Source organism: Ranitomeya imitator, chromosome 6 (genome assembly GCF_032444005.1).
Source record: "Ranitomeya imitator isolate aRanImi1 chromosome 6, aRanImi1.pri, whole genome shotgun sequence".
Classification (NCBI taxonomy): Eukaryota; Metazoa; Chordata; class Amphibia; order Anura; family Dendrobatidae; genus Ranitomeya; species Ranitomeya imitator.
In genome coordinates, this window is record NC_091287.1 from 301,354,603 (window position 1) to 301,426,691 (window position 72,089).

A 72,089-nucleotide genomic window follows, 5' to 3' on the forward strand; every position below is an offset into this window, starting at 1 on the left:
GTTCTGCTCCAGGAAGACATCCAGGCCTCTCTTGAACCCCTCGACTGAGTTCGCCATCACCACCTCCTCAGGCAAGCAATTCCAGATTCTCACTGCCCCAACAGTAAAGAATCCTCTTCTATGTTGGTGGAAAAACCTTCTCTCCTCCTTCTCTGTTAATTAATAATCATAACAAGTAGTAATAATATGGCAGATCACATTGGTTAGCATCAAGGCTGGAGGAGCCGGGCGATTAAGGAAAAGTTCTCAAAAGTAAAATGCATTTAAAACAAGAACATTGAGTGTTTCTTTGCTGGTGATACATCTAGCAATGCACAAATGACATGTAAGAGTATTAATCATTGTCTATGAAAGAAACCATTTCCATTGTTTCACATTTCCACACATTTTGTAGGTGCAGGAACTATGGACATTCCAGGTTTTGTTGTACTTCAACTCACAGCATTGTCAGCGTAGAGCACAGGCTAAGTATAAAAAAGAATTGCTTATTTATTTTTCTTGACATTCACCGCACGGTATAAGTGATAAGACAGCTTTATTTTTTATGCCAGTACAATTACAGCGATACCAGATTAATATAGAATTTTTAATGTTTTCCTACTTTTGCACACTAAAATCGATTTTTTTTTTTGAGGTGCATAATATTAGTTCAACATTTTTTATTTATATATTTTGAACTCAGAATGAATAACCATCATCATTGCAGGAATTGTTTTTGTTTATTATTTATTTTTTCATGCTATCCACTGTGTGGTAGAAGGGATACGTCAGCTTGATTTTGCAGGTCAGTATGATTGTGGTGATACCAGATTTATTTAGGTTTTTATATTTTGCTAATTTGAAAAACTTATCCCCTTCACACCGCAGCCCTTTTTCGGTTTTGCAGTTCAGTTTTTCGCTCCCCTTCTTCCCAGAGCCATAACTTTATTATTTTTCCATCAATATGCATTTTAATGCAATGTTGCGGTGACCAAAAAAGCATAATTCTAGCGTTTTGACTTTTCTTCTCGCTACGCTGTTATCCTATCGAATTAATTATTTTTATGTCTTGATAGATCGGACGATTCTGAACCCATTTTATTTTGAATGGGGCGAATGAGGGGTGAGTTAAAATTTTACATTTTTTTTATTTTGTTTAATATTTTACAAAAAATTCTTTTACTTCTCACTTGGGTCAATAGTCTCCATGGGAGACTAGAATCTGTGATAATCCGATCACTTCTGCTACACACAGGCAATGATCAGATCACCTGTATGTAGCAGAAATGCTCACTTACTATGAACGCCGACCGCTGGGCGGTGCTCATAGCAATCCGTCAATGACAACCACAGGGTTCTCTTGCAGACCACAGGTTGTCATGTTAACCCATTGGCGGCCCGTGTGTTGTGAATTCTGTGGCTGAATTCACTCCTGTGGTCACAAGTGGCACTGCAGCTTCTGAGCTTCCTCCCTCAGGTGTTCTGGTGAGCTCGTTAACTGCTTCATTACTTAACTCCGCCTGATGCTGCTATCCTTGCTCCTTGTCAATGTTTCAGTGTTGGATCTGAGCTTCTCCTGATTGTTCCTGTGACCTGCTGCTCTGTATAGCTAAGTGCCTTTTGCTTTTTGTTGCTTTTTTTCTGTCCAGCTTGTCTTTTGTTTTGCTGGAAGCTCTGAGACGCAAAGGGTGTACCGCCGTGCCGTTAGTTCAGCACGGTGGGTTTTTTTTGCCCCCTTTGCGTGGTTTTGCTTTAGGGTTTTTTGTAGACTGCAAAGTTCGCTTTACTGTCCTCGCTCTGTCCTAGAATATCGGGCCCCACTTTGCTGAATCTATTTCATCCCTACGTTTTGTCTTTTCATCTTACTCACAGTCATTATATGTGGGGGGCTGCCTTTTCCTTTGGGGAATTTCTCTGGGGCAAGTCAGGCCTATTTTTCTATCTTCAGGCTAGCTAGTTTCTTAGGCTGTGCCGAGTTGCCTAGGTAGTTGTTAGGCGCAATCCACAGCCGCTTTTAGTTGTGTTTAGGATAGGATCAGGTGTGCAGTCTACAGAGTTTCCACGTCTCAGAGCTCGTTCTTGTATTTTTGGGTATTTGTCAGATCACTGTGTGCGCTCTGATCGCTAAGCACACTGTGTTTCTGGATTGCCTTCATAACACCTGTCATTAGCAAACATAACACCCGTGGTCATGTGACATGGGCACCGATGGGCTGGATTAGTGACTCGCTTCTGGCGTGATCACGCTAAATGCCGCTGTCAGCATTTAACATGTTAACAGCAGCGGGTGGATCACGATTCCACCCACGGCTGTTAGAGGCACATGTCAGCTGTTCAAAACAGCTGACATGCGTCAGGAAAAATGTGGGCACAGCGCCGCAGCCCTCATCAACGGGAGAGACATGACATGCGCTGTATATGTATGGCGCATGTCGTGAAGGGGTTAAAAGTAAAAAATTGTTTTAAAAAAAAAATTTGTTTTTCAGCTTTGTATTCTAAAGTCTATAACTTTTTATGTTTCCTCCAACAGAGCTGTATGAGGCTTTCTTTTTATGGGACACAATGATGTTTCCAGTGATATCCTACTCTTTCCACATACATATATTTGATTCTTTTTTGCTCTTTTTTCTGTTTGATATCATGAAAAAGCTATATTTTTGTCAGTTTTTTATGGTATTTACAACACAACATAATGTAAAAGATTCAGATCTCTTGTTGTTACAAATGAGGTGATACCAATTTTGTGTATGATTTTTTTTTTGTTATTTCTGTCTTTATATAAACATTTTTTCCACATTTGATGATGTCTGTAAAGCCCTGGGAAAATCAATGGCGCTATATAAGCAAGTAAATAAATAAATACACATTTTTCCATGATGTTTTCCTGTTTTGTTTTTTTTAATTTGTTATAAATTTTATTGATTTTTTTTTCTTAGTCCCACTGCAATACTACTTCAGTACTGCTGTACTGCAGATCACTGTTACACTGACACTTTGCCTGTTAGACACTGCTTATGGCATAGCCTAACAGGCCACCATAGCTAGCACCCCACAATCAAGTGCTCATGGGGTTAAAGAGGGAGCTTCCTCCCAGTGTTAACCATGTAGATGCTGCTGTTGCTATTGACAAATGGCTGATGCATTTTCACCTTTCAAGTACATTTTTCCTCAACTGTGTTAAAATGAAAAAAGTTGCAATGGCGGTCATTAAAGGGGAGCCAAGAACGAAAAATAATATCTTGATTAAACTTACTAGTGTACCTTTATTATGATGTCAGGCTTGGTGTGTCGATTTCATAGCCCATCCCAATTCACTTCCGGGTTTATCAGGACACAGAAAGAAAACTTCCCCGCTGTTGGCATGTGACTATGTGCTCTGTAAAAGGGCAGAGACAGACTGCAGTATAACTCGTGCGAGGATGGCATCATTAACCTAGTACTGGCTGTCTGCTCTTCTGACCTGACAATTGCATAGAAATACATCACGCTGTCATGCTCAGGTCATCAGAAATGCAGGGCCAGTGCGTGCAGTGCCATGCGATCAGCATCGGACTGGAGCTCCTCGGGCCCACCAGGGAAAATCATTCTTGGGGCCCATTATGTAGCTACATAGAAATAAATACAAGACCACCAATTGTGTGGTAAAATACACGTCTTAATTATGTAGCAGGGGTTGGGGTAGCCCCCCTCATAGAATATAAAGTAGCCAACTCATCTAATATATAAAGCTGAATGTGTGTATGTGTGTATGTATGTATGTATGTATGTGTGTATGTCCGGGATTGGCATCTGCACCGTCGCAGCTACAGCCACAAAATTTTGCACAGTCACACGTCTGGACCCCGAGAGCGTCATAGGCTATGTTGTGAGGCGAAATTTTAACCCCGCGCGTTCCAATTCACCAAACAATTTTGCCCCTATCTACATAATGGGGAAAAAGTGAAAGGAAAAGTGTTGGAGGCAAATTGACAGCTGCCAGATGTGAACAAGGGGGACTTAAAGAGTGAGAGCGATGGAGCCAAAGAGTATATACCGTACAGTTGCTAAGGTGGGGCCCCGACAAGGGATACTCACCACACACGGGGATATGAACACACACACAATATGCGCCACACACTACCACGTGCTTGAACACATATACCACCCTCAGCACACATTTCACCACACATACACCAACCTCGCCACATAAAAGTCGAAACACAAAAGTCACCACTGAAAACTTGCCACGCGCAAAACTCGCCACATGCAAAACTAGGCTCACGCAAAACTCGCCACACGTGCAAAGCTCACCTCATGGAAAACTCGCCACATGCAAAACTTGCACACGCGGAAAAATTGCCACATGCAAAAGTTGCCTCATACAAAACTTGCACATACTCAAAACTCACCACACATAAAACTCACCATGCGCAAAACTCGCCATGCGCAAAACTTGCTGCACACAACTTGCTACACTAACCTGTCACATGCAACTCGACACACAAAAAGTTGCTACACGCATGTCGCCACACAAAACTCATCTCACAAAAGTCGCTACATGCATGTCGCCACATGCAACTCAACACACACAACTTGACACATGAAACTCGCCCTAAAACACACACAAGTCTGGTATTATGCTTCAAAAATAAAAATCTGATTAATAAGCAGACAAACTACAAGAGCAACAAATGTACCATATAGGAAATATGGCAGCTGTCAGTCACATGACCTGTCTATTATGTGTATGCGTGAGCTATTATATACTGCCAGGGGGAGGGCTTCCTGTTGGCCGGGGATTTATCAGGCTGCCAATTTAGCTTACAAATACTGAGGTAAAAATACTGACCAAATAACGTGTGAACGCGGTCTAATACAGGAGGAGATGACACACAGATATATACTATATACAGGAGGAGATGACCCACAGGTATATAGTATATACAGGAGAGATGACACACAGGTATATACTATATACAGGAGGAGATGACACACAGGTATATACTATATACAGGAGGAGATGACATACAGGTATATACTAAATACAGGAGCAGATGACACACAGGTATATACTATATACAGGAGCAGATGACACACAGGTATATACTATATACAGGAGGAGATGACTTACAGGTATAAACTATATACAGGAGAAGATGACACACGCATATAGTATATACAGGAGGAGATGACATACGGGTATATACTATATACAGGAGGAGATGACACACAGGTATATACTATATACAGGAGGAAATGACACACAGGTATATACTATATAGAGTAGGAGATGACATACAGGTATATACTATATACAGGAGGACATGACACACAGGTATATACTATATACAGGAGGAGATGACATACAGGTATATACTATATACAGGAGGAGATGACAACCTGGTACATACTATATACAGGGGAGATGACATACAGGTACCTACTATATACAGGGGCGATGACACACAGGTATATACTATATACAGTGGAGATGACACACTGGTATGTATATACAATATACAGGAGGAGATGACATACAGGTATACACTATATACTGGAGGAGATGACACACAGGTATATACTATATACAGGAGCAGATGATACACAGGTATATATTATATACAGGAGGAGATGACTTGCAGGTACATACTATATACAGAAGGAGATGACACACGTATATACTATATACAGGAGGAGATGACATACAGGTATATACTATATAAAAGAGGAGATGACACATAGGTATATAGAGGAGGAGATGACATATAGCAGGTATATACTATATACAGGGGAGATGACATACAGGTATATACTATATACAGGAGATGACATACAGGTATATACTATATATAGGAGGAGATGACATACAGGTATATAGTATATACAGAAGAGATGACATACAGATATATAATATATACAGGAGGAGATGACACATTGGTATATACAATATACAGGAGGAGATGACATACAGCAGGTATATACTATTTACAGGGGAGATGACATACAGGTATATACTATATACAAGAGAAGATATACAGGTGTATACTATATATAAGGGAGATGACAAACATGTATATACTGAGGTGAAAATGAGGGGTGTGAGGTGAAAATGAAAAGGTGTGAGTGAAAAATGAGAGGAGTGAGGGAAAATAGTGGAGTGATCGGAAAATGACAGATGTGAGGTTGAAATGACAAGTGTTAGGGTGAATGAGTGGAGTGAGGGGGGAAATTGTTATGATCCGGTGACCTTGGAGCCGCATGGAACTTTCTCTGGAGTTGGTGTAAACTGTACTGACCGCAAATCCTTAACTTAACACCGCACCTAGAAGTAGCCGTGGGGTGTGCCTAACAAATCCTAGACACCTCGACACAGCCGGAGGACTAAATACCCCTATAGATGGAAATAGGAATTCTACCTTGCCTCAGAGCAGAGCCCCAAAGGATAGGCAGCCCCCCACAAATATTGACTGTGAGTAGTAGAGGAAAAGACACACGCAGGCAGGAAACAGGATTTAGCAAAAGAGGCCACTCTAGCTAAAATAGGAAAGGATAGGACAGAATACTAAACGGTCAGTATTAAAATCCTTCCAAAAATATCCACAGCAGAAAATACAAAAAACTCCACCATCTAACTAAAGATGTGGAGCGTATATCTGCAACTCCAGAGAATCCAACAAGACTGAGAAAACACTGACACAGTCTAAGCTGGACAAGAGAAAACAAATGAATAGCACAGAATTATTAAGCACACAGCATGTGTGCCACAGAAACAAAAACCAGACACTTATCTTTGCTGAATTGGCAGCAAGGCAGGAGGAACCAGACAAAGATCCCAAACCTCCCAGAACCATGGACAACTGGCAAGGACTAATGAATCCTGCACACCTAAATACCCCAGTCAGAACTGCAATCAGCAGAAACACCTGACCAGGACTGCAACTCAGGGACAACTGCATTACCACCTACAACCACTGGAGGGATCCCAAAAGCAGAATTCACAACAGGAAATAAGAGGAGTGAGTGGGAAAATGAGAGGTGTAACGGAGAAAATGAGAGGTGTAAGGGAGATAATGAGAGGCATGTGTTATGATAGGCAATTCAGTACCACAATGGACATAGCGGTCAGAGCTCGTTCTGACAATAACCCAAAATCATAGAACGAGCTCTGAGACGTGGGAACTCTGCAGACCGCAATCCCTAATCCTCTCCAAACAACACTAGAGGCAGCCGTGGATTGCGCCTAACTCTGCCTATGCAACTCGGCACAGCCTGAGAAACTAACTAGCCTGAAGATAGAAAATAAGCCTACCTTGCCTCAGAGAAATACCCCAAAGGAAAAGGCAGCCCCCCACATATAATGACTGTGAGTAAGATGAAAAGACAAACGTAGGGATGAAATAGATTCAGCAAAGTGAGGCCCGACTTTCTTAACAGAGCGAGGATAGGAAAGATAACTTTGCGGTCTACACAAAACCCTAAAGAAAACCACGCAAAGGGGCAAAAAGACCCTCCGTACCGAACTAACGGCACGGAGGTACACCCTTTGCGTCCCAGAGCTTCCAGCAAAACAATAAGACAAGCTGGACAGAAAAAATAGCAAACAAATAGCAAAGAAGAACTTAGCTATGCAGAGCAGCAGGCCACAGGAATGATCCAGGGAAAAACAAGTCCAACACTGGAACATTGACAGGAAGCCAGGATCAAAGCATTAGGTGGAGTTAAGTAGAGCATTACCTAACGACCTCACCACATCACCTGAGGTAGGAAACTCAGAAGCCGCAATACCACTTTCCTCCACCAACAGAAGCTCACAGAGAGAATCAGCCGAAGTACCACTTGTGACCACAGGAGGGAGCTCTGCCACAGAATTCACAACAGGCATGATGGGAAAATAAGAGACGTGAGGTGCTATAACTAACCACAAATATTTACTATGCCCAGGCAACGCTGGGCTCTTCAGCTAGTAGAATATAAAATAGCCCCCTCATAGGGTACAATGCAGCCCCCTCATAGTATATAAAGTAGACCCCTCAAATAGTATATTGTAGCCCCCTCATAGAATATAATGCAGCCCCCCCCATAGAATATAATATACACCCCATAGAATGTAATACCACCAGCCTCATAGAGTATAATACAACCCCTCATAAGGTATAATGCAGCCCCCCCATAGAATATAGTGTAGCCCCCCCATAGGGTATAATGCAGCCCCCATCATATAGTATAATACAGCCCCCAGAATATAATGCAGCCCCTCCATAGAACATAATGCAGCCCCCTCATATAGTATAATGCAGCCCCCTACAGAATATAATGTAGCCCCCTCAGAGTATCATGCTGCCCCCCTCTTAGAGTATAATGCTGCTCCCCTCATAGGGTATAATGCAGTTCTCCCTCATAGAGTATAATGCAGCCCCCTCATAGGGTATAATGCAGCTCTCCCATCGGGTATAACGCCGCTCCTCCCATAGGGTATAATGTAGCTCCTTCTATAGGGTATAATGCTGCCCCCCATAGGGTATAATGTACCTCCCCATATGGTATATATATATATAGGGACACGGCGGCCTTGCCACTGTTCCCTTACTGCTGGGCCCTCTCCCTGGCTGCCATCGGTCTCCCATACAGTGACGCTGCCAGAGTTTGGGTTGGCCACGCCTCCTGAAGGGGCATGTCATACCCAGGACGTGGATAGTCAGGTGTCTGGCGTGACATCCGGTGCCCTCAGTACCCGGACCTGTTGGGCAGCCGGTAACATGGACCCGCTACAGGATGCGGTGAGGGATAGAATTAACAGGGAAAGCAGCGCTTGGCTATCGGCTTTGTTAGCCTGGAGCGGCTCCTTCCCTGCTGTGGTACAGGCGATGCCGCCAGGCGGCCGGCGACCTCGCAGAGCAACCTGGCCACCGGCGCATCTGAGCCCGCCAATACCTTGAAAGAGGAGCGTGTGCAGTTCAAGTGCGCGCGCTTCCTCATGTACAGGCACCAAACAGAGGGTCTCGGCCACGGGGGACGGGCAGGTGCACAGGGGAAGTCTTGTTCCGCCGGGCAACATCATACACCCGACGGTGGCAGAAGCTAACGGAGGGAGGTTGCGGCAGCACATAACTCTTAACTTACCTAGGTCAGGCCAAATATCAGTGGCTAATATGGGGGGGGGTACAAGGCTCATCTTCATCCTCTCAGGAGGCTGGGTCGTCAGATAGAGTAGTAGGGGATACACCGGGACTTAACCCCTCGATCTCACAACAAGTTGGTGAGGTCAGCAATAATACAGGGAGAGGGTGGGAGGTGTTAGCAGCAGCTCAACAGCACGTACTATCGTCTACAGGACCTGGGCAACAAAATGTCACTAGCCAGCTAGGAGTTAGGGGGGATTCACCTTTTCCCTTATACCCGGTTATATTTAGTACACCTCCCTCACAAATACTTGGGAGTCAAATAGCTCCATCGCAAATGATAACAGGAGAACATCAGAATGCCCCAGTGGTATTATCGTTCTTGGCAACCGGTGTTGGTCCCCCTGCACAGGGTGCTGGTACCCCGGCTCTAACTAGCGGACAGAGTGCGGGTAACTGCTACGCGCGCAGTTTTTCCTCATCATCATCTTCAGAAGATTACCGTAGACGTCGGAATAGGCGTCGAGAGTGCTATAGTAGTAAGTGTCGTTCTCACAGATCCAGATCTAGCCGTTCGCAGTCGGCGGTCTAGGGCATCACGGTGGCGTTCTCGATCTTCGTCGGATAGCTCATCCGGCAAGTCACGTAGGCAGGAATCTTCGCTTCACAGGGCCACGCTTCGCGTGGAACAGCAAAGTGATACAAACCATGGGGTACAAAAGCAGAGCCGTCCGGAGTCGAATATACAATCCGGTGAGTACCCATTTATTGGGGCTTGGTGCGGTGACAGGACTAATAACGCGAATTTGTTGGATACTGGGAATACTTTGAATATGGGTAGTAATAAGATTTTTTTGAATCCCAGAATGCTACAACCTGCAGTACAGTCCAAGCCTTCTCTTCCCCCCCTGCTCGGACATCTACAAAGATGGCCTTTTTTGCGGGGTCCCACCTTTAGGATCACATTTAGATGCTAATATAAAGGAACAAATTTGGTCCAATGAGTTTATTGATATATGGTCTCTGGTGTACACTGAGCAGCATTCAGTGGACAAGGAAGGGCGAGTTGGTGACAAAGCTTACGAGAAGAAGCCCAAAGTAGCCAAGACCATCAACAATTGGCTACAAGCCTTTACGGTTTTAGGTTGCGTCATGGGTGAAAAACACCCGGAGAGATGTTCCGAGTTATTTACCTAGACAACATTTACAGCTCATACAAGGCCCACGGGGTGATCAGCATGGTGGAAATACGACGAAGATTTTCGTCGTCGACTGGCCGTTAACCCACAGTTAGGATGGGGGGTTAAGGCCACTGATTCCTGGTTACACCTGACGATGGCACAGAGAAATACACAGTCCTTTCTTGACACGCCCAGTGGATCTGTCAACAATGCAGGTTCAGCGGTCATCCGGAGACCAGGCTCATGCTGGCTTTTCAACGAAGGTCAATCCAAATTCTATGGTCTGTGTAAATACAAAAACGAGTGTTCTATTTGCGGAGGTTCCCATCCTGCAGCAAAATGCACACGAACCCCTCAGAAAACAAATAGCGGCAAGACAGCCATCACGAGTGAGCCTCAAGACACCGGTGAATGTAAAAAACATGGGGCCGTGGTTGGACAGATACCCCAATAAATCTGCCACGGCTCAACTTCGTTTTGGTTTTTCTTTTGGTTTTTTCAACCCCTTTGTTTTTTCACGCGAACCGCAGTCAGCCCCCAATTTAAAATCAGCAAGGGATTCCCCCGACATCATATACGAGAAACTAAACAAGGAAATTAATTGGGGTATTTCCGGGGCCCCTTCAACGTCCACCCCTTTTTTAATCTACTGGTTTCTCCTTTGGGTATAGTTCCCAAAAAGGAACATGGGAAATACTGGCTGATCCACCATTTGTCCTACCCGAGAGGAAAATCAGTGAATGATGGCATTCCGAGTGATGACACCGCAGTAACATATATATCCTTCGACAGGACCGTAGACATGGTCAGGAAAGCCGGACCCAGGGCCCTCATGGCCAAGTCGGATATAGAATCCGCCTTTCGCCTGTTACCGGTACACCCGGATTGTTATCATTTATTAGGTGCCATGTTCGAGGGTTGGTATTACTATGACACATGCCTCCCGATGGGATGCTCAATTTCCTGTTTTTATTTAGAAATGTTTAGCACACTTCTAGAATGGGTTGCTCGGAAGATCATGCGATTATCATCTGTCACACATTACCTCGATGATTTCTTGTTTGTAGGGCCGGCAAATTCGGAAATATGTTCCCAGGCTCTTGAGCAATTCAAAGAGTTCATGGTGCATTTAGGTGTTCCATTGTCCCCTGAGAAGACGGTTGGTCCCATCCCAGTAATTACTTTCCTCGGTATTGAAATTGATTCGGTTGCCATGGAATTCAGGTTGCCACGAGAGAAGATTGTAAAGTTGTTAGAGCAAATTGAGGGCTGCCTGTCAGTCAGGAAGGTTTCCTTAGTCCAATTGCAATCTTTACTGGGCTCTTTAAATTTCGCTTGTAAGATTATGCCAATGGGCAGGATTTTTTTCTCGTAGGTTAAGGCCAGCGTCACACTAGCGAGTTTTACGGATGTAAGAGAGGTGCTGAAAATACGGATTGCATACGGTACAATGCTTCTCTATGCCCCAGCTCCTATCAGCCGTATTTTACTGATCCGTATTATACGGTGTTCTACGGCCGTAGAAAAACGCAGCATGCTGCGTTTGTCACCGTATTGCGCAAAAAATACGCCAATGAAAGTCTATGGGGGCCAGAAAAATACGGATTACACATGGACCAACAGTGTGACTTGCGAGAAATACGCAGCGGTGTTCTAGAGAAAAGCCGGCAATTCAGTGCGGTGTACAGTAAAATCACACTGACAGGTTAGAAAAGAATAGCTAAGATAAATGTCTACACATAGTATAGGGGTATATATGTCAGTGAGACACATATATCTATATATATAATTGTCTAAGGGTTTTTCCGTCTGTCTGTCTGTCTGTCTGTCTGTCCTGGAAATCCCGGCTCTCTGATTGGTCGAGGCCGCCAGGCCTCGACCAATCAGAGACCGGCACAGCATCGACGTAGAAATCCCGCGTCTCTGATTGGTCGAGGCCGCCAGGCCTCGACCAATCAGCGACGGGCACAGCGACAATGATGTCATAAAGGACGTAGACATCCCGCGTCTCTGATTGGTCGAGGCCGCCAGGCCTCGACCAATCAGCAACGGGCACAGCGACGATGATGTCATAAAGGACGTAGACATCTGACGTTTCTGATTCAGCGACGGGCACAGTATCGACGTAGATGTCATAATGGTTGCCATGGCGACGATGATGTCATAAAGGTTGCCTCGACCAATCAGCGACAGGCACAGTCTGCCGCGAATTCTGGAATCATCATTGTCCATATACTACGGGGACATGCATATTCTAGAATACCCGATGCATTAGAATCGGGCCACAATCTAGTGTATATATATTAATATTTCATACAGCGCTAGATAGCTTAAAAGCCGGTAATTCAATTACCGGCTTTTGCTTTCTCCTTCCCAAACCCGACATGATATGAGACATGGTTTACATACAGTAAACAATCTCATATGCCTTTTTTTTGCAGATTCCACACTACTAATGTTAGTAGTGTGCATGTGCAAAATTTGGGCGCTCTATTAAATTAAAGGGTTAAATCGCGGAAAAAAATTGGCGTGGGCTCCCGCGCAATTTTCTCCCCCAGAATGGTAAAGCCAGATATTAATAGCCTGGAGAGGGTCCATGTTATTGCCCCCCCCCCCCCCCCCCCGCCCTGGCTAAAAACATCTGCCCCCAGCCACCCCAGAAAAGGCACATCTGTTAGATGCGCCTATTCTGGCACTTGGCCACTCTCTTCCCATTCCCGTGTAGCGGTGGGATATGGGGTAATGAAGGGTTAATGTCACCTTGCTATTGTAAGGTGACATTAAGCAAGATTAATAATGGAGAGGCGTCAATTATGACACCTATCCATTATTAATCCAATAGTATGAAATGGTTAAAAAACACACACACACACACACACACACACACACACACACACACACACACACACACACACACACACACATTATTACAAAGTATTTTAATGAAATAAATACACAGGTTTTTGTAATATTTTATTATTCTGGTAATCCACCTGAAGACCCTCATTCTGTAAAAAAGGTAAAATAAAAAAACAACAATATGCCATACCTTCCGATGATCAGTCTCGTCCCACGCCGTAAATCCATCTGAAAAGGTTAACTAATTTTACAAGCAGAAGCTCTGCTAATGCAGCTGTGCTCCTGCCTGTAAAACCCCTGCGAATGAATGGAATGTAGGTCAATAACCTGTAGTTACCTTCAGTTGCGGTGATGCGCCCTCTGCTGGATGTCCTCATATGAACTCGAGCCTGGGAACTTTTCAGAATATTTTCCCACGCTCAAGTTCATATGAGGACAAACGTGTGCCGCAACATGGCCCGAATCTTGGTTCAGCAAGGCATGGGCTGGGGACTCAACTCTCCTCGAGTTGTTCCCTGTAGCAGTGGCCATGGAAATTTGGGGCCAGTTTTTCAGCAACAAATGCATCCGGTTGCATCTCAAAATGGACAGCGCTGCACATGCCATAAATTACCTGTCATCTTCCTCCCCATTGGTTATAAAGCTTATCAGGTTCATTGTTTTAAGATGTCTGGAGTTTAATGAGTGGGTTAAAGCGAGTGTCGAGATTGGAGATAACGACAGTTTAATGGATGTCACAAATTGGTCTGATTCGCAGGAGCAGCCTGGAATGCAGCTACAGGAGTAAATGGAAGTGCTGGGATGCCCCCCTTCGATTTGGGATGTCCTGGAGAATTAATTCCCCTGATATGGTCGTCAATAGCCCCGTCTACTTGGAGAGCCTACGGTAAGGCGTGGGATGAGTGGTGTATTTTAGCAGCAGATAAACCGGTAGATTCTTCGGAGTCTTTGAGATTGCAGGTTACCATGGCGTTCCTAGTTCAGATGCATGCTATCGGAGTGTCGGGGGCGGTGGCTCGAAACCGCAAATTGGGTTTGGCTTTTCATTTCAAATTGCGGGGCTGGGCTGAATCCAGAAAACATTTTTTGATCGGTCAATTGTTGAAGGGATGGCGACGGGAAAATATACGTAGCGACCATAGGAGGCCCATTTCCTTTCCGCTTCTGGTCAGTTTAATTAAGGCCGCAAGAACCCTTTGTGAATCTGATTATGAAGCCACGTTAATATCAGCGTCTTTTGGCTTGGCCTTTTTCGGGGCGATGCACGTTAGCGAGATTCTCCCATCTGCTCCTAACAAAGCAGATGGCTTGCGACACGAAGATGTTGTAATTTGCGACGATGGTTTGAGGATCAGAGTGCGTAGATCCAAAACCGATCAGGAGGGCGGGGTACGTGGTTCCCATTGTTCGTCATAAAAGAAAAAATTTGCCCATTGGCCTTAATTAGCAGTTATATGAAGGTCAGGAGCACAGGGGTCCAATTTTTTATTCATGAGAATGGCTCCCCTCTGGTGTCGGGACAGTTTCTGGCTGTACTAGGGTGCATTTTGTCTTTGTTGGGCCTACCCGTAGCAGATTTTGGAACACATTCCTTTAGGATTGGGGCTGCAACAGAAGCGGGTTTGTTTGAGTCAGATATTCAAAGAGATGGCAGATGGCGGTCTCGTTGTTTTACCAGGTTTATAAGGCCCGAATTAGTCTTGTAGGAACATATACAGTGGGGCAAAAAAGTATTTAGTCAGTCAGCAATAGTGCAAGTTCCACCACTTAAAAAGATGAGAGGCGTCTGTAATTTACATCATAGGTAGACCTCAACTATGGGAGACAAACTGAGAAAAAAAAATCCAGAAAATCACATTGTCTGTTTTTTTAACATTTTATTTGCATATTATGGTGGAAAATAAGTATTTGGTCAGAAACAAAATTTCATCTCAATACTTTGTAATATATCCTTTGTTGGCAATGACAGAGGTCAAACGTTTTCTGTAAGTCTTCACAAGGTTGCCACACACTGTTGTTGGTATGTTGGCCCATTCCTCCATGCAGATCTCCTCTAGAGCAGTGATGTTTTTGGCTTTTCGCTTGGCAACACGGACATTCAACTCCCTCCAAAGGTTTTCTATAGGGTTGAGATCTGGAGACTGGCTAGGCCACTCCAGGACCTTGAAATGCTTCTTACGAAGCCACTCCTTCGTGTGCTTTGGATCATTGTCATGTTGAAAGACCCAGCCACGTTTCATCTTCAATGCCCTTGCTGATGGAAGGAGGTTTGCACTCAAAATCTCACGATACATGGCCCCATTAATTCTTTCATGTACCCGGATCAGTCGTCCTGGCCCCTTTGCAGAGAAACAGCCCCAAAGCATGATGTTTCCACCACCATGCTTTACAGTAGGTATGGTGTTTGATGGATGCAACTCAGTATTCTTTTTCCTCCAAACACGACAAGTTGTGTTTCTACCAAACAGTTCCAGTTTGGTTTCATCAGACCATAGGACATTCTCCCAAAACTCCTCTTGATCATCCAAATTCTCTCTAGCAAACTTCAGACGGGCCCGGACATGTACTGGCTTAAGCAGTGGGACACGTCTGGCACTGCAGGATCTGAGTCCATGGTGGCGTAGTGTGTTACTTATGGTAGGCCTTGTTACATTGGTCCAAGCTCTCTGCAGTTCATTCACTAGGTCCCCCTGCGTGGTTCTGGGATTTTTGCTCACCGTTCTTGTGATCATTCTGACCCCACGGGGTGGGATTTTGCGTGGAGCCCCAGATCGAGGGAGATTATCAGTGGTCTTGTATGTCTTCCATTTTCTAATTATTGCTCCCACTGTTGATTTCTTCACTCCAAGCTGGTTGGCTATTGCAGATTCAGTCTTCCCAGCCTGGTGCATGGCTACAATTTTGTTTCTGGTGTGCTTTGACAGCTCTTTGGTCTTCACCATAGTGGAGTTTGGAGTCAGACTGTTTGAGGGTGTGCACAGGTGTCTTTTTATACTGATAACAAGTTTAAACAGGTGCCATTACTACAGGTAATGAGTGGAGGAAAGAGTAGACTCTTAAAGAAGAAGTTACAGGTCTGTGAGAACCAGAAATCTTGATTGTTTGTTTCTGACCAAATACTTATTTTCCACCACAATATGCAAATAAAATGTTAAAAAAACAGACAATGTGATTTTCTGGATTTTTTTTTCTCAGTTTGTCTCCCATAGTTGAGGTCTACCTATGATGTAAATTACAGACGCCTCTCATCTTTTTAAGTGGTGGAACTTGCACTATTGCTGACTGACTAAATACTTTTTTGCCCCACTGTAAATAAAAAAAAAAAAGTTTTTATACCGAGTGAATCGCGGCTGTGCTTTTGTAATATGCCTTTATAGAAGTTTTCCGTTTTGTTTTCTGACTTACACTTCGAGTTGGTTAAATAACAACTTTAATTTGTTTCAGATGGTATGCGGCCCAGCGTGTGGTTCGTGGGACATTCATACATATATTGGGCAGCTCGGCGAGCTGAATTGTGTCCAGGAGGACGGTCACTTGGTTTCACGGATATGGACGATATTTGGCGCGGCACGAGGGGTCTTACCTGGTCACAGGTTCTTCTGGAGGTAGTTTGGATCGCAACAGTCGCGTCTTCCCCAACAGTGGTGGTCATACATGCCGGAGGAAACGACTTGGCCTCATCTCCTCTTGCCAAGCTATTGACTCTTATGAGATCTGACTTGGATAATTTTCCGGGTTTCTTTTCTGTAATACGAATAGTTTGGTCAGAAGTAATTCCTAGGCTGGTATGGCAAGGCGCCAGAGAGCTGAACACCATGGAAAGATCGAGGCGTACTTTGAACCAGCGAATATCTCGTTTTTATCAGATTTAAAAACGGTGTGGTGGTGAGGCACCATCGTCTTGAGGGGGATAATACGGGTTTTCTTCTTCCAGATGGGGTGCATCTCAACGATGCTGGTTTGGATATTTTTCTGAATGGTCTTCGTGAAGGGGTGGTTCAGGCGCTTCATTCTTTTGGGGGGTCGTAGCTTGTTTCCCGTGCTTCTCCGTGGCGAAATGGGTGGAGATTTTGGTGGTGAAGATACCTGCACCGTGAGACTGGACGGCAGATAATCTCCCTACACCCGATTTGTTGGCAAATATTGCCTGTGTTAAGATGCGACCATAATTTTAAGCCAAGTAAAAGATGACATTTTTGTTAAATAAATCTTTCCTAAATAAAGCAGTTATGTTTTAATGAATGTGATTTGGCGTCACTTTATGGTAGTAAAGGTTTTTGGGTCGCGGCAGTCATATATATATATATATATATATATATATATATATAACCCACAATAGTCACCTCTCCTCCTCGTCCCACACTGATTCCGGCAGCAGCTCTGCTCCGATGTCAGGAGCTGCACTGTCATCGGCCTCACACACAGCTGGTACGCCATGAAGTGACGTCATCGCGCACCCACTGTGTCAGAGGCTAGAGGAATGATGGGAGAGGGAGCATCATCTGACGCTCTCTCCTCCATTAATGCGCATTGGGGGTGGTGCTGGTGATGGATCCCCCTGGCTTACAGAACCATAGTGGCCGTGTGAGCTGGGGGTCCCTGAGGGAGAGGGGGGTGGCGGGGCCCTGGTGTGCAGGCACTGATAGCGAGCAGTGTTAGCTATTATAGCGAAATTAATTCACTCCTCTCCACGCCCATGGGGCCTTTGGGAAGCGTGAATATTCATTTCACTTTAGCAGCAGGAACAAGCTGAGGCTTCCTGTCCTGCTGACATCGGGGGACCGATAGCAGCTACGTGGTGTGCCGCTATTGGCGACACCTTACTGGCTGGGGACCCTTGGAGCAGCGGGGACCCTAGGCAGCTGCTGGGACTTTATGTCAGCAGCTTTCAGGGCCTGGGCCCACCGGAGACCCTGTATATCATATAGTGATCTATAGTTCACACTTCATTATATAGTCCCTTTACAAGTGGTCAGGGGTCTATTAAATACGCCTAATATTCTCCACCTGAGGATGCGGATAACCTGCGTTTATCTACAGCCCATACAGTGTGGACGCTTACATTGTCCACGATTCAAAGTGTGAATACCACAGCCCACCACGAGGTGGCGCCAGTGACACCCAAACAACCAGTGCGCAGCTGCGAATACCACACATGGCGCCTGCGCGTGATCTGCCACTGCTCGCGCTTGCTCAGTACGAGGGGGAAACCGAGCTGCATTCGGTGGCTGGGCTGAAACAGGATGGCGACGTCTCTCGGGTCAAATACTTACAACCGGCAGAACTGGGAGGACGCGGTGAGTGACCGGAGGGGCACGGGGGTTCACCACGGGGGTCGGCGACTGATACCGGCGCGTACAGCCGTGTGAAGCCTTGAGCAGGAGGCGAGGCCTGGTGGTGGAGATGGTGGTGGTAGTAGTAGGCCGGGGCTGCTTACAGTCACCAGGGCAGGCGGCAGTGATAACAGTGTGTGCGCCTCCTGGTGTACAGCATAGACGGGGGAAGTCATACACCATCACTAGTGTGGAGACCCCCCCCATCCTGAGAATAAGGGGCTTCCTGGTGTACAGCATAGTCAGGGGGAAGTCATACACCATCACTAGTATGGAGACCCCCCATCCTGAGGATAAGGGGCCTCCTGGTGTACAGCATAGAAAGGGGAGGGGGGATCATACACCATCACTAGTATGGAGACCCCCCATCCTAAGAATAAGGGGCTTCCTGGTGTACAGCATAGTCAGGGGGAAGTCATACACCATCACTAGTGTGGAGACCCCCCCCATCCTGAGAATAAGGGGCTTCCTGGTGTACAGCATAGACGGGGGAAGTCATACACCATCACTAGTATGGAGACCCCCCATCCTGAGGATAAGGGGCCTCCTGGTGTACAGCATAGAAAGGGGAGGGGGGATCATACACCATCACTAGTATGGAGACCCCCCATCCTAAGAATAAGGGGCTTCCTGGTGTACAGCATAGTCAGGGGGAAGTCATACACCATCACTAGTGTGGAGACCCCCCCCATCCTGAGAATAAGGGGCTTCCTGGTGTACGGCATAGTCAGGGGGAAGTCATACACCATCACTAGTGTGGAGACCCCCCCCATCCTGAGAATAAGGGGCTTCCTGGTGTACAGCATAGTCAGGGGGAAGTCATACACCATCACTAGTGTGGAGACCCCCCCCATCCTAAGAATAAGGGGCTTCCTGGTGTACAGCATAGTCAGGGGGAAGTCATACACCATCACTAGTGTGGAGACCCCCCCCATCCTGAGAATAAGGGGCTTCCTGGTGTACAGCATAGACGGGGGAAGTCATACACCATCACTAGTATGGAGACCCCCCATCCTGAGGATAAGGGGCCTCCTGGTGTACAGCATAGAAAGGGGAGGGGGGATCATACACCATCACTAGTATGGAGACCCCCCATCCTAAGAATAAGGGGCTTCCTGGTGTACAGCATAGTCAGGGGGAAGTCATACACCATCACTAGTATGGAGACCCCCCATCCTGAGGATAAGGGGCCTCCTGGTGTATGGCATAGACAGGGGGGAGGAATCATACACCATCACTAGTATGGAGACCCCCCATCCTGAGAATAAGGGGCCTCCTGGTGTACAGCATAGAAAGGGGAGGGGGGATCATACACCATCACTAGTATGGAGACCCCCCATCCTAAGAATAAGGGGCTTCCTGGTGTACAGCATAGTCAGGGGGAAGTCATACACCATCACTAGTATGGAGACCCCCCATCGTGAGGATAAGGGAGTAAGGGGCTTCCTGGTGTACGGCATAGAAGGGGGGGGTCATACACCATCACTAGTATGGAGACCCCCATCCTGAGAATAAGGGGCTTCCTGGTGTACGGCATAGAAGGGGGGGGGGGTCATACACCATCACTAGTATGGAGACCCCCATCCTGAGAATAAGGGGCTTCCTGGTGTACGGCATAGAAGGGGGGGGGGGGGGGTCATACACCATCACTAGTATGGAGACCCCCATCCTGAGAATAAGGGGCTTCCTGGTGTACGGCATAGAAGGGGGGAAGTCATACACCATCACTAGTATGGAGACCCCCCATCCTGAGAATAAGGGGCCTCCTGGTGTACAGCATAGACGGGGGAAGTCATACACCATCACTAGTATGGAGACCCCCATCCTGAGAATAAGGGGCTTCCTGGTGTACAGCATAGACAGGGGGAAGTCATACACCATCACTAGTATGGAGACCCCCATCCTGAGAATAAGGGGCTTCCTGGTGTACAGCATAGGCAGGGGGAAGTCATACACCATCACTAGTATGGAGACCCCCATCCTGAGAATAAGGGGCTTCCTGGTGTACAGCATAGACAGGGGGGAGGAATCATACACCATCACTAGTATGGAGACCCCCATCCTGAGAATAAGGGGCTTCCTGGTGTACAGCATAGACGGGGAGAGGGGGGGGGGGTCATACACCATCACTAGTATGGAGACCCCCATCCTGAGAATAAGGGGCTTCCTGGTGTACAGCATAGACGGGGGAAGTCATACACCATCACTAGTATGGAGACCCCCATCCTGAGAATAAGGGGCTTCCTGGTGTACAGCATAGACAGGGGGAAGTCATACACCATCACTAGTATGGAGACCCCCATCCTGAGAATAAGGGGCAGTACAGCATAGATGGGGGAAGTCATACACCATCACTAGCATGGAGACCCCCATCCTGAGGATAATGGAGTAAGGGGCTTCCTGGTGTACGGCATAGAAGGGGGGGGTCATACACCATCACTAGTATGGAGACCCCCATCCTGAGAATAAGGGGCTTCCTGGTGTACGGCATAGAAGGGGGGGGGGGTCATACACCATCACTAGTATGGAGACCCCCATCCTGAGAATAAGTGAGTAAGGGGCCTCCTGGTGTACAGCATAGACGGGGGAAGTCATACACCATCACTAGTATGGAGACCCCCATCCTGAGAATAAGGGGCATCCTGGTGTACGGCATAGAAAGGGGGGGGGGTCATACACCATCACTAGTATGGAGACCCCCCATCCTGAGGATAAGGGAGTAAGGGGCCTCCTGGTGTACAGCATAGACAGGGGGAAGTCATACACCATCACTAGTATGGAGACCCCCCATCCTGAGGATAAGGGAGTAAGGGGCCTCCTGGTGTACAGCATAGACAGGGGGGGGTCATACACCATCACTAGTATGGAGACCCCCATCCTGAGGATAAGGGGCCTCCTGGTGTACATCATAGACGGGTGGAGAAGTCATACACCATCACTAGTATGGAGACCCCCATCCTGAGAATAAGGGGCCTCCTGGTGTACAGCATAGACAGGGGGAAGTCATACACCATCACTAGTATGGAGACCCCCCATCCTGAGGATAATGGAGTAAGGGGCTTCCTGGTGTACGGCATAGAAGGGGGGGTCATACACCATCACTAGTATGGAGACCCCCATTCTGAGAATAAGGGGCTTCCTGGTGTACGGCATAGAAGGGGGGGGGGGGGTCATACACCATCACTAGTATGGAGACCCCCATCCTGAGAATAAGGGAGTAAGGGGCCTCCTGGTGTACAGCATAGACGGGGGAAGTCATACACCATCACTAGTATGGAGACCCCCATCCTGAGAATAAGGGGCATCCTGGTGTACGGCATAGAAAGGGGGGGGGGGGGTCATACACCATCACTAGTATGGAGACCCCCCATCCTGAGGATAAGGGAGTAAGGGGCCTCCTGGTGTACAGCATAGACAGGGGGAAGTCATACACCATCACTAGTATGGAGACCCCCATCCTGAGAATAAGGGGCAGTACAGCATAGATGGGGGAAGTCATACACCATCACTAGTATGGAGACCCCCATCCTGAGGATAAGGGGCAGTACAGCATAGATGGGGGAAGTCATACACCATCACTAGCATGGAGACCCCCATCCTGAGAATAAGGGGCCTCCTGGTGTACAGCATAGACAGGGGGAAGTCATACACCATCACTAGTATGGAGACCCCCCATCCTGAGGATAAGGGAGTAAGGGGCTTCCTGGTGTACGGCATAGAAGGGGGGGGGGGGGGGTCATACACCATCACTAGTATGGAGACCCCCATCCTGAGAATAAGGGAGTAAGGGGCCTCTTGGTGTACAGCATAGACGGGGGAAGTCATACACCATCACTAGTATGGAGACCCCCATCCTGAGAATAAGGGGCCTCCTGTGTACAGCATAGACAGGGGAAGTCATACACCATCACTAGTATTGAGACCCCCATCCTGAGAATAAGGGGCTTCCTGGTGTACATCATAGACAGGGGGAAGTCATACACCATCACTAGTATTGAGACCCCCATCCTGTGGAATAAGGGGCCTCCTGGTGTACGGCATAGACAGGGAGGATCATACACCATCACTAGTATGGAGACCCCCATCCTGAGAATAAGGGGCTTCCTGGTGTACAGCATAGACAGGGGGAAGTCATACACCATCACTAGTATGGAGACCCCCATCCTGAGAATAAGGGGCATCCTGGTGTATAGCATGCACAGGGGGAAGTCATACACCATCACTAGTATGGAGACCCCCATCCTGAGGATAAGGGGCAGTACAGCATAGATGGGGGAAGTCATACACCATCACTAGCATGGAGACCCCCATCCTGAGAATAAGGGGCCTCCTGGTGTACAGCATAGACAGGGGGAAGTCATACACCATCACTAGTATGGAGACCCCCCATCCTGAGGATAAGGGAGTAAGGGGCTTCCTGGTGTACAGCATAGAAGGGGGGGTCATACACCATCACTAGCATGGAGACCCCCATCCTGAGAATAAGGGGATTCCTGGTGTACGGCATAGAAGGGGGGGGGGGGTCATACACCATCACTAGTATGGAGACCCCCCATCCTGAGGATAAGGGAGTAAGGGGCCTCCTGGTGTACAGCATAGACGGGGGAAGTCATACACCATCACTAGTATGGAGACCCCCATCCTGAGAATAAGGGGCAGTACAGCATAGATGGGGGAAGTCATACACCATCACTAGTATGGAGACCCCCATCCTGAGGATAAGGGGCAGTACAGCATAGATGGGGGAAGTCATACACCATCACTAGCATGGAGACCCCCATCCTGAGAATAAGGGGCCTCCTGGTGTACAGCATAGACAGGGGGAAGTCATACACCATCACTAGTATGGAGACCCCCCATCCTGAGGATAAGGGAGTAAGGGGCTTCCTGGTGTACGGCATAGAAGGGGGGGGGGGGTCATACACCATCACTAGTATGGAGACCCCCATCCTGAGAATAAGGGAGTAAGGGGCCTCTTGGTGTACAGCATAGACGGGGGAAGTCATACACCATCACTAGTATGGAGACCCCCATCCTGAGAATAAGGGGCCTCCTGTGTACAGCATAGACAGGGGAAGTCATACACCATCACTAGTATTGAGACCCCCATCCTGAGAATAAGGGGCTTCCTGGTGTACATCATAGACAGGGGGAAGTCATACACCATCACTAGTATTGAGACCCCCATCCTGTGGAATAAGGGGCCTCCTGGTGTACGGCATAGACAGGGAGGATCATACACCATCACTAGTATGGAGACCCCCATCCTGAGAATAAGGGGCTTCCTGGTGTACAGCATAGACAGGGGGAAGTCATACACCATCACTAGTATGGAGACCCCCATCCTGAGAATAAGGGGCATCCTGGTGTATAGCATGCACAGGGGGAAGTCATACACCATCACTAGTATGGAGACCCCCATCCTGAGGATAAGGGGCAGTACAGCATAGATGGGGGAAGTCATACACCATCACTAGCATGGAGACCCCCATCCTGAGAATAAGGGGCCTCCTGGTGTACAGCATAGACAGGGGGAAGTCATACACCATCACTAGTATGGAGACCCCCCATCCTGAGGATAAGGGAGTAAGGGGCTTCCTGGTGTACAGCATAGAAGGGGGGGTCATACACCATCACTAGCATGGAGACCCCCATCCTGAGAATAAGGGGATTCCTGGTGTACGGCATAGAAGGGGGGGGGGGTCATACACCATCACTAGTATGGAGACCCCCATCCTGAGAATAAGGGAGTAAGGGGCCTCTTTGTGTACAGCATAGACGGGGGAAGTCATACACCATCACTAGTATGGAGACCCCCATCCTGAGAATAAGGGGCTTCCTGGTGTACAGCATAGAAGGGGGGGTCATACACCATCACTAGTATGGAGACCCCCATCCTGAGAATAAGGGAGTAAGGGGCCTCTTGGTGTACAGCATAGACGGGGGAAGTCATACACCATCACTAGTATGGAGACCCCCATCCTGAGAATAAGGGGCCTCCTGTGTACAGCATAGACAGGGGAAGTCATACACCATCACTAGTATTGAGACCCCCATCCTGAGAATAAGGGGCTTCCTGGTGTACATCATAGACAGGGGGAAGTCATACACCATCACTAGTATTGAGACCCCCATCCTGTGGAATAAGGGGCCTCCTGGTGTACGGCATAGACAGGGAGGATCATACACCATCACTAGTATGGAGACCCCCATCCTGAGAATAAGGGGCTTCCTGGTGTACAGCATAGACAGGGGGAAGTCATACACCATCACTAGTATGGAGACCCCCCATCCTGAGAATAAGGGGCTTCCTGGTGTACAGCATAGACAGGGGGAAGTCATACACCATCACTAGTATGGAGACCCCCATCCTGAGAATAAGGGGCTTCCTGGTGTACAGCATAGACAGGGGGGGGGTCATACACCATCACTAGTATGGAGACCCCCCATCCTGAGAATAAGGGGCTTCCTGGTGTACAGCATAGACAGGGGGGGGGGGGGGGTCATACACCATCACTAGTATGGAGACCCCCCATCCTGAGAATAAGGGGCTTCCTGGTGTACAGCATAGACAGGGGGAAGTCATACACCATCACTAGTATGGAGACCCCCCATCCTGAGAATAAGGGGCTTCCTGTGTACAGCATAGACAGGGGAAGTCATACACCATCACTAGTATGGAGACCCCCCATCCTGAGAATAAGGGGCTTCCTGGTGTACAGCATAGACAGGGGGGGGTCATACACCATCACTAGTATGGAGACCCCCATCCTGAGAATAAGGGGCTTCCTGGTGTACAGCATAGACAGGGGGGGGTCATACACCATCACTAGTGTGGAGACCCCCATCCTGAGAATAAGGGGCCTCCTGGTGTACAGCATAGACAGGGGGAAGTCATACACCATCACTAGTATGGAGACCCCCATCCTGAGAACAAGGGGCTTCCTGGTGTACAGCATAGACAGGGGGAAGTCATACACCATCACTAGTATGGAGACCCCCCATCCTGAGAATAAGGGGCTTCCTGGTGTACAGCATAGACAGGGGGAAGTCATACACCATCACTAGTATGGAGACCCCCCATCCTGAGAATAAGGGGCTTCCTGGTGTACAGCATAGACAGGGGGAAGTCATACACCATCACTAGTATGGAGACCCCCATCCTGAGAACAAGGGGCTTCCTGGTGTACAGCATAGACAGGGGGAAGTCATACACCATCACTAGTATGGAGACCCCCATCCTGAGAACAAGGGGCTTCCTGGTGTACAGCATAGACAGGGGGAAGTCATACACCATCACTAGTATGGAGACCCCCATCCTGAGAATAAGGGGCATCCTGGTGTACGGCATAGAAAGGGGGGGGGGGGGGGTCATACACCATCACTAGTATGGAGACCCCCCATCCTGAGGATAAGGGAGTAAGGGGCCTCCTGGTGTACAGCATAGACAGGGGGGGTCATACACCATCACTAGTATGGAGACCCCCATCCTGAGGATAAGGGGCCTCCTGGTGTACATCATAGACGGGTGGAGAAGTCATACACCATCACTAGTATGGAGACCCCTATCCTGAGAATAAGGGGCTTTCTGGTGTACAGCATAGACGGGGGGGGGGGGGCTCATACACCATCACTATTATGGAGACCCCCATCCTGAGAATAAGGGGCTTCCTGGTGTACAGCATAGGCAGGGGGAAGTCATACACCATCACTAGTATGGAGACCCCTATCCTGAGAATAAGGGGCTTTCTGGTGTACAGCATAGACGGGGGGGGGGGGGCTCATACACCATCACTATTATGGAGACCCCTATCCTGAGAATAAGGGGCTTCCTGGTGTACAGCATAGACGGGGGGGGGGGGGGGGGGGGGGCTCATACACCATCACTATTATGGAGACCCCCATCCTGAGAATAAGGAGCCTGCTGGTGTATTGGGGTGCTGGTTGACAGATCCTCTGACAAAATGTCTTTTGGGCATGTCTGACTACGTTTTGCCGATCGCTGGGGACATGTCAGACGGCGGCCTTCTCATAGAGAGCACAGGACTGTTGGGCCCAGCGAGCGCTCCTGTGTGTGGGACATTTGGCTGTCGGTTGAATGAAGTATCATTTGGCCTCCAGCCATGTAATGTGTATGGCAGACTTCACCGATCAGCACTGGGGAATCCCATTATAAAGCCTTGTGGTCTGTAAGGTCCTAGGAGGATCGGTGATTACCCCATGTTTTCTTTTATAACTGGAACCTCAGGTTTGAGAACAGCCTTCGCTTTCATTACACAATCTGGGTCCAGCATGCTCTATTTCCCGTTATGTCTAATTACTTCCAGTTAGGAATAGCTCGATCTAAATGGAAACTTCCAGTATTTGGTGTTCATATCCAGATCCTTTTAGGCTATGTGCACACGTTGCGGATTAGGGTGCAGATTTGCCGCAGATTTTATGCGTTTTTGTGCAGAAGCGGATTTTCTGTGTTTTTTCCCCCTGCGGATTTCTATAATGGAAGGGGTCAGAAACGCTGCAGATACGCACAAAGCATGCTACTTTTTTTGATCTGCAGCGGTTTTCATGCGGATTTAGCACAGCATTTATTTTTTTCTATTGATTTACATTGTACTGTAAATCACTGTGCAGAACTGCAGTGTTTCTGCGTGGAAAAATCCGCTGCAGATCTGCACTAATTCCGAATCGTGTGCACACAGCCTTAAGGTGCTGCAAGTATAAAAAAGAGATAAAATGTGCCCCAGCCATGTTCAGTATCATTAAGGCTGAATTCAGAGGTCCGTGACAAACAGTTCGTGTAAAAAACGACCTGTGGACTCCTGACCTAAACTCAATAGGTTCCTCTATGAGGGCAGCATGGTGGCTCAGTGGTTGGTACTGTTGCTTTGCAGCGCCCTTATGTTCAATTCCCATCAAGGACAACATCTGCAAGGAGTTTGTATCTTCTCCCCGTGATTGCGTGGGTTTCCTCCGGGTTCTCCAGTTACCTTCCACACTCCAAAGACATACTGATAGGAATTCTAAATTGTGAGCCACAATGGAGACAGTGATGATTATGTCTGTAAAGTGCTGCAAAATATGATGGCAGCACAGTAAATAATCTGTGCCTATATGGTTTTCGGATGTGTGAATTCGGCCTTAGGGTCCATACACTGAGTGTTGAGCGTTCCTAGGAAGGCTTGTTTCCTGATTGGCGGGCTGTTCTCACTGGCTAAATCGCCCCATGAGTGAGCTAAATGCTCATTTGTTCTGTGGAAAGCATTTTTAAGCGTACTCAAAAATCCTCACTTCAGCAGCACATCGTCCTGTGTAATCAGTAATGTGCTGCTGAGAATCATGATATTCAATGCACAGTGATCATATCACCGATCTTTCTGTGCGCATGTGAGTCCAGGCGGCCAATGTACATGCACCCTAAATTATGATACATGTAGACAAGACGCTCACCAGAAAACAAGCGTTTATTGGAACACCCGCTCCGGTTTATCCACATTTTGGCAGCGACCCTCTGAAAGCTGGGAAGCCTACACTCTGCTTTAGAGACACAATGATGTGGGTGAGGAAATACTCCTGCTTGCCTGAGATTTGCAGAGAGCTGATGACTCTGACCATTGAAAATCCTCATGCCCACAGGGGCATGATAACATGCTGTGAGGACCAACTAGCCTAATTAGCATAGAAAAAGTGAAGTTTATAAAAACTTGTAAACATGTATTTAGGTGATAAGCAGTAAGCACTATAAAGGGCTGGTTAGGCATGGAAATTAACAACAAACATACAAATGCTGGAGGGCATGGGGGAACTGTCAGGTTCCCTTTAAGCCATCAATGTGTGACCAGGCTGGTAAATGAACTCTGAACAACTTAGGGTCTGTGCACACGTTGCAGATTTGGCTGCGGATTGGCCGCTGCGGATACGCAGCAGTTTTCCATGCGTTTACAGTACCATGTAAACGTATGGGAAAACAAAATCCGCAGTGCCCATGGTGCGGAAAATACCGTGCGGAAACACGGTTTATTTTCCGCAGTATGTCAATTCTTTGTGCGGATTCCGCAGCGGTTTTCACCTGCTCCTCAATAGGAATCCGCAGGTGTAAAAACGCAGTAAATCCGCAGATAAAATGCAGTGCGTTTTACCTGTGGATTTTACAAAAACGGTGCATAAAAATCCACACATGAATCCGCAACTTGTGCACTTAGGCTTATTATACAGAGGATTAGGGCTTGTTAAGGCACATGGCGTGAAATCAACACCTCTGAATGAACCTTTAGTCCTAATGCCTCACCCGTGGCCAATTCCAATATCTATGGGCAAAGAAAGCAAGCTATCTATGATATGCTGAAGCCAGCACCCAGACTGCTGGGGTATAACCATTTAGTACATCAGTGTCCCCCATTATCCACCAGCGCCCGCTCCGTGTCCACAATTGTGTAATGCTTCTGTGTCTGACATTGGCTGATATGACACTTACTAATACATGAATGTCTTTTCAGGACTTTCCAATTCTTTGTCAGACATGTCTGGGAGAAAACCCGTATATCAGGATGGTAAGTTAACCCCTCAAAGGCCAGTAGTTGAATTGTCTATTTGCAGCTTTGTTTGTGGTTGTGACGTACATACACAAGCTGCAGAACACCGCTCTGTTACACGTGGCACCTCTAAGTACAAGAGTGAAGACCCCGTTTCATCGAGAATGACTTTCCATACTCCAAATTAATGAATAGCGAGCCAGAGTAAAGGTACCGTCACACTGAACGATATCGCTAACGATATCGTTGCTTTTTGTGACGTAACAACAACGATATCGTTAACTAAATCGTTATTTGTGACAGCGACCAACGATCAGGCCCCTGCTGGGAGATCGTTGGTCGCTGGGGAAAGTCCAGCACTTTATTTTGTCGCTGGATCTCCCGCTGACATCGCTGAAGTAACCCGATGTTTACCCTGGTTACCGTTGTAAATGTAAAAAAACAAACACTACATACTTACATTCCCGGTGTCTGGTCAGGTCCCTCGCCTTCTGCTTCCCGCACTGACTGGTGAGCGCCGGCCAGCTGTAAAGCACAGCACAGCGGTGACGTCACCGCTGTACTTTACGGCCGGCGCTCAGTCAGTGCTGGAAGCTGAAGGCGAGGGACATGACCAGACACCGGGAATGTAAGTATGTAGTGTTTGTTTTTTTACATTTACAACGGTAACCAGGGTAAACATCGGGTTACTAAGCGCGGCCCTGCGCTTAGTAACCCGATGTTTACTCTGGTTACCCGGGGACTTCAGGATCGTTGGTCGCTGGAGAGCTGTCTGTGTGACAGCTCTCCAGCGACCAAACAGCGACGCTGCAGCGATCCACATCGTTGTCGGTATCGCTGCAGCATCGCTTAGTGTGACGGTACCTTAAGATTCATGAACAAATATGCACCTTTTAATGAATTTGGTGCATCTGTTGGCTTCTGCTCCCCGCTACATCAATGTAATCCAGTCATGTGCAGAAATACATTTGTCGTAATTTCTGCCACTTTTGTGATGTAAATTATGGTGAATTTGGCATCCGTTCTCCCACATCCCCTCCTGGCAATGCTCCCCAAGTTTTAGAAAAAAGTCATAAAGTCTTTGTGCAAACTCCGAGCCACATGGAAAATGTTGCTACATAGAGAATAATGGCAAAACACAGTGATGAATCTGCCCCAGTGTAACCCTAAAAGTATGCTGGAAGGATTCACACATCTTCTGTGTTTTCGTTTCATTCTTCGTTTTGGCTTTGCAAATACTGACCCACAGCCCTCTGTCATAGTGGCCTAGGGAGCCACAGTTACCTTGTAATTGGGGCTATAGCACAGTCGACCAGCGAGTACAGGCAGTGTTGGCTAATTTCATACTGACTCAATCGTCCCTATAGTTTTTTGTTTTTTTTTATTGTACGTTCTTTTGAAGTTTAGCACATAATGGGGGACATGTATCGGTTTGTCTAGACCAATTTGTTTCCCCAAGACCACTCAATGTTTTAACTTCCTAAACCAAATTTATCAGTGTTCTACATTACTTATCACCCCATTTCTGTAGTAACAGAGAAATGGGTGGCATGGTTAACCTCATGGCATAAAATATAACATTTGTGATTGCATTTCTACAAAAGTCGCTAAAAAGTTCCATTTTCTAAGCAATTCATAGCTGTCTTAACCCTTTCCCTGCATATGACTTACAATTACGCCACGTCTAGTGATGAGCGAATATACTCGTTACTCGAGATTTCTCGAGCAAGCTTGGGGGTCCTCCGAGTATTTTTTAGTGGTCGGAGATTTAGTTTTTCTTGCTGCAGCTGAATGATTTACATCTTAGTCAGCATAAATACATGTGGGGATTCCCTGGCAACCCCCACATGTACTTATGCTGGCTAACAGCTGTAAATCATTCAGCTGCGGCAAAAAAAACTAAATCTCCTAGCATTAAAAAATACTCGGAGGACCCCTAAGCATGCTCGAGTAACAAGTACCGTATATACTCGAGTATAAGCCGACCCGAGCATAAGCCAACCCCCCTAATTTTACAACAAAAAACTGGGATAACTTATTGACTCAAGTATAAGCCTAGGGTGGAAAATGCAGCAGCTACCGGTAAAAGTCAAAAATAAAAATAGATACCAATAAAAGTAAAATTAATTGAGACATCAGTAAGTTAAGTGTTTTTGAATATCCATATTGAATCAGGAGCCCCATGTAATGCTCCATACTGTTCATTATGGTCCCATAAAATGCTCCATACAAAATAGGTCCCATATAATGCTCCATACAGTTCATTATGGCCCCATAAGATGCTCCATATACAAATATGCCCCATATAATGCTCCATGCAGTTCTTTGTGGCCCCATAGATGCCCCATATAATCCATTCAGTTCTTTATGGCCCCATAGATGCTCCATATAATGCTCCATGCAGTTCTTTATGACCCCATAGATGCCCCATATAATGCACCATATAATACTCCATGCAGTTATGGCCCCATAGATGACCCATATAATGCTCCATGCAGTTATGGCCCCATAGACGCTCCATATAATGCTCCATGCAGTTCTTTATGGCCCCATAGATGCTCCATATAACATTGTGCCACATGTAATGCTGCTGCTGCACTAAAAAAAAAAAAAAAAAAAAGACATGCTCACCTCTCGTCGCTGCTCCTCAGCGTCCCGTCTCTCCGCACTGACAGTTCAGGCAGAGGGAAGCGCGCACACTAATACGTCATCACGCCCTCTGACCTGAACAGTCACTGCAGAGGACGCGGAAGAAGAGGCGGCGGTAGAACGCGGAAAGGTGAATATGACATACTCGCCTGCTCCTGGCGCAGTCCCTGCATGTCCCACGTCTCCAGGAGCGGCGGCAGCTTCCTGTAGTGAGCGGTCACGTGGCACCGCTCATTACAGGAATGAATATGCGGCTCCACCCCTAAGGGAGTGGAGTTCATATTCATAACTTTAATGAGCGGTACCAGTGACCGCTGAACAGGGGAAGAAGCTGCCGTGCCCAAAGACCGTGGGACATGCAGGGACCGCGCTGGGAGCAGGTGAGTATTTGACAAGCATCGCTCCCCCTCACCGAGCCGAGAGGGGCACTTTCAGCCCATTTTTTGGGCTGAAAATCTCGGCTTATACTCGAGTATATACGGTATATTTGCTCCTCACTAGCCATGTCGTATTCCAGTATATGGATTGGGCTTAGGAGCTGAGAACGTCGTGTCGGAGATGCTGGCTGTGTTACATAGCCGACATCCTCCTGCAACAGCTCGAACTTACTCCTAATGCTGCAGTTTAGGGCTGGTGCAGACTGCCGTATTATCATTCTGTGTGCGATCTGACAAAACAGTGGATTGTACCCAGGCCGATGTACGTCTATGGGGTCGTGTACATGGACTTTTTTTTCTTGAGAAAGAGCCCACCTGAGGAAAAAAATCCGATATTTGGATCGCTCTCAGCTTTGCAAGTCAGTGAGTGCGTGGAAATCATTCAGCTGCATTTGGATGACAGCTGAGTGCAGTCTGATTTCTGCACACTGACAGAATGGAGACATTTCTTTCTCCATCTTCTCATCCCAGAGAATCGGGTCACACTCTGATCAGAGTGTAATTTATATAATTGGCCCGATTCTCTTGGGTGAGAGAATCTACCGGTGTCTGCACAAGATCTCAAACTATTTCATTACCCCTGTTAGGTCAGTGGCAGTTAACCTCTTCACGGCCTTTGACGTACCCATATGTCGTGATCTGATAGGGATTCACAATATTTAACTTATGGGTACAACACGACGATCGTGCGTTGCTCAGGAACGGTGTCCGAGTGATCACCGGCAGGAGCTCGCCTTCAGTTATAGCTGACACCCGGCTGCCATCTCTTCTTCCCTTCTGAGCCCTGCTGTGTGTCCAAACAGTAGTTTTCGCCCACATAAGGGCTATCTGCTTGCTCAGGAGAAATTGCCCTACGAATTGTATGGTCCAGTTTTTCCTGTTACCGCTGTGAAAATGAATAGGCTAAATCAATATTTTGGTGGGAAAAAGTACAATTTTTATTTTTTCCTTCCACATTGCTGTAATTCTGGTGAAGACCCTAAATGAGTTAATTAACTTCTTGAGCGTGGTTTTGAGCACCCTAAGGGGTGCAGATTGTAGAATGCTGTCACTAAGGTGTTTTGTGTCACATAGGCCCTCAAAGTTACTTCAAAAGTGATGTGGCCCCTAAAGAATTGGTTTTGTAAATTTTGTTGGAAAAATGAGAAATCCCCCCCCCCCCTTAAAAAAAGTTGTAAAAATGATGCTGAAGTAAATAAGGCATGCAGTAAATGTTATTAAAGGGAACCTGTCCGGTCCCCCATGCCCTGCAGCCCAGCAGCATTCAGCTATGTGTGATTAAACTCCCTCCCTAACTAGCCCTGTATAATATCATTCAGTTTAATGCTTTATTGGCCTCGTTGGGGCTTTCGTTCCCCGGACTAGTCAGCCCTGTTTCAGTGTTATCACACCCCTGCACGCGTGATAGCATAATGTGCACGCACATCATCGTCAGTGCATGCAAATCTGCACGCGTGCTGCTCAATCAGGCAGTGTCACTGCGTCTCTGAGCCAGGTGTTAGCTTCTTGAGCGGAAGCCATATTCGAAATCTCAGGACATGCAGTGAGTGACGCTGGAGGGGTTAAATAATGCAATCACCAATGACAATAGGTTGTCACAGCAGTCAAGAGTTTGCTGAAGGCCCCTATGGCTGCCATCATTATCCTCCTGTGAAGCACAGATCTATTAGTTAATAGAACAACTAAATGAAGGTTCAAGTCCATGAGGAGGCTAAAAAATAAAGTTAAAAAATATGGAGAGAAAAATATAAAAATTCAGATCCTCTCCCATCCCCTTTTGCCTCTTGAAAAATTAAAAAAAGCGTTTGTGGAATCGCCACGTGCGTAGATCAAAGTATTGAATTAAGCTGTACGGTAAACACTGTAAAGAGAAAAGAATAGAAATGGCAGGAAGTTATTTTTTTAGTTGCCTAGACGTGCTGAATATGAGCATTAGAAAGCTACGTATACATTGTATGTATCCCAAAATGTTATCTCTAAAAATACCAGGTTTCAATGCGAAAAAACAAGCCTTCACTCGGCTCCATCAAAGGAAAAATGAAAATGTTACAGGTTGTAGTAATTGGCCACATAAACCAATTATTTTTAATTGTTATATAAATTCCACCCCAAAAATTCACTACTTGAATGAATAAATACAAATTATATATATTGTTTTGTATCATTGTAATCACGCTGAAATGGAGCAGAGAGAATTGTGCTGGCAACTGAATTTTACCACAATGAACACTGGAGAGAAAAAAAATATCGGAATCGTGTTGGAGTAGGACTACGCCATTTCACCACACTTAAAAAAAATTTTCCGAGTTTTCCCACACCTTGTATGAGAAAATGCATGGTGTAATTCAAAACCTCTCCTCCTGGAATAAAACAATGTGTGTGGGTGGAAAAATAAAGAAAGTTATGGCTCTTGGAAGAAGGAGGAAAATTAAACGAAACGAAAAATTGCCCAGTCGAGCGAGGATTGTAAAGATGTCCTTTGATCTCCTGTTCTTATCTAACATTAGGAAGTGTATTAAAATGCCTAAAAAGTTGTGTTGGTGTAATTTGTGCCACATTTATTAGTTTTGATAAATAACAGAATGGTGTCAAAAAGAGTACACTAACGACTGTTTTATTCTTTTTTTTAATTTCAGACCAAAGAAAAATATGGCAAAGAGTGCAAGGTAAGAGAAATGATTCCACTTCACAGTTATGGGCCGTGGTTGGCTTAGACATTGGCTTTTTTAATCTTTTTCTAATATATTCCTCAAGTAGTACTGACTGAATGCTATATAACATGATATGTAACATTATTATAAAATACTGACACCACGTGATCTAAGTCAGCTAACCATGTACATTCTGGAACCTAAAAGTGACCCTTTTACTATCGCTAGTGCGGAGCGAGAATAACTGTTCTTTTAATGGTAATCTTACTGGGGGCGTGTCTTAGCTGGCCATGTGAGTGGAAGCAGGGAAGAGTGCTCCTGCTGCCATAAGGACAAAAATCCTGCTTTAACCCCGATTTTCGGGTAAACTCACCTAAATCCGGCTGGCTGAAGGTCCGGAGAGTGCAGCGGTGCGGAGCAGCAGGTCCGGAGTCGGCAGCGATGACCAGGAGGCGGCAGAAAGACGCTGGCACCAGCGATGCAGGAGCCAGCCAAGATGGCTCCGATGCTAGGGAGGACGCCGAGAAGGAGAACGCCGCATGTCAGCGGCGCATGGAGGTGGCCGCAAAGCTGCAGCAGTATGCCAGAGTGGAGGCTGCTGAGGAGGCAGAACCAGGATCTGGAGCTGGAGCTGACCAGGAGGAGGAGGAAGCAAGCACAGCCGAGCAGCATGAGGTACAGAGGGGGAAGGAGAGAGGCAGCATGGCTGGGGCTAGTGGGGGACCTGAAGCCATATCACAGGGAGAGGAGCCGACTCTTAGGGTACCGTCACACTATAACATTTCGATCGCTACGACGGTACGATTCGTGACGTTCCAGCGATATCGTTACGATATCGCTGTGTCTGACACGCAGCAGCGATCAGGGATCCTGCTGAGAATTGTACGTCGTAGCAGATCGTTTAGAACTTTCTTTCATCGCTGGATCTCCCGCTGTCATCGCTAGATCGGTGTGTGTGACACCGATCTAGCGATGCGATCCAGCGATGCGTTCGCTTGTAACCAGGGTAAACATCGGGTAACTAAGCGCAGGACCGCGCTTAGTTACCCGATGTTTACCCTGGTTACAAGCGTTAAACTAAAAAAAAACAAACAGCACATACTTACATTCTGGTGTCCGTCAGGTCCCTTGCAGTCTGCTTCCAGCACTGTGACTGCCGGCCGTAAAGTGAAAGCAGAGCACAGCGGCTGTGCTTTCACTTTCACTTTACGGCCGGCAGTCACAATGCGGGAAGCAGAGACGGCAAGGGACGTGACGGACACTAGATGTAAGTATGTGCTGTTTGTTTTTTTTTTAGTTTAACGCTTGTAACCAGGGTAAACATCGGGTAACTAAGCGCGGTCCTGCGCTTAGTTACCCGATGTTTACCCTGGTTACCCAGGGACCTCGGCATCGTTGGTCGCTGGAGAGCTGTCTATGTGACAGCTCCCCAGCGACCACACTACGATTTACCTACGATCACGGCCAGGTCATATCGCTGGTCGTGATCGTAGGTAAATCGTATAGTGTGACGGTACCCTTAGAGATGTTATCACACTGATCTCTTCATGTCAACAATCCCTGAACTCCTTGGTCCAGCAGATGCAGGAAGTTAAAGGGGACACGGCACAGATTAATGCGGCTCTGCAGAAAATGGACAAACGTATAGGAGTGGTGGAGGAGAGGGTGAGCACGGCAGAAGATCACATAGTTAAGCTACAAAAAGCTGAAAAGAAGTTCGCCCAAGCAATAGCCGAGCTCGCTGCCAAAAATGAGGATCTGGAAAATAGATCCAGAAGAAATAATATACGTATAGTGGGGCTGCCTGAAAAGACTGAGGGGAGAAATCCCACTGAGTTTGTGGAGAACTGGCTGCTGGAGAAGATTGGGAACACAATGTTGACAAAAGTCTTTGCTGTTGAACGGGCTCATAGGGTCCCGCCGCAGCCCCCTGCCCCAGGAGCAAATCCCCGTACCATGCTTGCTAAAATACTCAATTACAGAGACAGAGACATTATCCTTAGAAAGGCTAGAGAGATGGAGGATCTGATGGCTGGAGGTCAGAAAATCGTCATTTATCCGGATTATTCCGCTGCGGTTCAGAAACAGCGGATGAAGTTTACTGGAGTCAAGCGGCGACTGAGGGAGCTGGGAGTGCAATACTCGGTGATGTTTCCCGCCAAGCTGAGACTGGTGGCTTTTAATAAGACCCACTTTTTCTTGACACCGGAGGACGCTACCCAGTGGCTTGATACTCATGAGAAAAAACTTAAGGGAATGGGCGACTGACATTTCGGCAAGATCCAGTTGGGATTTGTTTTCTCTGTCGATGGAGGAGAGTTCTGCGCTCGTTAGCAATGGTTAAAGAGTTGAGCAACTGTTGGGGGTTTTGCTGGGCCATATTGAAGGAATGGCCGGAGGGGACAGTACCAACTACTAAGTACGGGGGAGGAGGGTTATGCTGGGTACTGTGAACTGGTTTGGTACTTTTTCTATATGTTAATATAAGTTGAAATGTTAAGATACAATAAAGTGAAAGTTGGGGGGGAAATTGTGATTGCTATGGCAGCGGGACACGAATGGAGAGGGTTAAGTAAGGGAGAGTGTTCGCAGTGGGCAGTGGAGCCCCACTCTTGATGAGAGGAAGAATGCGTTATATTGGGGGGGATAGGGGGGTAAGTTGGGAGGGGGCAGGGGGGGTGGGAGTCTTGGGGCAGCTCATACTTGGGGAAATTGGATACTTTAAGAAATGATGAGCCACATGATGGGAGATTGTATTAAAATATTGAGTTGGAATGTGAGAGGTCTGGCAGATAAAACACGGCGGGCGGCAAGTCTGCAGTATGTCCGAGAACAGAAAGTCTCAATGATATGCCTGCTGGAGACACATTTAGTGCGGGAGAGGGTGAACATATTGAATAGGCGCTGGATACAGAGGGCGTATCATTCTACTTTCTCGACGTATTCTAGGGGTGTGTCTGTGTTAATACCTGCGGGGGTGCGGTATGAGGAGGTAATGGTAAAAGAGGGTGTCGATGGTCAGTATGTGGTGGTGAAATGTAAAATGAATGGAGTATTGGTATGTATAGTGGCAATGTATATTCCGCCCCCATACTCAAGCAAGAAGATAAGAGAGGTGCTGGAGAGGGTAGAGCGCTGGGGACCGTTACCATTACTAATTATCGGCGACCTTAATAATATATGTGATGACTTTTGGGATAAGAACAAAAACCCCCAGAATAGGACGGCGGGACATATCACTACGTTTGGGACTTATGTCGGGGAAGTGGGCATGGTTGATTTATGGAGAGTTAGGCATATCGGGGAAAGGGCGTATTCATGCTACTCACCAGCTCATGGTACGCTGTCTAGGATTGATCTGGCACTGGGTAACCGATTACTAGATACGATGGTAAGGGACGTGAGATAATTACCTAGGGCTCTCTCAGACCATAGTCCAGTTGAAGTGGAATTTCGATCAGTGGGGACACGGAACGGGAGCAGAAGGGAGTGGAAAATTCACCCTAATTGGCTACACAGTATAGACTTGGAGAAGATTAAGAAGGAATTGGTGGAATTTTTTGAGATAAATGAGGGTAGCGTAGATGTGCTTACTGTGTGGGAAACCATGAAAGCGTACTTGAGAGGGCTGTTGTTTAGGGATATTAGCAGGTGTAAGCGGAAATCGAGAGAGGCAGAGAGGCTGGCGATAGATGGGCTGAGGGTGGCTGAAGATGAGATGGTAATAATGGGTACTTTTGAGGCTGGGAGGAGGTTAAAGGCAGCTCAAAGCCAGCTAGAGGCGGTCTTGCTGAGTAAGGCTGAAAGGAAGAGGGAATTCATGAATTTGGCCTATTACCAGGAGGGTGAATCAGTGGGTCATTTGCTGTCGCTGGTGGCATCTGCCCAGAGAAATAGTTCCTTTGTTCACTCTTTGGTGACTGGGAGTGGTGTTGCTGTTTCTGAGACTTCAGAGATTTTGGAGACTTTTGCAGATTTTTACGCAGACTTATACTCCTCTCGGGTAGATGGGTCAATGGAGGACACGGTGGTGTTCCTTGAGGAGTTGGAGCTCCCAAGGCTGAGTGACATGGATAGGGAGGATTTGGAGGCTCCCATTACGGAGGAGGAACTGGGACGGGCATTGCAGTCGATGGCTAATGGGAAAGGCGCCTGGCGTAGATGGATTTCCTGCCGAAATTTATAAAAGCTTGGGGGAAGTGTTGATCCCTAAATTGAAGGCGGTCTTGGAAGAGGCTACGAATGGTGGAAGGCTACCGGCATCTATGCGGGAGGCCACAATAGTGGTGATTCCAAAGGAGGGGAAAGACCCGACACAGCCGGATTCATATCGGCCAATTTCTTTGCTTACTATCGACGTTAAACTCCTGGCTAAGGTGTTGGCGATGAGGTTGACAAGTGTTATTTCTGGCCTGATACACTCAGACCAGTCTGGCTTTATGCCTGATAGGTCAACTGCGATTAATCTACGAAGGCTGTATATGACCTTGCAACTCAAAGCCGATAACTGTGGCCAGAGAGTTATTGCATCTTTAGACGCTCACAAGGCGTTCGATAGTGTGGAGTGGGGGTATCTCTGGCAGGTGTTGCGAAGAATGGGGTTTGGACCGCAGTTCATATCATGGATTCAATTAATGTACTCGATGCCGATGGCCAGGGTTAGGGTAAACGGGGAGTTGTCACGGACCATACAATTGGCTAGAGGGACGAGACAGGGGTGTCCGCTTTCCCCCCTTTTGTTTGCTCTGGCGGTGGAACCACTGGCCGCTACGCTTCGACAGTCTGATGAGATGACGGGGTTTAAATATGGGGTGATTGAAGAAAGGGTGGCGTTGTATGCGGATGATATTTTGTTGTTTCTGGCTGACCCGGTTGCATCCTTGGAGGGAGCCATTGGGATTATTGAACGATTCGGATCAGTGTCGGGACTTAGGATAAATTGGAGTAAGTCTATCTTGTTTAAGGTGGACGATGTGGATGGGGAGCCATTGGAGGACGGGCGACTGGAGGTGACGAGTAAATTTAAGTACCTGGGAATATGGGTATCTATGCCGGTCACTGACTATATACACAAGAATCTGACTCCAATCTTGGGTGCCCTCAAGGCAAAAGCGGATGCATGGCTTAAGCTACATTTGTCTGTGGTAGGCAGGGTGAATCTTATCAAAATGATTCTGATGCCGAAAATATTGTATATTCTTCACAATGCGCCGGTTTGGATACCACGTGGGAAATTTAGACAGATCAACTCTCTGTTTAGGAATCTGATTTGGGGGAGGCAGCATCCGCGTATCAAACTGGAGACACTTCAGCGACCCAAGGATGATGGGGGTCTGGCATTGCCTAACCCTGATTTGTACTTTCTTGCAGCCCAGAGTCAGCATTTAAGGGGCTGGGCGCATGAAGGGTCATCTGGGGCAGTACAGCGGTTGATGGAGGTGGTGACAAAAAGAAGGCCAGTGGTGCAATGTTTGGAGGATGGATCCTTGGAGAGTTTGGGGAAGCTATATCCGACTTTGCTGTTGATACGCAAGCTGTGGAGTAGATTGAGGCACATACGTGGGATCACGGACTTGACTAGATACTCGCCGCTATGGCATAATAACAATCTGAAAGAATTTGAGGCATTGGGGGTACTGATAGAGTGGTTGGGCAAAGGGATTCAGTATGTGTATCAAATAATTGAACAAGGTGAACTGAAATCATTTTCCCAATTGCAGGCGGAATTTGGTCTTGGGTCTGCAGGGGAGTATCAATATTTGCGGATGAGGCATGCCTTTGGAGCTCAGAGTAGGAACGGAGGTATTAGGATTCAAAGGGATATAGTACTGGAGTATGTGTGTAATGATGGGACGACTGGAGGAGTCATATCCACTCTGTACAGGGATCTGTTGCACACTTTTCTATTGGGGTTTCCAATAATGGCAAGAGCCAAATGGGAAAGGGATTTGGGCCCAATAGATAAAGAGACTTGGGAGTCGGTGTTGGAATTGATCCCAAGACTGTCGCTGAGTGAACCGTATAGACTGTCACAGCTCTATGTGATACACAGAGTTTATAGGTCTCCGATGGTGCTATATAAGGCAGGATTGCGTAATGACTCTGAATGTCCGAGGTGTAAGTCTACGGATGCAGACATTTTCCATATGATGTGGACATGTCCGAGGTTGGTTGCCTTCTGGGTGGTAGTTTTGAGTCGTATGGAAGGTGCGTATGGATGCACGGTGCCAAGGGATCCAGTTGTCTGTTTGTTGGGATTTGTGGATGAGATTGGAGTGGATAAACACCTAAAGATAGCTATAGCCAGATTGTTGTATATGGCTAGGAAGGTGATAGCTAGAAACTGGATTAGGGAAGAGCCGCCGTCAAGAGGAGAGTTCCTCCAGTATGTGAAACAGGGCCTGACACTAGAAAAAGGGATTTATAAGAAGAAAGGGAAAACTGAAACGTTCAATAAAATGTGGTCTCCATGGATTGCTATGGGATAGTAATGTGAAGTGTGGCTTATACGAATGGTTGAGGGATTAGACACTCTATTGTTTTAATGATGGTAGTAATTAACAAGATGAGCTGCTTTGTGGGGGTGGGGGGCTTTGGGATCGAAGGGGGCTGTTTGAAGAGGGAGGGGGGGGAAATACTCTATATTGAAAATGTAAATGTAACATGTTAATTGCCTTGTTATTCTTAATAAAAATTTATTTGAATAAAAAAATGGTAATCTTACTATGTCCAAGTCTGGTATGATATGATTGCCCCTTACCTGGCCATCTTTATATTATTACCACCATCACAGAACAACTGTCTGTAAGAACATCAGTTCATTGACTGTAGAGCTGCATAATTATTTATTCTTTTCTTTAGATATGTGCGCGTCCATTTACAGTATTCCGATGGTGCCCAGGGGTGCGAATGCGCTTTAAGAAAACAGAAGTGTGTCAGACTTGTAGCAAGTTAAAAAATGTCTGCCAGACCTGCCTTCTAGACCTGGAATTTGGTAAGTACCGTATATACTCGATTATAAGCCGACCCCCTTAATTTTGCCACAAAAAACAGGGAAAACTCAATGACTCGAGTATAAGCCTAGGGTGGGAAATGCAGCAGCTATCGGTAAATGTCTAAAGTAAAAATAGATACCAATAAAAGTAAAATTAATTGAGACATCAGTAGTTTAAGTGTTTTTGAATATCCATATTGAATCAGGAGCCCCATATACTGCTCCATACAGTTTGAGGGGCTCCATAAGATGCTCCATATTAAAATATGCCCCATATAATCCTGCATAAAGGTTAATAATGGCCCCATAAGATGCTCCATAGACACATTTGCCCAATATAATGCTGCACAAATGCTGATTATGGCCCCATAAGATGCTCCATAAAGATATTTGCCCCATATAGTGCTGCACAAACCTTGATGATGGCCCCATAAGATACTCCATACAGACACTTGCCCCATATACCGTAATGCTCCACAAACGTTAATTATGGCCCCATACAGACACTTGCCCCATATAGTGCTGCACAAACGTTATGGCCCCATACAGACACTAGCGCCATATAGTGCTCCACAAACGTTGATTATGGCCTCATACAGACACTTGCCCCATATAGTGCTCCACAAACGTTATGGCCCCATAGATGCTCCATACAGACACTTGCCCCATTTGCTTTTGCTGTGATAAAAAAAAAAATCACATACTCACCTCTCCGTCGCTCTGGCCCCCGGCTCTTTCAATATTCACCTGCTCCTCGTTCTGGCGCCGCTCAATCTTCAGCGTCTTCTGCACTGACGTTCAGGCAGAGGGAGCGCACTAACCACGTCACCGCGCCCTCTGACCTGAGCGTCACTGCAGAAGACGCTGAAGACGGAGCGGCTCTGGAACGGGGGGCAGGTGAATATCGCGCAGCGCTCCCCCTCCCCATTATACTCACCTGCTCCTGGGGCGCTGTGCAGTCCCTGCTTCCCCGACGCCGCAGCTTCATCCTGTACTGAGCGGTCACCATTTCCGCTCATTTTAGTAATGAATATGCGGCTCCACTTCCTATAGGTGAAGCTGCATATTCATTACTGTAATGAGCGGTACCATGTGACCGCTCAGTACAGGAAGAAGCTGGGGCGCCAGTGAGCCGGGGACCTGCAGGGACTGCGCCAGGCGTAGGTGAGTATAATTAGACAGCCCCCGCTCCCTCTCCCCTGCCGACCCCTGGGTATGACTCGAGTATAAGCTGAGAGGGGGACTTTCAGCCCCAAAAAATGGGCTGAAATTCTCGGCTTATACTCGAGTATATACAGTAACTTTTTGGCAGGTTTGTAGCTTTTAATTCACTTCTGTCATAAGGAAGCTTACACACTGAGACAGAGTTAGTGTCCTAAAAAATACTTTGTATATACACAGTACACTTTCTTTTCAACTATTGCAACTATACCGAAAAAAAAAAAAAAATCTGCAAGTTGGCCTTTTGGTCTGCTCTTACCAATTTTACTGAGAACTGAACGCCTGACTTGCTGCTGTAGGATTCTCTGTGTCGCGAAGAATTAACAAGTTTATGCCCATCTTCATAGATGGATATTGTCGGACAGTGCTTGTAAAAGAATAAATATAAATATCACTTTACAGCTTATTACTGGTGATAAGCGAGTGTGCTCAGATAAGGTGTTATCCAAGTGTGCGCTTGTGTTAGGGTACCGTCACACAGTGCCATTTCGATCGCTACGACGGTACGATTCGTGACGTTCCAGCGATATCCATACGATATCGCTGTGTCTGACACGAAGCAGCGATCAGGGATCCTGCTGCGAATCGTACGTCGTAGCAGATCGTTTGGAACTTTCATTCGTCGCTGGATCTCCCGCTGTCATTGCTAGATCGGTGTGTGTGACACCGATCTAGCGATGCGTTCGCTTGTAACCAGGGTAAACATCGGGTTACTAAGCGCAGGACCGCGCTTAGTAACCCGATGTTTACCCTTGTTACCAGCGTAAATGTAAAAAAAAACAAACAGCACATACTTACATTCCGGTGTCCGTCAGGTCCCTTGCCGTCTGCTTCCCGCACTCAGTGACTGCCGGCCGTAAAGTGAAAGCAGAGCACAGCGGTGACGTCACCGCTGTGCTGTGCTTTCACTTTACGGCCGGCAGTCAGTGAGTGCGGGAAGCAGACGGCAAGGGACAGACACTGGAATGTAAGTATGTGCTGTTTGGTTTTTTTTTTACGCTGGTAACCAGGGTAAACATCGGGTTACTAAGCGCGGTCCTGCGCTTAGTAACCCGATGTTTACCCTGGTTACCCGGGGACCTCGGCATCGTCGGTCGCTGGAGAGCTGTCTGTGTGACAGCTCCCCAGCGACCACACTACGACTTACCTACGATCACGGCCAGGTCGTATCGCTGGTCGTGATCGTAGGTAAATCGTATAGTGTGACGGTACCCTAAGAGTATCTTTGGCATGCTGGGATAATATCAAGCCGCCTCCACTGCATGTCTCGCGGCTGTTTGACAGCTGCAACACATGCAGGGATTGCCTAACAAAGAGGCAATCCCTGCTTGTATTGCGGCTATCCCAAACAGCCGCGAGACTTGCAGCCACGGCGACTCAAACTTCGTATTTGAGCACGCCGAAGATACTCATTAACACACGAGCATGCTTGGATAACACGTTACCCGAGCACACTAGCTCATCACTACTTATTAACATTTCACCTTCGCCTCATTGGGGACACAGGACCATGGGTTTATGCTGCGGCCACTAGGAGGCTGATACTAAGTAGACACAAAAAATTAGTTCCTCCTGTGCAGTATAAACCGCACACAATGGCTCCAGCCGAACCAATTCAGCTTAGTATCAGTAGGAGGCACATGGGTCTGATTTTCAGACCACATTTATAACTTTCTTATTTTATTTTTTATTTTCATTTTAATTTTTACTTCAACATCTTCAATTGATTTCAGTTGCGACTGATCCCTTAAGGGTTCTGCTCTCCCCAAACCTACAACAGGCCGGAATGTCGAGTGTCACCTCCACGTACCACCTCCTTCTCCGTTACCTATGGCATGCGCATGCCTGAGATTTTTTAGGGGCGACGGGTCCCTTCAGGGCACCGCTCTCCCCGCACCTACAACAGATGTGAATATTGAGTGTTACCTCCATGTAATCCCCTCTGAATTCAGGCTTATACAGCCCTGTCCCATCTGTGGGGATTAACCCCTTGGATGTCAAGAGGCTCTGCTAGTGTCCGTGCGGCCCCCATGGTATCGCCACTGATTGAACAGCGGCGATAGGAGTTCGGATAATCCCTCTACACCTCTCTGTCAAAGGGATGGTGGATTGAGGGTTCTCTGCACCGTCCAAGCTGCAGCTAACCTGTGCGGCGAACAGTCCACCTGCGCTATGGCGGTTTCAATATCGGGATGCACACCTTTTGTAAGTGTGGGTCTGTGCAGCTGTATGGTAAGCGTGGCAGCTTCCGGCGGAGGGCTCCTGTAACAGCCCATGCAGCGCTATCTCCCCCTGGGTGCGTGCAGCTGGTGTATAAATTTAGGCCCCGATTTGGGCCTACTCCACGCCGCATTCAGAAGCTCTGCCCCTTTTCCATGACTCTCGCGGCGGAGCGCTGCCCATCGGGGACATGGTGGCACCAGCTCAGCCTTCCTCTCTGGCGCTTCAAGACTTTCCCTTCCTGATCTCGGCAGCGATCTTACCCGATATAGCGGCGCTGGCTCTGCCCACTTCCTGGCGTGTCTCGTATACTACGAAACTTCCTCTGTCAAGCCTCGGCACGCAGATCCACGTGCAGCCACCGCACACAGCGAACGCTTTCATTAGGCGGCATACAGCCTGCTGGTGCCTCATCAGGACGATCGCTCAACACGGCCACAGGAACGGGGTAAGACTGGGCTACAATATATACAAATCATTGTCCCTTCTCTGCCTTATAGTTTCTGGGCCTTAAAACACACTGTCCTCCCTATTGGGGAACATCAGCGAAATCAGGAACATTCTAAGGTACACCATGTCTAAATCTACTAAATAGGCTACCAAAACACATACTGTGTGTACCACCTGCCAGTCTGCGCTACCACGGGTTACAGAGTACGCCACTCTGCAAGGCCTGTGACCTCGATTGTGCTCAGGAGCCCTCTGCCACCACTTAGCCCAGTATACCTAGCCCCTCTGAGGGGGCTTTGTCACTGTCACGTCCATGGCCTCTCTGACTAGAGCAATTGAGTCTCTTCAAGATCCTGCTACGGGTCAGGCATTTTTCTGCCTGTCTTGGAAGGTTCCTCTACCTCACAGGAACTCTCAACCAGCAGGGGCCGTACTCAGTCAAAAACTCCAGGCATCTAGGAAACTGATACATAGCACGTCTCCCGGGCCCTCTCACGCCTCGGCATCAATGAGCTCTGTTTCCTGCTCCCCCTCACTCGAGGTTCGTAGTAACCAGGACTCTCAGTCCGATACTGATGTGCTGCTTAATTTAGATTCTCCGGACTATCAGGCGACTGTTGACAGTCTTATTGAGGCCGTCAACTAAAATTTGAAGATTGATTAGGACTCTTAATTTCACCCCGACCATGCGATGTCTTTCAAAAGGACCAGGCTCTCTCATAGGGTTTTTTCCGACCATCCCGAATTTCAGGAAACAATTTGGCGGCATAGGGAGCAACCGGACAAACGCTTTGCAGGTCAGAAGCCGCTTGAAGCGAGATATCCCTTTTCATCGGATCTACGGGAGGAGTGGGTCGAATCTCCCCCAGTTGATCCACCGGTATCACGCCTGTTCACCAAAATTCTCCTATCCTTGCCAGACGGTTCTTCTGTCAAAGACCCCATGGACCGTCAGATAGAGATTCTTGCCCGTTCAGTTTTTGAAATATCGGGCTCAACGCTTTCTCCCTCCTTCGCCGCAACATGGGTAGCTAAAGCGATGGTCTCTTGGGTAGATACCTTAATCAGAACCATCCAGGATAGTGATCTCTCCCCGGAGGCAGCGGATCTGGCAAATCAGATCTACATAGACGGGGAGTATTTGGTGCACCATTCCCTAGATGCAGCAAACTTTACCATGCTTGCAAATGCCATCTCCATTAGACGGGCATTGTGGCTCAGGGAATGGCGAGAAGACTCTGCCTCTAAAAAAAAATCCCTAACATCTCTGCCTTTCTAGAGCGGTCGTTTATTTGGAGAAATGCTGGATCAGCTTATCTTGGATGCCACAGGAGGAAAAAGCTAATTCCTCCCCCAGCAGAGGACTCGGCGAACTTTTCGTCGGCAGCAGCAGACGTGTTTCCGATCCTTCTGCAGCAATCCCGTTTACATAGTTACATAGGTTGAAGGGAGACTATAAGTCCATCTAGTTCAACCCATAGCCTAACCTAACATGCCCTAACATGTTGATCCAGAGGAAGGCAAAAAAAACCCATGTGGCAAAGAGTAAGCACCACAGTGGGGAAAAAAATTCCTTCCCGACTCCACATACGGCAATCAGACTAGTTCCCTGGATCAACGCCCTATCAAGGAATCTAGTGTATATACCCTGTAACATTCTACTTTTCCAGAAAGGTATCCAGTCCCCTCTTAAATTTAAGTAATGAATCACTCATTATAACATCATACGGCAGAGAGTTCCATAGTCTCACTGCTCTTACAGTAAAGAATCCACGTCTGTTATTATGCTTAAACCTTTTTTTCCTCCAAACGCAGAGGATGCCCCCTAGTCCCGGTTTCAGGTCTATGATTAAAAAGATCATCAGAAAGGTCCTTGTACTGTCCCCTCATATATTTATACATTAACATAAGATCACCCCTTAGCCTTCGTTTTTCCAAACTAAATAGCCCCAAGTGTAATAAGCTATCTTGGTATTGCAGACCCCCCAGTCCTCTAATAACCTTGGTCGCTCTTCTCTGCACCCGCTCTAGTTCAGCTATGTCTTTCTTATACACCGGAGACCAGAACTGTCCAAGGTCCAATACAGCTACCTCTTCCGGCTCGGGATGCTCTTCCCATGGAGACAGGGGCCCCTTAGGTTCTTATAAGTCCAGCCTGTCATGGAAAAACTGTCTCAAACAATCCAGATCTAAGGGAACCAGGTCCCACAGATTCTTAGCTCAATGACTCGAGGCATTACCCGGTCGACACCGGCAGAGTAGGCAGCTGTCAACTCCTATTTTGCCATACCTGGCTCATCATTGTTCATGACCAATGGGTCAGGAACCTAGTGTCCTCCGGTTACAAAATAGAATTTCATTCCCATCCTCCAGGACGATTATTTTCCCTCTCGTCCTCCCAAAACAAAGGCACGGTCCTTCTACCGAGCCATCGATTTGCTACGCCATTATTACGGACCCAGAGAAAGAGAGGTTCGAGGGATTCTACTCAAACCTATTTGTGGTTCCGAAGAAGAATGGAACAGTGTGACCCATTCTTGACCTGAAGTTCCTAAACAAGTTTGTCAAAGTCCGACATTTCAGGATGGAGTCCCTCTGGTAATTTCTTCGATGGAAACGGGAGTTCCTAGCATCTATTGACATCCGGGATGCTTATCTGCATATCCCAATCTTTCCCCCTCATCAAAGCTTCCTGCACATCGCCATTCATGAACATTTTCAATTTGCAACTTTGCTCTTCGGTCTCGCCACCGCTCCAAGAGTGTTCACAAAGGTCATGGCGGCCATCATGTCCATTTTGCACTCGTGGGGGGTAGTCGTTTTGCCTTACCTAGACTACCTCCTAGTCAAGGGCCCATCATTTCAAGCATGTGTGGGAGTGCATCGTATCACTTTGGACACACTTTCTTGCCTGGGCTGGATGATAAACTGTCCCCCAAACGGCTCGAGTTGTTTCTTTGGTTTGACGTTTGTATACTCTAATATAATGTTCTCGTTTTCCTACTGCTTTGTCACGGAACTGGTGCTGCTGGAGCCAGTGTGTGGTTTATACTGCAGAGGAGGAGCTAATCTTTCTGTGTCTAGTGTCAGCTTCCTAGTGGCCGCAGCATAAACCCATGGTCCTGTGTCCCATAACAAGTGGCTCAGAGAAAAGGATTTTACGGTGAGTACACAAAAATCCCTGTGTTCAGCTGATTGAGATATTAACACTTTGTTTATAACCTGTTTCCTAGGAGACATCAGCAGCAGTAGTCTGTCTAGTTTGTAGGCGCTGCATTCGACACTGTCTGAGATTAGGAGATAACAACGCACTTCTTTGATCCTGCCCAGCTTCAGAGCAGTGCTGACGAGCTCAATAGAAAAGAGCTTGCAAGTACAGTGCATATTCTGCTGTTTGGCGGCGGTGGCCTGTCTCCAACTAAAGAGCTGTAAATAAATGTGTTTAGGTCTCAATAATGGCTGAAAAATGTAATAATCCATAAATTGCTTGTGTTTACAATCACTACACCCATTACTGAAGACTGGAATAACACAACTAGAAATTTATATTAAAAAAAAAAAAAACCTGAAACTTTTTATTACTAATTTTAATTCTTCATTGTGTTGTTTAGGGCTTCCAATTCAAGTGCGCGATGCAGGGGTTTCCTTCAAGGATGATATGCCTAGATCCGATGTAAATAAAGAATACTACACACAGAACATGGAGAGAGAGGTGAGCTCCAAAAAACTTGAAGATGGTGAATGTGATTGGAATGGGAATTTCTATTATTGATCATGCTTTTTTACATTTATATTTATTACAGAGAAAGCATTTACAGGTGTTTGCCACTATGATGTAACCTGATTGATCCTCCCTAAATTCTTTTTTTCTTTGATAAAAATATTCTAGATCTCAAATTCTGATGGAACAAGGCCTGTTGGAGGTCTTGGAAAAGCCCCATCAAGCAGTGATATGCTTTTAAAACTAGCCCGTACCACTCCATACTACAAACGGAATCGGCCCCACATTTGCTCTTTTTGGGTGAAAGGAGAGTGTAAAAGAGGCGAAGAATGTCCCTATAGGTAATGATTGGTTTATAGAGGTTATGCCATAGCTGTGGTTGCCTCAATTGTGTCCTATTTGTCTGGAATGATTATTAGTATTGCAGCTGCATTTGACATACTGGATCACTGATGGAGTGGGCTTCTGGTGGGCTGTGTTTAATATTATCAGCAATACTCCATTAAACAGTGCTTAGAACATTTTTTCTTGCATTATCAGAATCATTTGCATAAGTGAATATTCAATTATTTTGCTTTCCACATCCTTAATTTTCATAGGCACGAGAAACCCACAGATCCCGATGACCCTCTTGCAGATCAAAATATCAAAGACCGTTATTATGGCATCAATGACCCTGTAGCAGATAAGCTATTGAAAAGGGCCTCCACAATGCCTCGTTTGGACCCCCCAGAGGACAAGACCATTACTACTCTATATGTGGGAGGACTGGGCGACAACATCAACGAATCAGAGCTTAGGTAAGCCTTTCTTAATATTAGTTAAACCCCTTTCCAACATCAGACATAATAGTACACCGATGTCGGACCCCCTCCCTTTGATGTGTGCTCCGGCGGTGAGCCCACATCTTTCCCGGGACATGTAAAACTGTTTTGAACAGCTGACATGTGCCCGGAACAGCCGAGCGTGGATTTGCGATCCACCTGCGGCTATTGCCCTGTTAAATGATGCTGTCAAATGCTGACAGCTGCATTTAACAAGCGCTTCTGGCAATCGCGCTGGAAATCCACCCATCAGTGACCCCCGTCACTTGATCGCTGTTCACCGGTAGGTTGGCATGACAACCAGAGGTCTCCTGGAGACATCTATGGTTGTCACTGCCAGCTTGCTATGAGCGCCACCTAGTGGTCGGCGCTCTTAGCAAGTGAGTAATTCAGCTACATGTAGGCGATGATCAGAGCCGATTGGGTTATGGCAGCTTTTAGTCTTCCATGGAGACTATTGAAGCATGCCAAAGGTATACAAAAAAAAAAAAATTGCAAATATAAAAAAAAAAGTTCAAATCACCCCCCTTTCACCCCATTCAAAATAAAACAATAAAAAACTCCTCAAACATACACATATTTATCGCTGCGTTCAGAATCGCCCGACCTATCAATAAAAAAAAAATTTCACCCAAGTCAAAATGACAGAATTATGTTTTGTTGCCGCAACATTGCATTAAAATGCAATAACGGGCGATCAAAAGATCATATCTACACCAATATGGTATCATTAAAAACGTCAGCTCGGCATGCAAAAAATAAGCCCTCACCCAGCCCGAGATCCCAAAAAATGGAGAAGCTACGGGTATCGGAATATGGGACAATTTTTTTTTTATTTTTTTAAATAAAGTTTGGATTTTTCTTTCACCACTTTGATAAAAAAAGAACCTAGACATGTTTGGTGTCTCTGAACTCATAATGACCTGGAGAATCATAATGGCAGGTCAGTTTTAGCATTTAGTGAACCTAGTAAAAAATTCAAATAAAAAACAAGTGTGGGATTGCACTTTTTTTGCAATTTCACCGCACTAGGAATATTTTCCCGTTTTCTTGTACGCAACATTGTAAATCCAATGGTGTCATTCAAAAGTACAACTCGTCCCGCAAAAAGACAAGCCCTCACATGGCCATATTGACCGAAAAATAGAAAAGTTATGGCTATGGGAAGAAGGGGAGCGAAAAACGGGGTAAGGGGTTAAAACCTGTGTTCATCTATCATTTTCCGAAGTACATACATGCAACTATATACAGTAACATTACTTCCTTCCTTTTTCTTTTCTGCAGAAATCACTTTTACCAGTTTGGTGAAATAAGAACAATTACAGTAGTCCAGCGTCAGCAGTGTGCCTTCATTCAGTTTGCCACTAGGCAATCGGCGGAAACGGCAGCGGAGAAATCATTTAATAAGCTGATTGTGAATGGACGTCGCCTTAATGTCAAGTGGGGAAGGTGAGCTAGTAAGATACATACTTTCTATCTATCTAGATGCTGCTCCTAATCTTATAAGATTGTCTTATATATTATAAATAACATGTTATATTGCTACAGAAAGTAAATCTAGGGAGATCCTCATGGCTCCCGAAACCATCATTGATTGTGGATACTTCACACTAGACCTTGGAAATCAAGGTCCCAGAGTCTGGAGGAAGAGTGGAGTGACAGACAATCCAAGCTGCTTGAGGTCTAGTGTGAAGTTTCCACAATTGGTGATGGTTTGGGGAGCCATGTCATCTTCTGGTGTAGGTCCACTGTGTTTTTTTTTATTATCAAGACCAAAGTCAGCGCAGCCATCTACCAGGAAATTGTAGAGGATTTCATGCTTCCTTCTGCTGACAAGCTTTTTGGAGATGGAAATGTAATTCTCCAGCAGGACTTGGCACCTGTCCCCACTGCCAAAAAAAAGTACCAATATCTGGTTTAAAAACAACAGTATCACTGTGCTTGATTGGCCAGCAAACTGGCCTGACTCTAATCCCATATAGAATCTATGGGGCATTGTCAAGACGCAAGAGGAAGATGAGAGACACCAGACCCAACAATGCAGACAAGCTGAAGGCTGCTATCAAAGCAACCTGGGCTTCCATAACACCTCAGCAGTGCCACAGGCTGATCGCCTCCATGCCACGCTGTATTCATGCAGTAATTGATGCAAAAGGAGCCCCGGCCAAGTATTGACTGCACTTACTGAACATACATTTCAGTAGGCCAACATTTTGGATTTTAAAGTCATTTTTTTCAAGCTGATGTTATAAAGTATTCTAATTTACTGAGATAATAACTTTTGGGTTTTCATTGGCTGTAAGCCATAATCATCAACATTAACAGAAATAAACACTTGAAATAGATCACTCTGTTTGTAATGACTCTATATAATGAGTTTCACTTTTTGTATTGAAGAACTGAAATAAATTAACTTTTTGATGATATTCTAATTTTGTGAGATGCACCTGTATGTTATGAATAGGCTGCTATTGTTCTCAGCAGTGCAAGCCCTATTTACACAAAACTGTGCACAATCGAGAACATTGATATTTTGTGCTGCATAAAAGATCATTTAATTAGTTGATTGGGTGATCGGCAGCCTGTTTACACAGCAAGATAATCATGAACCTTTTTAACGACACTCTTTCATGATTAATTTGAAGTGTAAATTGGGGGTTCACAGACACCATGCCAGTTCATAAATAGAATAAACCTGTGCTACATATAACTTCTCATGCAAAGTGTCATGGGTCTGACACTAATTGCTTATTTGAAAATTTTTTGCAGATCTCAAGCAGCGAGAGGGAAAGAGAGAGAGCGGGAAGGCATAGCCGACTCTGGATTGAAACTTGAACCTGTTCCTGGGTTACCTGGAGGCAAGTACATCGGTTCTATATTTTTACAGAAAATGGTCTGCTCAACTGTTTTTTTATTTTTTGTATGCCTCTAAATTTCTTCATTTCACTTTGTAAATACTTTGTTAAAGGGGTTTTCTGTTTTTAAACCTTATGCTTGAACTAGCTAAAAATAATGGGTTTGGGGTTAATCTTGACCCCTGTCCTGAACGCTGTAAGAAGATAAAGGGTACAAAACGTCCAATTATAAATTGTGCTAAGGTAGTAAATTTCTTTTTTTATCTTCTTTTTTTCTTAAAGTGTTGCCACCTCCACCTACAGAAGAGGAGTCCTCTGCAAACTATTTTAACCTTCCGCCAAATGGATCCTCTGCTTTGGTTAACATTGCGCTGCCTCCTCCTGCGTTAACTGCTCCACCTCCAGGTAATTTTAATTCCTTACCCACTGATCACTCAGTTTGCCAGTGACAATGCCACGTAATGTGTTTGTAAACTGCTGCTTATGATGGACTGGTTCTTGCTTTCTTGGCCCCTCCATTGGCACTGCTGGGAACCATTCATGATTGGGGTCAGTAAGTCACCAGTCTTGTAGTTAATAGGCTTGCCTTTTTTTCTCTTGCAGGTTTCAGCCCACACATGTTTCCTCCAATGGTTCCGCCACCATTCCTCCGCGCTCCTGGTCATATTCATTACCCTTCACAAGATCCCCAACGTATGGGCGCACATACAGGCAAACCTAGCAGTGCCTAAATCTGAGGATATTTAGAACAATGTAAAGTAATAGTAGTTAATAAATCAATGATAAATTGTCAAGAAGCAGAAGCGGAGACTTCCTATAACTGCCACAGCGGATAATGTGCGACAATTGTATATAAGTCCACTACGAATCCCTCTAGGAGTGGAGGTGGAATTACTTGTATGGGACTCACAGGCTTTCAAAATGTATATGTTTTCATACTGGTAAAAAGAAAAAATATCAAGTGTTTTGGAAATCTTTTACTTGTTTGGTTGTCTTTTTTTTTTTTTTTTTTTAAATAAATTATCAAAACAGAACTTTTCATATGTTTTTCGTAAGAGCTGACTTTTTATAAATGTGCTTCTATTTGGAGGCATGAGAATCTAAAACTGTATTCGTAAATGGTGGCTCTTATCAGACATTTTATGGTGCTATTCAAATACATACACATTTCCTAGAAACAGAGTAAATGTCTATAGGCTACAAAAATTACATTGTCATGCCCTTCTGGCCAAGTGTGACATATGCTGAAAATATTTCTTGCTCTTTGTTATATAAACCCCTTTTAGGGCTAACACTGAAGATTAATTATGTACGTTGATTTGATTTGCAGTTCTCTTCATACCCACAGTATGTTTCCTCACTTTTTTTTTAGCACAGATAGTGAAGTGGATCTGCTTCCACTACTCTTAAAATTCATGTAATAAAACTCCAAGTGAGCATACCCTTAGTGATGTTTGCACTTGTATAGTCTTGCACAGCAGCTGTTTACATTCCATAAAGATCAGTGAATGCAGAAGTTATCAGACAAATAATGAGAAAATGAATGTTAAGACACAAACCAGTGCTGGCATGTGTGATTGTTCTGATGCGGAACTTAACGTGAAATTTTTAATGGAAAAGAAATGTAATTTTTCCTGTTCACAGCCCAATGTTATACCATTTTGTGAAACACCTGTGGGTTCAAAAAATGCTCACTGCAACTCTAGATGAATCCCTCAAGAGGTGTAGTTTTCAAAAGGGGCTCTGCAAGTATGAGCCCTCCACAATCTATTCCAACAAAAATTGTTCTCCCATGATCAAATGCTGGTCCTTCCCTTCTGAGGCCTGCCGTGTGTCCAAATAATAGTTTCTGACTACATATAGGGAGCATTGTATTCAGGAGAAATTGCACAAAAACTGTTGGGCCCATTTTTTTTTCTTACCCTTGTGAAAATGAAAAAGTTAAGGCCAAAGAAAAATCTTTGTAAAATGGGAACGTGTCACCATGTTTTTGCTATTTAATCTGAGAGTAGCATGATGTAGAGGCAGACACACTGATTCCAGCAACTGATTCTGGGCTGCTTGTAGTTTTAATAATATCAGGGTTTTATCAGCAGTAGATTACACTGGTATACAGTGATTTTGGCGCCAACGATGTCTGAACGGTTTTATATTAAGTTTTTATATAGACATCCCTGACCAAAATTACTAACGACCAACTTACAGCCAAAGCTAACGGACAATACTCTATACTCTAACTTCTAGACCTATCCTCTGCTTTCAACACAGTTGACCACTGCCTCCTACTACAGATCCTCTCCTTTGGCATCAAAGACCTAGCCCTATCCTGGATCTCCTCATACCTTTCCAACCGCACATCAGCATCTCACACTCCCACCCTCTCCCACCGTTGTGCTCTGCTTTCACTTTACGGCCTGCAGTCAGTGAGTGCGGGAAGCAGACGGCAAGGGACAGACAGCGGAAGGTATGTATGTACTGTTTGTTTTTTTTTACGCTGGTAACCAGGGTAAACATCGGGTTACTAAGTGCGGTCCTGCGCTTAGTAACCCGATGTTTACCCTGGTTACAAGCGATCGCATCGCTAGATCGGTGTCACACACACCGATCTAGCGATGACAGCGGGAGATCCAGCGACGAAAGAAAGTTCCAAACGATCTGCTACGACGTACGATTCTCAGCAGGATCCCTGATCGCTGCTGCGTGTCAGACACAGCGATATCGTAACGATATCGCTGGAACGTCACGAATCGTACCGTCGTAGCGATCGAAATGGCACAGTGTGACGGTACCCTAAGAATGACTTCGGTTTTACCAGATTGGTTCTGGTATGAGAGACTTGATAGTTAATTAATTACAGCAGAATTCTGGCTTCAAAAAGTTGCTTTTATAGCATTATATGCTTACAAATTGAAATACAAAATAAATCTATGGGATATTCATTACTGAAGACACTGTTATAGAGTGAAAAGACCAAAAGCTATAGCATTTATCACACACGTGGCATTGGGGGAAAGTATTTTTCATGGATGAATTATCTTAAAAAAACAAAACACAGAACTAATTCAGCAAAAGTGATGGGATTTGTTTAATTCAGCACCCTCAAAATCCCTTATCCATTAAAAAAAAACTGGCACCTGAAAACATATTTATTTTTTTCTGTAAACCTGTTATCACTAGAGGACAACTTGTCTTGTGCCCTGTAGTCCTCCAATTCGGTGTAATGCTGCCCCCATCAATGATTGACAGCTTTCTCCCTACGCATAGTATACACCGAAAGCTGCCAATCAGTGCTGTGGGCAGGGTTATACAGCATGATGCTGGTGTCAGATCTCTTAGCAAAAATCTGGTGACAGATTCCCTTTAATTCCGGTCTGTGAAGTAGTGTGCTGGTGACATCAGGAGTGCCGGAAGTGATATCGGGAGAGGTGCAAAATTTGAATAGCAGCACTGCATATAGGACTACTGGATAAAAAGCAGCATTCAACCCAACGGAGAGGCGGCTAAGTGACACTCGGCAGCTCCAGGAACGTGGATTGTGGCCGCAAGATGGACGAGTCCAGAGGAGATCATTCAGAAGAAATGATTCCTCGTCTTAAACCAGTACCTAAACTGCTCCCGAGTGGTAAGTGACCTTAACGAATATTCACCTTGTTATTGGGATTTCTTGTCATTTTCCTTCTTAGAATAAAACTAGGAAATGTGGTGCAACAAAAGAGCACAGGGGATGTGCACTGTGCAAAGCAAGGTTCCCAAGTTCATGGGAGTAAAGGTTGTCAGTCTTAGGCTACTTTCACACTGGCGTTTTTTTTAATACGTCGCAATGTGTCTTTAGGGGAAAAAACGCATCCTGCAAAGTTGTTTGCAGGATGCGTTTTTGCCCCATAGTTACATTCCCGACGCATTGCGACGTATTGACACACGTCGCAACCGTCTTGCGATGGTTGTGCCGTATTGTGGCGGACCGCCTTGAGCAAAAAACGTTAAATGTAACGTTTTTTTGCAGCCGACGGACCGCTTTTTCCGACCGCGCATGCGCGGCTGGAACTCTGCCCCCACCTCCCCGCACCTCACAATGGGGCAGCAGATGCGCCGGAGAAATGCATCCGCTGCACCCGTTGTGTGGCACAACAAACGCTAGCGTCGGAATCTCAGCCCGACGCAATGCGACGGGCCGAATCCGACGCTAGTGTGAAAGTAGCCTTATCCATACAAGACTGTCTGTGAGTAATCTAACTTCGCCTCAGATATAAGATCTTTAGGGCAGAAGTTAAGTTACTTTAGGTCCCTAAATCACCATACAGGGGAAAGATGATGAAATCCAGAACGGTATCTTCAGATTCTTAGGAGCTGATTATGTCAGAAGGAGTCCAGCAGGAGAAACCAGCTAATTAATAAAAGTGCTAAGTTCCAGTATGGATATAGAAGAACCAAATGCCCTAAATTAGCACAGGACATAATGTTTGGGGTGGGGGGGGGGGGGCTGCAAAAGTGGAAGCGGTGAACCTTTCCTGTAAATAATAAAGTTCTGTCCCTCATTTAAAAAGGAGTGGAAAAAGCCTGATAGGAAGGAGTTCTTACACTCCTCTTTAGGGTATTTTTCCACAGGGCGTATTCCTTCAGTATTTGCTGCGGATTGGACGCTGCGTACAACCACAGCGTCCAAATGTTACAGCATAGTGGAGGGGAATTTGTGAAGTCCCATCTCCACTATGCGTACAAACACGTAGGTGGTAGACCTGCGTTTACGCACATGCGGCGCGTCTTTATAGACCGCAGCTTCTCTATTTATCTTGCAGAGATGCTCAGTCTCTGCAAGATAAATAACAGTCTTTGTATAGGATGCGGTGATTCCGCATGTGTTCAATGATCACAGGCAGAATCACTGAGCGCACAAAAGGGGGCAGCACTTTGGGCGGAGCTGGGATCTGCTGCGTCCAAAGCGCTGGGATTCTGGACCATGGACACATACCCTTAAAGTGCAAATATCCCTTTGAGGAAGATTCCTCAGCTGTATAGGAAAAGTCTCCTATAATTGATACAGCTATTTTAAAGGCATCAAGAAAAATATGGGAACTCTAAAAAACCCTCCGGATAGGAAGGCAGATAGTCTCCTGAAGAGAACTTGGGAATCTTCTGTAGGTTCCTTTTAAAGGGATCCTGTCACCCCCAAAATCGAAGATGAGCTAAGCCCACCGGCATCAGGGGCTTATCTACAGCATTCTGTAATGCTGTATATAAGCCCCCGATGTATCCTGGAAGATGAGCAATAAAGGTTAGATTATACTCACCCAGGGGCGTTCCCGCTGTGTTCCGGTGCGATGGGAGTCACGGTCCGGTGTCTCCCATCTTCTTACGATGACGTCCTTTTGTCTTCATGCTGCGGCTCCGGTGCAGGCGTTCTTTGTCTGCTCTGTTGAGGGCAAAGTACTGCAGTGTGCAGGTGCCGGGCTTCTCTGACCTTTCCCGGCACCTATGCGCCCAGAGCGGGACCGCCCCTGGGTGAGTATAATCTAACCTTTATTTTCTATTCGCCACGACCGCACCCACTAGAGAGAGAGGGGATCCGCCCCTAGGAACAGGAAGCCTACAGAGAGATAAAAGGGGCGGCCCCCCCTCGCTCCTCAGTTGGTTTCCTGTTCCTAAGGAGGAAACCCTCAGAGAGAATCTCTGCAGCTAAGAAGAGGAAAGCTCGCCTGGAACACAACCTGTATGTCTCTGTTGAGCGACAGGGGCCCCAGAGCGAGCATCAGAGACGGGTGTTCCTGTTGGTTCCCCCCTCATCTGGATGCATCAGCAGGATGCCGGGATCACAACAGTCTCCCTGTTGGGAGACCGTTGTTTTTGCTCCACCGCCTAAGAATCCCCGTCGGCACATCAAGTAAGTGTCGCTACAGAAAGCGCTTACCCTCCGGCCACCTTTCAGTGGGGCAGCATGAACGGCCGCGGTAGCAAGAGCCTCTCTTCCTTGGCAGCATAGAGGGAAGACGCGCGAGCGCACATGCAGGCGCTGTATGGTCGGCGTACCCGGATGTAATAGATGAACTTCCGGGTATGCGGGGTCAGTCGAGCGTTCTGGTATGGACGCCTCGGCGCTCAACAGCGGTGGAGAGGTGACCAATAAAGTTGTTCAGGTAAAAAAAAAAGGGAGGAAAGATGGGGGCGTGTATCCTCTGTAAGAACTACACTATATAAGGCTGAAAACACATGGCACTGTGCGCACCATGTCGTCTCAGGAAGATATTGAGCGCCCACTGGAGGTCGTAGTCCTGCCTAGTGGTGATGTTAAGAAGAAAATCAGTGGACACTCAAAAATGAGTGATTCCATGGATAAATCAGTGAAAAAATCGTCCCGTTCCAAACCCCAGGCCGATCAGACAACTCTGCAGCCGGTATATATTTTATTTTCCGGAAAAGTGTATATATAGCTTCATATCTCTTACAGTAGTCTCCTCTGCTTGTGTCTTTTTTATAGGCTAAGCAGACGTCAAAATCTAAACATAAGCAGTGTAAAATATGTAATGAGCCCCTACCTGACTCATATATTAAGGAGCTATGTCAAAATTGCATAGATAACTCTTTGCAGCAGGAGAGTTCGGTCAGGATGAATGACATACGCCTCATGATACGAGAAGAGCTTCAGTCCTTGAGAGATAGTCCGGCGGTTAATATGGAAAGGAGAACTAGGAGAACTCTTTCACCTGTGCCCGACACATCAGCAGAAACTGGAGAGGTGGACTCAGACATCTCTCAGAGACTGGATTCCTCGGAGGAGGAGGATTGTCTGTTTTCCTACAGACAATGTGAATAATTTGGTTAAAGCTGCAAGAGGAACAATGGGGGTGTCAGAGTCTAAAGATCCCCAGACACCGCAGGACATCATGTTCGCAGGTTTATCGCAGCGAAAGGGCCAGGTATTCCCTGTGAATCAGGCCATTAAAGACCTTGTTAAAAAAGAGTGGGGTAAAGGACAGAAGGGCTTTGTGTCAGTATCATGTAAGAGATGGTACCCCTTTGATGATGAGGACTTGGCAGTTTGGTCCAAAATTCCTAAAGTGGATGCGGCTGTAGCATCAACTTCTCGCCGATCCTCCTTACCCGTAGAGGATGCGGGCTCCCTGCCTGACCCCATGGATAGAAAATCAGACGCTCTACTTAAAAAGTTATGGGAAGCTTGTGTCACGGCATTTAAGCCAGCGATCTCAGCCACGTCCACTAGTAGATCTATGTTGGTCTGGCTGAAGCAGTTGGACCAAAATATTAAGAGTGGTGTATCCAGGGAGAAACTACGTGCCTCTATTCCTTTGATTAAGGGGGCTGCAGCCTTCATTTCTGATGCCTCTATAGACTCACTCCGCTTGGCAGCCAGAACAGCCAGCCTCACTAATACGGCGCGGCGCGGTTTATGGTTGAAGAATTGGAAAGGGGATGCCCAGTCCAGGGCTAAATTGTGTACTATACCCTGCCAGGGTGAGTACCTCTTTGGAACTGTCTTAGATGAAAAGGCGGGTGAAAGGAAGAAGGAATTCCCTAATCCCTTTATTCCTTCTTACAGAAGGGCGTTCAGGAAGCCACCATTCGGAAGGAAGGGAGGCTTCAGAGACCGATGGAATAACAAAGATTTCAAACAAATAGGAAATTTGTTTAATAAACGCCCCTTCAAGCCAGCAGATAAATTCCGTTGATTATATTTCACCGGTGGGAGGAAGACTAAAACAATTTAGTAAACAGTGGAAAGAGATAACGGTTAATCCATGGGCCATTGATTTAATATCTTCAGGCCTCACATTAGACTTTATTAGAACACCTCCGGATTCCTTCCTCCTTACCACCTTAAGATCCAGGCCTCAGCAAGAGGCACTTGAAACCGAAGTTAAATCCCTCTTACTCAAACAAGTCCTAGTAGAGGTTCCATCTTCCCAGATAAGGAGGGGATTTTACTCTCCCTTGTTTCTGATTAGTAAGCCTGATGGCTCTTTCAGAACTATAATTTGAGAAAGCTGAACTCCTTTATAAGACCCAGAACATTTAAAATGGAATCCATTCGTTCGGCTATAAAAAATCTATTTCCAAACTGTTACATGATAGTATTGGATCTTAAGGATGCTTATTACCATATTCCTATACACCATTTACACCAGCAATTTCTTCGGGTAGCAGTTTGTATAGAGGGGCAAATTCGTCATCTACAATATAGGGCAATGCCCTTCGGTTTATCTATGGCTCCAAGGGTTTTTACTAAATTATTATCGGAAGTAATGTCCTTTTTACGGGTAAAAGATACTTTGGTCATTCCGTATTTGGATGACCTATTGATTGTAGGTAAAGACTCCCTACAGTGTGAGCAGAGGTTACGGGAGGTAGTGTCATCCTTGCAAAACCTGGGCTGGCTGGTTAATTGGGAAAAATCCAGACTCCAGCCAGTAACGTGTCAGAAATTCCTTGGGCTCCTTCTGGATTCGGTTGACCAGATTTGTAAGCTTCCTGAGGATAAGAAAACTTCCATATTCGATAAAGTGTCCTTAGCAATCAGAAAACGTAGTATGTCATTAAGGAATGTCATGTCACTACTGGGTTCTCTGACTTCGTGCATTCCTGCGGTCCAGTGGGCACAGTTCCATACTAGACATCTACAAAAATTTGTATTAGATGAGGACATTAAAAACAGAGGATGTCTGGATAAAACAGTTTTCCTAACGTCAGAAGTAGTACACTCCCTTATGTGGTGGTTGAATCGAAAAAATCTTTCGAGAGGGGTTCTATGGGTAATCACCCCTTCTAGTATAGTGACCACAGACGCTAGTCCTGAAGGCTGGGGGGCACATTTTCAGGATCAGTTGGTCCAGGGTCTTTGGTCCAGTTCAGAACTTAACAGCTCCTCAAATGTCAAAGAGTTGAGGGCCATACATTACTCCCTACTTCACTTTCTTCCTCAGCTCAGCGGCTCTCACACAAGAGTATTCTCCGACAACACCACTGCGGTGGCTTATCTGAACCATCAAGGAGGTACGCGGTCAGACAAACTCAGGGAAGTGGCTTCAGAAATCATGGAGTTGGCCGAAGGTCATCTGCTATCCTTGTCAGCAGTACACATCAGGGGCATAGACAACTTTCGTGCCGATTTCCTCAGCCGTCACACTCTTCATCAGGGGGAATGGATGCTGAACAGGAAGATTTTCAGATTAATAACAGCTCGATGGGGTGTTCCTCAAATAGACTTGTTTTCCACAAGAGCCAACCGTCAGGTCAAGATGTTTGCCTCTCTATGCAGGGAGGACAAGCCGGACATACTCGATGCCCTCCAGGTACCATGGACATTCGACCTGGCCTATGCTTTCCCTCCATGGAATCTATTACCTATAGTAATAAGAAAAATAAGGGAGGAGGGCGCAAGAGTTCTGTTAATAGCCCCATTCTGGCCCAAAAGGCCATGGTTTTCATGGCTGAGGGCGATGTCAGTGTCAGACCCGTGGATTCTGCCTCACTCGAAGGACTTGCTCTCTCAGGGACCATTCCTCCATCCTCAGGCAAAGGGCATGAACTTGACTGCCTGGAGTTTGAAAGGCAGTTACTAAGTCTGAGGGGGTTTTCTAGTGGGTTAATCGACACTCTTATGAAGAGTAGAAAACCTTCAACTACCAGAATTTGTTAGAATTTGGAGAAAATTTCTTCAATTCCATACTGCACAACTTTCATCTGAAGTTCCTATATTTCCAGTGTTAGAATTTCTACACAGGGGTTTGGAATTAGGACTCTCCGTAAGCACTCTGAAGGTTCAGGTTTCAGCTTTAGGAGCTCTTTTTAATTATGATGTTGCGGGTAATAGGTGGATATCCCGATTTATATCTGCTTGTGAGCGTTCAAGACCAATTAGCATACCGCAGGTTCCTCAGTGGGATTTATCCATAGTCCTGGAAGCATTGACACAGCCGCCTATTGAGCCTCTCCATACAGCCTCACTAAAAAATATTTCTTTGAAAACTGTATTGTTAGTGGCATTAGTTTCTGCTAGAAGAGTGAGCGATCTTCATGCATTATCTATAGATCCTCCCTTTTTATCGGTAACATCAGATAGGATAATTTTGAAAACAGACCCTTGTTATCTTCCTAAAGTAGCCACTATTTTCATAGATCCCAGGAGATCTTGTTACCTACCTTTTATGAGAACCACTCAACTCCAGAAGAAGTAAAACTTCATACCCTAGATGTAAAAAGGACTGTCTTGGCCTATTTAGAGAGAACTAGGGACTGGAGGAAGAGTAGGGCTCTCTTTGTGTTTTTCCAGGGTAAAACCAAAGGTACCAGAGTGACAAAGAACACATTATCTCGCTGGATCAGAGAGGCCATAATCTTGGCGTATAAAGCTGGAGGAAGAGATCCTCCAATGCATATAGGAGCACACTCTACAAGAGCCTTGTCGACTTCCTGGGCAGAAAGGGCGAACGTGCCAATAGACCTTATATGTAAGGCTGCAACTTGGTCTTCACCCAATACCTTCTATAAACATTATAGATTAGACCTATCTTCTGCTTCTGATCTGACCTTTGGGGTATCGGTCCTTGACTCCGTAAACCCTCCCAATCTATAGTCTCTGTAATTCTCTCTAGTGGGTGCTGTCGTGGCGAATAGAAAATACCGGATTACTCACCGGTAATGCTCTTTTATAGAGCCCACGACAGCACCCGTTCACATCCCTCCCTTTTTCTTTATATAGTTGCACGTGGTGCTTTTTTGGTGAGGTGTAAATATTAGAAGGAAGTAGCATAAGGTTGTAAATATGTATATATATATATATGTATATACCTGAACCTGTTAACTAAAACCTGGCGGCGGTTCCTCCTATTCTCTGTAAAACAACTGAGGAGCGAGGGGGGGCCGCCCCTTTTATCTCTCTGTAGGTTTCCTGTTCCTAGGGGCGGATCCCCTCTCTCTCTAGTGGGTGCTGTCGTGGGCTCTATAAAAGAGCATTACCAGTGAGTAATCCGGTATTTCTCATCTTTCAGGATACATCGGGGGCTTATCCACAGCATTACAGAATGTCTGATGGGTGTCGCAGGTCCAGTGCCTCCCAGCTTCTTGCGATGCCGCCCTCCTGCTTGCTTCATGGCTCCCCGGTATCATGCTCCTGCGCAGGTGTACTTATCTGCCCTGCTGAGGGCAGAGCAAAGTACTGCAGTGTGCAGATGCTGGGCCTTTCGGACTTCTCCCGGTGCCTGCGCATTGCCGTACTTTGCTATGCCCTCAAAAGAGGGCAGATAAGTACACCTGCGCAGGAGCATGATGCCGGGGAGCCATGAAGCAACAGGAGGGCGGCATCGCAAGAAGATGGGAAGTGTCGGACCAGACCGCCCACCGGGTGAGTATAATAAAACTTATTTTTCTTCTCTTGCAGGTTGGATTGGGGGGCTTATCTGCAGCATTATAGAGTGCTGCAGATAAGAGTGACGGCCTTTCAGGGCTTATCGGCCAAACCTGGTGCCAGGTTCCCTTTTAAGTGAGTTATTTCAGCAAGATGTACAGCCAGGTCCCTGATGGTATGGCTGGACTGGTTGGAAAACCAACTAAATAAAATATTGACGGAAAATATTTTAGCTGCCATGGCCATGTTGCAGAGGACAGCAGCATCTCTGGCTGATGCTTCAGCAGACTCAGTGTGGTTGGCAGCTAATTCAGCAACTCTATCCAATGCGGCTCATTGAGCTCTATGGTTGAAGTGCTAGCCTAGGGACATTCACACACTATAAACCTATAAAAATTGTTCCAAAAAATTATGCAAAACACTTACAAATTTAATACAAATTGAAATTTTTATTAGTACAATGAAACATGAAAGGCCACAAAAATAAAAAGGGGGGGGGGGGGGGGGCAAATAGGGAAGGTTAACAGAAAAGAGGGGAAGGGGGAGAAATGTGCAGAACTTGTACACATGGTAGCGATGTTGACAAAAATTCAATATGCCATAATAGGACTGCAATATTATATGTACAAAAATTACATCTGTTGTGAATACATTATAAATAAAAATGATGACAGATGTAATTGATAGCCGAAAATCAAATACAACTAAAAAGGAAAACGAAAATAAATGTTTCTGTGCAATACATTTTAAATAGGAAGAAAACCCAACTTGATCATATAAATAATTCAAAATAGATGAAAAAAAATTGTAATTCCAAAGGGATAGTGTAGTTGGCATGTTCTACTAGAGATACAGGTCCTTCTCAAAAAATTAGCATATAGTGTTAAATTTCATTATTTACCATAATGTAATGATTACAATTAAACTTTCATATATTATAGATTCATTATCCACCAACTGAAATTTGTCAGGTCTTTTATTGTTTTAATACTGATGATTTTGCCATACAACTCTTGATAACCCAAAAAACCTGTCTCAATAAATTAGCATATCAAGAAAAGGTTCTCTAAACGACCTATTACCCTAATCTTCTGAATCAACTAATTAACTCTAAACACATGCAAAAGATACCTGAGGCTTTTATAAACTCCCAGCCTGGTTCATTACTCAAAACCCCCATCATGGGTAAGACTAGCGACCTGACAGATGTCAAGAAGGCCATCATTGACACCCTCAAGCAAGAGGGTAAGACCCAGAAAGAAATTTCTCAACAAATAGGCTGTTCCCAGAGTGCTGTATCAAGGCACCTCAATGGTAAGTCTGTTGGAAGGAAACAATGTGGCAGAAAACGCTGTACAACGAGAAGAGGAGACCGGACCCTGAGGAAGATTGTGGAGAAGGACCGATTCCAGACCTTGGGGAACCTGAGGAAGCAGTGGACTGAGTCTGGTGTGGAAACATCCAGAGCCACCGTGCACAGGCGTGTGCAGGAAATGGGCTACAGGTGCCGCATTCCCCAGGTAAAGCCACTTTTGAGCTACAGAGAAGCAGCACTGGACTGTTGCTAAGTGGTCCCAAGTACTTTTTTCTGATGAAAGCAAATTTTGCATGTCATTCGGAAATCAAGGTGCCAGAGTCTGGAGGAAGACTGGGGAGAAGGAAATGCCAAAATGCCTGAAGTCCAGTGTCAAGTACCCACAGTCAGTGATGGTGTGGGGTGCCATGTCAGCTGCTGGTGTTGGTCCACTGTGTTTCATCAAGGGCAGGGTCAATGCAGCTAGCTATCAGGAGATTTTGGAGCACTTCATGCTTCCATCGGCTGAAATGCTTTATGGAGATGAAGATTTCATTTTTCAGCACGACCTGGCACCTGCTCACAGTGCCAAAACCACTGGTAAATGGTTTACTGACCATGGTATTACTGTGCTCAATTGGCCTGCCAACTCTCCTGACCTGAACCCCATAGAGAATCTGTGGGATATTGTGAAGAGAAAGTTGAGAGACGCAAGACCCAACACTCTGGATGAGCTTAAGGCCGCTATTGAAGCATCCTGGGCCTCCATAACATCTCAGCAGTGTCACAGGCTGATTGCCTCCATGCCACGCCGCATTGAAGCAGTCATTTCTGCCAAAGGATTCCCGACCAAGTATTGAGTGCATAACTGAACATTATTATTTGTTGGTTTTTTTGTTTGTTATTAAAAAACACTTTTATTTGATTGGATGGGTGAAATATGCTAATTTATTGAGACAGGTTTTTTGGGTTATCAGGAGTTGTATGCCAAAATCATCAGTATTAAAACAATAAAAGACCTGACAAATTTCAGTTGGTGGATAATGAATCTATAATATATGAAAGTTTAATTGTAATCATTACATTATGGTAAATAATGAAATTTAACACTATATGCTAATTTTTTGAGAAGGACCTGTATATAAGAAAGAAAATCGTAAAATATTGCACAGAACCTGGTTGCAAAACACATTGACACAGGGAGAGTGTAATCTCCCACAAATAAATGAATCATAAGGATACAGTAGAATATGAAATTCCAAGGGATGGTAAACTGTTGTATGTTGAAAAGGTCACAGACTAGAAATGACATACGAGTACCAATGCACGTTTCGCTTCATCAGGGAGTGAGTTGGAGAGTGAGTCGTTTAAATAGGGTTTATGCCGGTGAGCATACCTGCAATCAGGGACATCACATTACAGGGTGCTGCACTCTCCATGCACGTGACACGCCAGCACCACAGTTCTCGGACATGCATCATCGAAGTGAGACAAAGGTCACAATTCAAAAACAGCCTTGTGGATGTGAGCGGATTATGCGCATGTGTGAGCGGCACGCAACGACCCTGCAGCCCTGTTAAGATAGGGTAAAAAAAAGTGGGCAGATTTTAAAAATCCCAAATGCGGGATAGATCAAAAGTGAAAAGCCAAACCCTTAGGTGATGAATGTGAAACGAGTGACGGCCTCCCATAATGGGGGTTGTGTTTCAAGAATGTAATGTGATGGATGCAAAAATATCAGAAAAGTGCTTGACATTGTCAAAATAAAAAAAAATAAAGTGAGGAATACATGTGTCAGGATTAATGGAAAACTATATACAGACCACTGTCCTGTTATATATAAAATATATACAGACCAACACAAAACGTGCATCAAATTCTATGTGCACATGAATATATATATACCCATGCACCTACATAATGTGTAAAATATGTGTATGAAAATGTAAGACATGATATGAAGGTGAAGCACAAGACCATAATGTATAATTTCCAAAGCCTAATATATATCTGCACACAAAAAACATGTATAACCATATATAGATATGCCTTCCATTCTCTGTCATGGTGAATACCTGTTTGGCCCAGAATTGGTTGACATCTTGGGGGAAAAAGCAGATGACAATAAAAAGGGCTAACCTAACTTAGCATTTGTACTATATAAGAGAGCTGTGGTGGACATCAGACCGTGTAGGACAATGTGGACAGAGGGTAGCATGGTTGGGTGACAGTGTGCAGATATAGTATAAGGCAAAACAGTAGAGAGGGAACCCTATGGTATAGGCCCGTGATGGCGAACCTATGACACGCGTGTCAGCACTGACACACGTAGCCATTTTCGATGACATGTGGTCGCATATAGACAAGTATGGGGCCGCATGCCGAGAAGGACTTTTCATCCTTGGCTCCTGCATGGCCAGGTGCAGTAGCCGAGGATAGAGATGGGCAAACCCGAACACTAAAGTTCGGTGTCCGTACCGAACACCGGGTGTTTGTCACGCTGTCATGTGCTTGGCCAGTCAACTACCCGCCAGTCGAAGCCTCGGTTCCCACGCTGTCAAAAGATAGTGTGAGCGCTCAGCCGTGATCAGAGTTCTAAAGTTTACCTCTGGTCACTGGTGTCAGCTGATGGGACTACTGTTCCCATCATCCGACCCCTGCAGCCAATAATTACAGTGAGAGCAGGAGCGTATTCATCAGCCGTTCCTGCGCTGTAGATAAATAATTTAAAAAAAAAAACTGCGTGGGCTCCCCTTATTTTTGATAACCAGCCAGGCAAAACTCACAGCTGGGGGATGCAACTCTCAGCGGTCATCATTGGTAAGTTTGGTTATCAAAAATAGAGGGGTCCCTACGCTGTTTTTTTTAAATTATTGAAATAAATATTTAAAAAAAAAACAGTATGAGGTCCCCCCATTTTTGGCAAGTGGGATTTATATTTGTGGGGTTGACGTCACCTTTGTATTGTCAGGTGACATCAAGCCCCGAGGTTAGTAATGGAGAGGCATTAATAAGATGCCCCCATTACTAACCCCATCGTCACATTGTATAAAAACACAGACACCAAGAATAAAGTCCTTTAATTGAAGAAATGATACAGACTCATTTAATAATCTTAATTAAACCATACTTACAACCTCGCCTAATTCCACAGAAGCCCTCGTTCTCCTGTATTTAACTAAAATAATAAAAACAACAATATACCATACCTGTCTGTCATTCTGTCTCACACCGTAATCCATGTCTGGGGGATTAATAGTTTTCATCCTGGACGGTGCCAACATGCGACCGTTCCAGGCTGAGAAACACTGGTGAATGAGCTGCGAGCGCAGCCTCAGTGACTAGCGGTGACGTCACTGAGGCTCTGTTCCCAGCCGGGCTGAACTGCAGTGACCTCTGTGTCACTGAGGTCACGGCAGTTCAGCCTGGCTGGAAACGGAGCCTCACTGACCGGAGGTAACCTCCATGATGTCACGACCGGTCTCTGAGGCTGCGCTCGCAGCAGTTCAGTCACTAGTGGCTCTCAGCCTGGACGGCCGCATCTTGGCACCGTCTAGGTTGAAAACTGTTTATCCCCCAGACATGGATTACGGTGTGGTACAGAACAACAAACAGGTATGGTATATTGTTGGGTTTTTTGTTTTATTACAGGAGAAAGGTCTTCAGTGGAATAGGCATTTAAAAATGGAAAACTGTGTTTAGTCTTATTTAAAATAAAGGACTTTATTCTGGCTGTGTCTTTATTTACCATAAAACTATAAGATTAGTAATGGATAGGTGTCCTATAGACGTCTCTCCATTACTAAGCCGTGGGCTTGATGTCACCTGAAAATACAAAGGTGACATCAACCCCACAAATATGAACCCCACTTGCCACCTCTACAGGGCAAGTGGGAAGAGCCGGGCAAAAACGCCAGAATTGGTGCATCTAATAGATGTGCCTTTTTTGGGCAGTTGTGGGCTGCTATTTTTAGGCTGGGGGGGTCAATATCCATGGCCCCTTACCAGACTGAAACTATCAGACCCCAGCTGTCTGCTTTATCAAGGCTAGTTGTCGAAAATAGGGGGGACCCCACTCCATTTTTTAAAATTATTTAATTTAAAAAAAACAGCGTGGGGACCCTTCTATTCTTGATAACTAGCCTAACTGAAGCTGACGGCTGAGAGTTGCAGCCCCCAGCTCTGAGTTTTGCCTGGCTGGTTATCAAAAATACAGGGGAATCAACGCCTTTTTCTTTAAATTATTTACAGCGCATGAGTGACTGATGAATACTCCCATCCGCTGGTCCTGCTCTCACTGTTACTAGCGGCTGCAGGTGCTGGATGATGGGATCAATAGTCCCATCAGCTGACACCAGTGACTGGAGGTAAACTTTATACCTCCGATCACAGTTGAGCGCTGACACTGTCTTTTGACAGCGTGGGAACCGCAGCTCTCTGGCGGGGATGATTTCACCGCCAATCAGAAGTGGTATTTGCGGCGTTGTCATGCACATGACAGCGTGGCAAACACTGGATGTTCGGGCCCTCATTCAAGTGAATGGGGTCCGGGTTCTGGTACTGTTCTGGTACCCAAACCTGCTTTGTTAAGGTTTAAAGAATTGTGATGAATAAATGCTCACGTGAAAATTGAATAAGAAAAAAATGAATTTACTTAAAAAAAAGATAATAAATATAAACAGTCACTCAAACTAACACATAATCAATAGTCATACATTACACTCTCAAGGTAGAAGTCCATCACTCATCATCAAGGAAGCAAGAGAGCCCCAAGCACATGTGCTCTTCTGTTATATCTCTCCAGCTACCAGAGGGGTGTCCAGCCCCCACGTGTGGGGAATGATGTCACCAGTCTATTGTCCACTGCAAAGGTACATCCCCTCAATCCCCAATGAAACCTGATTTACCAGTTTTTGCAACTGGAGGAGGGGGCTTCATGTAGGACACATGGCAGAAATTCAAAAACTGGGGGCGATGGGCCCCCGAACACACGTGGGGAAACACACACACATATATCTGATTGAAACAACACTAACAACTCCATAATTAGTATTAATCAATTGGAGTGTTGAAATCATTCAAAACATACAACACAGAACCCAAACTTTTTTTTAACTGTTTAGTCCACCCATCTGTAGCCAAGCATAAAACATTTGCTGTAGTGTATATACTCTATGCTGGAGGTTTGTGGGCCAGAACAACAGAACTCTGGCACAGAGCGTCTAGTTCTGGGACTTCCAGCCGGCGGAGCAGCGGAATGCCGCATCTCTGGAGGCCTTGTGATCGCCATTACCAGCAACCACATGACCACAGCAACCATCATCCAATCTACTGTTCTGGGGTGTCGTGGATTTCTAATTGACCATCATTACTGAGAGAAGTGATGAGGAGGCTGGGAGAGGCGAGGGCCTGTGCTATGGGGTGCCGTTTCCTGCCTTTAGAAATAGAGGAAGCCATCTTATTTACATAAGGAACACCATCTTGTGGCATAGTGCAGACTCCATTTCACCACTATTACTGATGTTCATCCTTATTAACACCTATTTCTGCTTATTAACCCTGATCTTTCCAAAAAGATAGTTACACGTGCCATCTTGTGGTCAGTTAGGCTGGTTAACCCCTAATTGCCTGCATGGCTAACAGGCTATCTATAATTCTATCTTCTGTTACTACCCCCCTGATTGAGAACCCAATAAAAAAACAAGGTTAAGTAAAGGAAGTTTAATACAAGTTAAATAATATGCAAACCAACAAAAGAAACCGACTGACGAATGAACAAATAAGTCACTAAGCAGGTAAGTTACATAATTAGTTTTTGACTTATTAAAGTTATATATAACAATTATACATTTTTGTTAAACTATAAATATCGCAAAATTATGTTTGTTTTTTTCTCTAAGTGGCACGCCACCCAAGTTATGCTCAGTTTTTTAGCAAATTTTGACACACCAAGCTCAAAAGGATGCCCATCACTGGTATAGGCCATGGTTCATAAGCGCTGACGCAGTGGCGGTTATAGTCGATAATGACAGAGAGTGGGGTGGTTATAGCTCATTAAGTCACAGTGTGGAGTCCATATACCGTCAGAGGCTTATTTAGGGCATAGTATGGACAGATATTTTTATGCAGAAGGCATTTTAAGAACACTTATTTATAAGGACATCATGTCGCGAAGGGCTGCAGAAGACCAAAGAAGATGGAAATCTGCAGAGACGAGCTATGGATGTGAAAAGTCATCATGGAGTCTGGAAAAGATGGAAACGAAAAGAATGAGTGACTCAATAAGGAAAGAGGTTATCTAAAAGATACCTGGGTGTAAATGTTTTTGTGTTTTCCTACCTACATATCATCAGTCCTGTTTCTTAAATAGTCCAGTTTGATGACTTAACTCCTAGAACCTCCTTACCATTGTTAAGGACATACACATTGTAGGTTTAT

At 45.8% G+C, this 72,089-nt stretch overlaps 1 protein-coding gene across 1 annotated transcript; it reads left to right on the forward strand.

Moving 5' to 3' along the window:
- Positions 1–18,278: 18,278 nt before the first annotated feature.
- Positions 18,279–54,035, forward strand: RBM22 (RNA binding motif protein 22). Its single transcript, XM_069730697.1, has 11 exons — positions 18,279–18,414; positions 28,944–28,997; positions 34,702–34,731; positions 41,578–41,710; positions 49,213–49,313; positions 49,491–49,663; positions 49,922–50,122; positions 51,431–51,595; positions 52,916–53,004; positions 53,284–53,406; positions 53,605–54,035. The coding sequence occupies exons 1-11, from the start codon at positions 18,361–18,363 to the stop codon at positions 53,730–53,732; spliced, it is 1,251 nt and encodes a 416-aa protein (XP_069586798.1). The 5' UTR covers positions 18,279–18,360; the 3' UTR covers positions 53,733–54,035.
- Positions 54,036–72,089: the final 18,054 nt, after the last annotated feature.

Excerpts from the sequence above, each read along its gene's own strand:
- RBM22 (XM_069730697.1), top strand. The coding sequence starts at position 18,361 with ATGGCGACGTCTCTCGGGTCAAATACTTACAACCGGCAGAACTGGGAG. Across the intron at positions 49,314-49,490 it reads CACAGAACATGGAGAGAGAG|ATCTCAAATTCTGATGGAAC; the intron begins GTGAGCTCCAAA and ends AAAATATTCTAG. Across the intron at positions 53,005-53,283 it reads TGTTCCTGGGTTACCTGGAG|TGTTGCCACCTCCACCTACA; the intron begins GCAAGTACATCG and ends TTTTTCTTAAAG.